Genomic DNA, 72,089 nt, shown 5'->3' on the forward strand with positions numbered 1-72,089 from the left:
TCTAAAATAATCAGGTTGGCAGGTAGGTTCTGCCTAACAATACTGACCTTTATCTCAGGCAAAAACTTTCAAACAATAGACCTATCACTCGAAGGCGTTATGATTCTAAGTACATAACCCAAAACTATAGGAGGTAGGTCTAACATACAAGCAAATCGAGTAGAAACAAAAGAATAGGTCGCTCCTGAATCAAAGAGGACCCTAGCACTAAAACCTACAACATGGAGGGTATCTTTGATAACATCTGCGTCCTGCTCCAGTTCTTCTACAGAAGTGACATAGACACGACTGGTAGTCTTCTTCTGACCCTGTTGCTGGCGTGACTGATATTGTTGTTGATGTTGCTGTCGAGGCTGCTAAGGCCGACCCTCAGTTGTCTGATCTCCCCTGTCTGACTTCCTTTGTGGGTACTCCTAGTAGAAGTGTCTCTTCTATCCATAATTCAGGCAAGCAATTGTTTCCATCAGGCATTGCCTGCCAGGATAGAACCAATGGCACCACTGACATGGTGTCCCCTGGTCTTGCTACTGTTGCGGCCTCATGCCCTTCTTGGCATGTGGTGCATACTGTTGCCCACCAAACTTCTTCTTTTGGCCAAATCTCTTTTGGCTACCAAACTTCTGTTATGGTTGCTTTTCTTGGAATTTTTGGGTCTCTACCCAGTCATCATTAAGCAAAGTGGTCACCTCAATGACCTCGCTCGATGTCCTAGGTCTACTCATGTAGACCTTAGTACTAAGAGACAGCTTCAATCATCAAGCAAACTGCATAGCCCAATCTACCTCCTTAGTGTATAGATTGGGGAAATAACGCTCAAACCTATGAAAACTCGTGATGTAGTCCTCAAGACTACCTGTCTACTGCAGGTCTAGGAACTCCTGCATCTGATTGTCTCTGGCATGTTTTGAAAAGTAAGCCTCATTGAAATCCTTAAGAAATTGGGCCCAAGTAACTGGTTTGCTCTGAAAATGGACTGCGTGTGTGGTCTCCCACCATCTGTTTGTGTGCTCCTTCAGCATGTAAGTCTTAAAAATGACTTGGCGGTCCTCTGGAACCTCCATAACTAATAAAATTTGCTCGATCTCCCGCACCCAATTCTTAGCCAAATCTGGAACCCTCTTTTTCATGAAAGTAGGTGGATCCATGTCTATGAACTTCTTGTAGGTGGTACCACCATCTACTACCAGTAGAGGTTGTCTATCCTGATTAACTTGCTACAGGTTGTTGCCCATGGCCTGCATCGTAATGTCTTGCTGCTAGACAACCCCAGCAAGGTTGTTCAACGTGTTCATTATGTCGTTGCACCTTGATTGTCAAGCCATCTATGTGAAAAATAGTAAAGAAAATAAATGAGTTTATATTTAACTCATCATACAGTGTCCCTAATATATTTATAAGTTCATACATCACACTACAGTTTTCAAACAACAATAACATCAAAAGAAATCATAATTAAGTTGGGTCATACTTACAATGATGACCGGATGCTCGACGGGTCAAGAGTCACAAATCCTTTAACTTAGGCTCCGATATCAAACCTGTAAAGCCCCAATTTTTTAAACCAAAAATTTTAGGAAGAATATTTTTTTTAAATCCCTTTACATGTTTTTTTTAGAACACAACAGAAACTCTTTTTAGATCTGATTCAAGCTTTGAGTGGGTTATAATTACCAACACATACTTATAAGATTAGAATAATTGAATCAAATCACCAATTGAATTGCAATAATCAAATACTAGTCTTCCAAATATCAAAATTTATAGGACTAAAGAAAAATAATAAAGTAAATAAAATGATTTAGTCCATCCAACAACCTAAAGGACTATAACCCTCTTGACGCCACCTCGAGTCTCTTGTCATCACCCTCTAGCTTATTCGTTATCTGATATATTAAAATATAAGGGCATTAGCCACAATCCCAGTAGAAAAACACCCTATACATAAGCATGAAAAAAACACAAATATATAAAGCATACATCTTTCCTCAATGCAACCAAATCATAACATGTTATAGCCTATAAACTCAACAAAGTTAAAGATCACAATAATAATAAATTAATCATGCATGATTACACAATAATTCATTCTTACTATTAAGTAACATACTTACATCATATCATTAGTAATTAAGATAAGAATCAAATATATCCATGTATGCTAACATATCCATGAACTAAAAATTATACATGACATGCATAGAAATTTATGTCAACATTCAATAAATCATTTAACCACTGGTGAACTTAATCTAATGCAATATTTTTCTTTTCTTTTCTGAAGGACACACACTCAAGACATAATCCTAACTCAGCAATCAAATGAGGGTTTATTATGCTATGTATTTTAATTAACCCATCGATTCAAAGAGTTAGGCCAAACATCTACTGAAGCGGTCTTTAACCAAGAAAAAAACTTAGCAGTGGTCCAGGGAATCAATTCCAACTCTGTAGAGTCTGACTACCTACCTAGGATAAATTGATAGCCCCAGCCTCCTACACTGACGACTAAGGACCCAAGAGGTGTCAATGCCCTCAAAATGTGTCAGTCGAAGAATGTACATCCTACCCTCTCCAAAGTAAGGTACTGGAACAAATAAGTTATTGGGTATTATTTACAATAGGTTCAACTACACACTAGGTGCACTCTGCACCAGGCTCAACAACCCCAAGCTCCATTGGTTTACCGAACCTGACTCATATTTGAGCCATGTATGCATGCCTCATATAACTTACAACATAACGCATGTCATATACCACAATGTATGATACATGAGACTCATTTCAATTTAGCATGAATCATAAACTTCATACAATAATACATAAATGATTATGCATACTACTTGGCCTAATTATCATGCTTAATTCTCATATTTAACATGCAGTCTCATATGCCATCATGCAAAAATAATCTACATGCATATGTGCAACATATTCATGGAAAATCTCACATCAACATATACATGATTAACATCTTATATCATAATCAAGCATATGATTTTAGAGAAAGAAATTCACAAGTCAAGATATTATCTAAAATCAAGAACTGTATAACATCATAATTTGTATGTTGTTCACGGGTCTGACAAACCATCAAAACTAACAACTATATATCCATAAAAAATTAGAGTAATATTAGAGGCTATTAACTTTCAAATCCAAGTGATAGATCTTAGAAAAATGATTTGTTTGCCCATAGAAATTCACAAACCCGAGACTATTTTTCTGTTCTGACAGAACCTATAAGAAACTTGTTTTTCAAAGAAGCAGTCACCAGATCCAATCCGAGAGGGATTACATCCTCCTAATTTTTTTTGTGAAATGTATGCTTGTTGGCTTTCAGAATCATCTGAGTTTGTTGAAAAATACCATCATATGAATTTTATAGATTTTCTAGACCGGACCTTGTTTGTGACAGCTTCAGATCCAAATTTTCTTTAAAATCTTAAATTTTACACGATTTGTGTGAGTCTTCAAGATTTATAGAAAATAAAGTGTATTTTGATTTTATTTTTCTCAGATCTATTCAGCACACAGATGTCATGTGAACCTTCTATAACTAAAAACTCACTGAGTCAAGACATACATTCACAAATATATGTCGGTATGAAATTCATAAATATTAGTTGTAAACATCCTTACCTCTACATGTTTACTGACTGATTGTAAGTTCACATCACATATTTGTGAATGTCATGACCTTTGTGTGGATACCATGTGAACCTCCTTTAATTAAAAATACATGTTGACATTCACAAACGTGTGTTGACATTCAAATAAAGTTTGAATGTATGTTTGCAAATGTGTGTTGACATTCACAAATGTCCTTACCTTTGCATGATTTCTATTTTCACAAATGTCCTTACCTTCACATGATTTGTGTTTTCGCAAATGTTCTTACCTTCACATCATTCATGTGTTGATGTCCTCCTGACATTCAGACAATGACTTATGAACATCCCTTGTACATGCATAATTTTTTAGCCAAGTTACAATTATGTTGAACATTCACATATTCAATATATGATTCGCAAATACTCATGAGGTTTTTGTAAATCTCCTTACTTTGTGATAATGTTTGTGAATACATGCATTAAATGAGACTTTTTGTATTTACAAAAGCTTTGTTTCCCATTTGAGGTCCATTTTTGGAAAACATTAGGGTTTCTTAGCGAGGGTTTTATGGTCTCCAACTTATTTTCCTCAATAAATTTTTTTAGCAATTTTTTCTTAAAAAGTGCCATTTTTCTATCCTTATCTCCATCATGTGGTGGCATATCATTGATGATGGGTTTGTGTAGATATTGTTCATTCTTTATTGTAAAGATGACGAGTGAAGAATTTGTTATAGAGGCACCAACACCTACTAATGGATTAGAGGAAGAGGTAGAATGTGTACATGCTATAAAAAGGTTGTTTGAATTTTCTCTCTCTACCATAAACCTTGTATAATGTACTAAAGTTTTTCTCTCTTGAATACTATTTTTTTTAGATACAATACCCATTAATTGATGGTTTATCTATGAGGTACAAAAGAAGCTTAATACATGTATAGTCAAAGAACTTGCTTTATGGCCAAGAGCATGGGTTTTTATATAATTCACAAAAAATGCAACATTAGTAAGATCAGGCCAAGATTGTTGTGATTTAATAGGAAGCCTCACACATATTCACTAAAAAAGGAGCCTTGAGTAAAAAAAAGGTTGATGAATTGGTGTCCAGATTCATATCTTCCATCTAGGAAGCATCTAAAGAGGAGAATGTTAGTGAGCAAACAAATGTCAAGAAGTGTAAGGAGTTATTGACATGTGATTCTTTGATAGCCACTAACATGCAAGACTGGCTAGAGAAAGTAGGAAACATATCCGACTATAGTGGCATTGATGAGAGGGATATGGTGGTCACCGTGAAGGTAGAGAGGAGGAACCTCAGTAAGGGAAGAATGGCAAGGCAAAGGTGGAGAGTGAGGTTATTAGTGTTGAGAGGGTAAAGGAAGAACCTCAACAAAGGGAGGAGGCAAAGGTTGAGGTGGAGAGTGAAGGTGAGTTTGGTGAGAGGGTAGAGAAGGATCCTCAACAAAGGAATAAAGTGAGGTGGAGGAGAGGGTGGAGAGGGAGGAAGTGCATGCTCCCAAGCAGAGGTTGTAGCAGGCCACACGGTCTTGTTCTTATAGACAAGTACTTTCTTAATTCATTGGTGTAGGCAATAGTGAATAATATGTTTGTAATCAATTTTAGTGTAATATATTCAATAATTAAATTATGATATGTGAGTGTGTGTGAAGCATGTTTGTAAGATAACCAGTTTGAATCTTGCAATTCATGATCATGTATTCACTGATTGATGTGTATGCAATAGTGGATCAATATTTTGTTTATGTGTACAGTTGTAACTAGTAAACTAAAATGAATCAATTTTAGTGTTATATATTTAATGATTAAATTGTGATATGTTAGTCATACCATGTAAATTCGTGTTAATGTGTTCAGTTGTAACTAGTCTACTAAAATTAATTAATTTTTTTGTTATATTCAATGATTGATGTTTGATATGTGATTGATTTCATGAAAGTTCTATTATCATTGCAGAATCCATAACCACACATCGCAAAGGATTCATGGTGTTTGTCACATTAGTTCTATTGATTCCAAGTACACGAGTGGTTCTTAATGCTATCAGAGGATGTCAAGGACTTGCTGGATCAAATGCACTTTCAATAATTTATGAAGGTTGCACCATGGACTATTAGTCATAGTCTCATCGATTTCATGGTGTAGTTTTGAAATCCCGTAATAAACATGCTTCAATTCTCCAATTTTGAGTTGACCATCACCTTGAAAAATGTAACACACATCACATGATTAAAATATCAAAAGGAGTTAGTAAAGACACATCAGTTTGGAAATTTCAAGTACACATGTAAAGTTTTATTCAAAATAACCAATGATGCATTTGAAGGTGATAAGCTAAAGCTGTCATGGTTGAGGAGGACATATGACAACAACAAAGCAAAGAGATTGAAAGAGAATATACCTTGTGTGGGAGGGAAGGATAAGCATTGGTTAGAGAGGGAGTTAATGGCAATCTTGCTCTATTTCCTTGGCACCTATTTGTTCATCGACACTAGTGGAAAGATGGTTCATGCATCCTATGTGCAATTTGTATAAGACCTGGATCGCGTCAATGAATTTGCATGAGAGGTAGCTTTATTTGCACACCTATATGTAAGTTTGAACCAAGTTAAGCAGGAAAGAAAAAACTTCATCGACATGTTTTGTTAGTGTGGATCCTAAATTTTTTAAAGCAAAAAGAAAGGTTTTCGAAACGATTTTTTTTAGAAAAAGGTTCAGAAAGCGAATCCAAATTTGAGAGTTATGGACTTCGTTCTGCAAGGCTATGCATCTTTCATCCTCCATTGAGTAGGATCAACCACACCAAGAGCTCAAAATCTTCACTTGTAGGTCTTAAGCTTGCAAGTGTGTATACCTCATATATGGATCCTAAAGAAAGAGAGTTTGGTGGCATAAAACACCAAGGCTCAGAAAAAAAGAGAAAATACAAAAAATAATGAAAGTTAGGGGATTCTAAACTTATAAAAATAAACAAAATAAACAAAATAAATAAGAAATTATATTGAATCGCACCTCGGGCTTAGGTAGCTCTTTCTATGTTGTTGATGAGCACAGTGAAACACATGCAATACTTTGGCTAGATATGAGCTAAAAAAAAGTGCGAGATAGGGGGGTTTTTGTTTTAGGCTAGGCTAGGCTAGGCTAGGTAGCTAAACTAGGCTAGAGCAGCTAGGTCTAGTTGTATAGGGATTTTGGCAGGGTAACGGTATAGATAGTGCTCAAACTTCATATATAGGAATAGGGGATGGCCCCCTATTTACAAATTTTCTAGTGAATCCAGACACTTTACTTGAATATTCAGGATTAATATTTTTGAATCCGTTTGAAATCGAGATAAAGTTCCCCTATTGGCTGTTTTTTTAACATAGGGTTGTGATTCATCCAAGGCATGTTTCCTTAGATATAAGGGTTGAATTTTGTTAAGGGGTTTAAAACTTAGAATATTTTGTTTCGAGTTTGAAAGTACAGTAGGATAAAATTTGGTTTGTGATGCATTTTTTGAAACCGACATGAAAGTGTTGATGACACTACATGGGTTAGAGAAAGATTGATGACAAATACATGTGTCGTCAAGGAAATTCTGATGACAAGTCTAATTGCTAATGGCAATCATGAAAAATGTTGACGACACTACATGTCATCATCTATTAACAACTTGTTTTGGCCATAACTTCTAATCTTGATGTCAGATCAACCTGTTTTTTGGCTTGTAAGTTGAAATCTTCCCATTTAAATCTTCTTTTGGCCAAGAGTTCTAAAGTAGTTGTTTTGAGGGCCAAAAAATAGAATTAAAGTTAACCTTATTTTGAAGTAAGCCAACGACATGAGTTTCTTTAATATATAAAATGTCTCAATTAAAAATGGGGTGTCTATGGTTAGATGTACAAAAATTAATTCATTGATTTGATTTGATTTATATAAAAATATGAATTTTTTACCCTTGATATACTAATCCGTGCATTAATCCTTATAGGTTTGAATATCAGAGCACATATCTATTGGAAGGCCCATTAGACGTGACCTAATGCAAGGGTTTTCACGTATGGCTATGTGGAGCAAGTCACTTAAGGGAGAAAACAAAGAGGAAGAGTAAGAGGTGAAGGATGGAAGAGGGAAGGGTCATCTCATATGAAGGGCTCTTTGGAGTGAAAGGTTGTGCATGCTAAGTGAAACATATATAAGAATATGTAAAGCAAGTAGTTTTAGATTTTATAAATAATGTAATATACTTATTAATGAATACATTTTTATTATGTAGGTAACATGGTGCCCCATAAAAAATATGAAGACGATGATGCGGATGTGGTTGTCCATTCCATAGAGCTTGCAAAAAAGGGCATTTAGTTGCATAACATGAATAAAGTTGAAAGCCAAATGACTAGCCGAGTAGTCCAGCAATTTGGCTATAGTCAACCACAACCTAGTTACCCTCCATGTGTGACCAAAGTGTTTCATGTTGTTTGAAGGATCGTTTGAATGATAAACTACCACGTTCTTTAACAAATTACAAAACTGACATGACAGTGGTGATGTCATTGCATACTATGCCAATGAATGTGTCCATCTGAAGAATGTAGATGCTCACAATAAACATATATATATATATATATATATATATATATATTGGGTATCAGAGCCCACCACAAAGACTTGCAATTTTTTCATCTTTTGAGTATTAAATTTTTATTTTGGTATATGAGCCCTGTCCTGAAGCGTCGACAAGTGTGACTCGTCCTCCAGAGCAGTCTTATTCACTGGTATGGCTATTTAATACTTTTACTTAAAGTATGTGAATTCTGTGCGATTGATTGCAATTATAGTTTAATAAGTCTTGGTGTGATTACGTGAACGATTATTGTTCGTGATCAACCCTAAGGGGTAGGATAAGTAAGAGTGTAATTTGTAGAAAGGATGTGCGTTGTAGATGTCGCATTATACCCGCAGAGGTGCTTCGTCCTCTACTGCTGCTCCCGTGAACTGGCAGGAACAGAGAGACTTTATGATGGAGGCCATTCACACCCTGACCGAGACTATGATGGCTCAGGCAACTCAAACAGCATAGGCGATGCAAGCGGCTCAGGCTATACAGGCGGCACAGGCGGCGCAAGCGGCACAGGCTGCGCAAGCGGCACAGGCTGCACAAGCGGCACAGGCAGCGCAAGTGGCACAGGCTGCAGCTCGTGATCCTCCTGTCGATATTGTTCTAAACGCGGGTGGCGTTTCCTTCGAAAGGTTTCTGAAGTTGGACCCGCCTACCTTTTCAGGGAAGACCGACCCAGAAGTAGCCGAGAGCTGGGTCGAGGAGATCGAAAGAGCGTTTGACGTCTTACCTGTCCCTGAGGACAGAAAGACACCTTTTGGCACGTACTGTCTGAAGGGCGATGCCAAGAAGTGGTGGGACACCCTGCGAAGGGTGAAGTTCGCCGATTGGGACGAGATCCGCTTAGAGACGTTCAGGGAAGAGTTTCTGGACACATATTTCCCTGCGTACGCTGAGGAACAGATGCAACGGGAGTTCTTTAATTTGACTCAGGGAACCATGAGTCTGGTAGATTACACTACCAAGTTTCGGAATCTCGAGAGGTACTGCCTGACCCTCTTCAATATTGAGAAAGCGAGGGCGGCAAAGTATGTGCACAGACTAAAGGATGGGTTACGGACTCGCGTCCTGTCAGGTCGGCCTCCTACTTTGGCTGATGCGATTGAGTCAGCTATTGTTCTAACCAAGGACTGGGAGAGGTCTAGGAATGTATCACAAAAGGGAGGCATCAATGGAGGGGATGCTTCAGGCGGAAAGAGGAAGGACCCACCTACAGGCGGAAAGACTCAGGGTGGCAAGAAGCAGCGGACCTATAATGGGCAACAACAAGGAAAGGCCCAGCCAACATATCGTAAGTGCGGCAAGAACCATCCACTAGGTTTTTGCCCGTTGTTCAAGGGGAATTGTTATCAGTGCCAACAGCCAGAGCACATTGCTCCTTTTTGTCCTAACAAGCCAGTGGCTCAGGAAGAACAACAACCACCACCACAGCAACCACTGCAGATACCTCAGCCGCAACAAGGTCAGCGGAGGACTAACGGGAGGGTTTTTTCCGTTACGACAACCACCCAGGACGATCAGACAAATCTGGTCTAAGGTATCTTCTTAGTTGTCAATCGTTAGGACTCGTGTGATAATTGATTTTAGTACTACTCACATTTAGTACGTTCTAATTTCGCGAACGAAATTCTTTTAAGGGGGTAGGGATGTAAAACCCGAAAATTTTTGCTACCAAAATTTTTTGTTTATGTTACAAAATGTTTCAAATTTTGCAAATTGGGTCTAGATCCACATTTCGGATCTAGGACCCATAAAAGGGAAATTAGGTATAAATGATATGAATCTCGATATAATAATAATAATAACAATAAATAAATAATTTTTTAAGTTTTTTTTTAAATTTATCCGAGGATCCACAGTTGGAACCATTTGGATCCAACTTGCGGATCCATATAGTATGGGGTCGGGTTACGGGTCTCAGGTTCGGACCCGAGTCGCGCCCTTGTGTAAGCAGCCTTTTAAAGAAAAGGGGCAACCCGATAAGGGTTGCCCGATAATGCTGTAACCGAAAACAAGAAAGGCGCAGAGGGGGGGGGGGGGGTTTACGCAGGGCATAACCGACCCCGCACCTCTCGGTAGAGGAGGGGTTTTGGGGTCAATAAAAGGAGGAGTGGAGAGGGGTTTCGCCCTCTCCACTCAGTCTCTCTCTCTTTCTTTCCTCCCGTCTCTCTCTGTCGAGTTGGGTGTGCATCAAAGAGGTGGAGGTCGTCGGCAAAGCTCCGGCCATCCACAACCAGCAAGGGGCTTCGTCTGTCACGACAGTGAGTGGAGCTTTGGTCACCAGCCACCACCGAAGGCCGCGGCTAACAACAGCTCGATACTCCCACCACGGCAGCCTCTGATCACCGAAAAGATCGTCGAAAAAGCTTCAAAAAGGTACGATGCTTCTTGGATTTGGGTGACGGATCGAACATGGGTTCGATCTTGTGTGTGGAGTTTGAGGTGAGCATCCACCAAACCCTGTCGATGGATGGATTCCATGTTTCAAAGAACAAAAATGGAAGGGTTCAGGTGGTATTAGCATCTGATTTGGGGGAAAACCTTAGGTATAACCCTAACACGAAAAATCCCCAAATCGAGCCCATGGTGGGGGTCGGCTGAGGTAGGGAATGACCCCATCCGTGAAGGTCCCAAGTATCCTATAGGGATTACCCTATACTTGGGGGTTTCTCAGTTAGGAAACGAGCAACTCAGGTGGCCTGAGTTCTCTCTTTTTTTCTGTCGATATTTTTATTTCATTCTATGACAGGTTAAGGAGGTTCTTAATGTTTCTTTTTGTCTTCTCTCTAAACTTGTTAGAAGTAGAATGATATAACATAACATGGGGGTCGAAATTTGCTGTTAGCCGATCTTTGTGTTACGTTTTCCTCTGTTTTCTCTGCCAAATGTTCCATTCTTGGATATGATATGGTAACCATAATCTAAAGTCATGAAAACAGTTGGTTTATGCGTATGGAGTTAAGTCTTGATACTGTTATTAAATTAGCAGTTCCAATACAAGAGGTGCAGTATGATGATAATGCACTTTGATATTCATAATTTTAGTAACAAACTTATATATATAATTTGATTACCTCTTATACTTTGATATTTATGATTTTAATATTAAACTTATATATATACTTTGATTATAAATGCAAATTACATACTTTAATTAACTTGCACACTTTGATATTCATAATTTTAGTTTAAAATATATATATATATATATATATATTGGGTGATTACAAATTCAATGGGGTCGAGCAAATTTGGGCTATGAGTTTAAAACATATAAGGTCTTCAATTGGAGTGGATGTAAAGACATAATTAACAATTGCAAAGGCTAGAATTCATTAACTGCATAAATTGCTTGCAACAAAGGAGGAGCTTCTACGGTCCTAAAAAGAGCAACTCGCTATGAATAAGAAGCTTCTGCAGTTCTAGGAAGAACAACTCGCTATGAAGGAAAAGCTTCAACAAGCAAAGGTAGAGATGCTCTATATAAAGGATAGGGAGCTTAAGGACCTGAGAGCACAAGTGCAAGATGTGCAACATCCATAAGAGTCGCAACCCCTAGATTTTTTGGCTATTTAATCCTTAAGAAATATGAAATATTCTATAGATACTTTTATAATGTTGTAATTATTTATATATACTTTTATTATAATATTATGTAGATCCTTGAACCAATTGGTAGGTTAATACTTTGTTTCAATTTATAAATATATATATTATAAATATGTGGATGTATAGACTATGTTTGAAGGAATATATGTATTAACAAGTTCATATTGTGCTTGAATGAATGTGTTTATATATTGTGTTTGAATGTGTGAATGTATAAAATGTGTTTAAAGGAATGCATGTATTGGTAGGTTTGTAACATGTATTGGCAGAGATTTATAATAGGTTTTTTTATACTATGTATGCATGTATTGACAAGGTTTGTAACAAGTATTTTATATTGTGATTAAATATCTGAATGTCAAAATGTATTGGTACTTTTTATATAAATAATAGGACTTTATATTGTGTTTGAATGATGATGGTTGCATATCAGAGTTTGCAAACATTAAGATATTCACAAACTCTGATATTAACGTATCATTAAATGATGTTCACACCCACTGACATGCGAACATCAATACATTTGTGAATGTTCATAGGATCACATGCTCTGATATGCAAATATCATCCAAGTTAAAGGTCTGCATGAAGTCTGTATAAATGTCTCGATGTTCACAGACTTTGATATGTGAACATCATCTATTTAGAAAGTTAATAATATATGTAAATGTCCTAAAATTAACACACTTTAACTTGCATAAATGTCATTATGTTTGCACACACTGATATGCGAACAACAACTCATTGGAAGGTTAATGACTTGCATGAATGTCCTAAAGTTAGCACACTATGACATGCATGAATGTCTTGATGTTCTCACACATTGATATGAAAACAACATCTAATTAAAAGGTTAATGACTTGTGCAAATATCATGAAGTTAGCACATTTCAACCTACATGAATGTTTGGATGTTTGCACACTCTGATATGCGAACATCATCTAATTTGAAGGTTGATGATATGCATGAATGTCTTGAAGTTAACATACTCTAACTTGCACGAATGTCCTAATGTTCACAAACATTGATATGTAAACATCTAATTAGAAAGTTAATAACCTGCATGAATATCTTGAAGTTAGCACACTTTGAACTTGCATGAATGTCTTGATGTTCACACACACTACTATATGAACATCATCTAATTAAAATGTTAATGACATGCTCAAAAGTCTTGAAGTTGACACACTTTGCCGAGCCTGAATGTCTTGAAGCTTGTGCAGTTTATACATTTATATATTTAAAAAATTGGCCAATACATTAAACTTTCAATAATCCTAAATAATAATAATCATCCCATTAATACAAGTAACTTCTAATAAATTTGTATATATCAACCACAATATAAAGAATGTAATGTATTTTATAAATAATTTGATAGTTCTTTATAAATTAAAGTACACAATAATTCAATTAAGAAAGTTTCATATGTCTTCAATAGAAGCTTCTTTATCATAATTCTCTGACTTGTCCTCCTCTATTTTTTTTTTATGGTTGGTGGGTAGAAGGCATTGTCATGGATGGCATCATTTTTTTGTTTGCCTATGGATTCACTGTCATTGTTGTCTCTACATTTTTTGGCCTCTTTTTGCATCTTTTTCTTCTTTACTCCCTCGTAGTAATTGACCATGGACACCCCAAAATTTGAATTCAAAATTTTAGCCACATTTTTTTTTGCTATTTTTTTTAATAAGGCAATTAATGTGAGGCCTTATTTATGACATTGGTCTAACTAAACTAAACTCTAGGGAGTCAGTTTGTGCGCATGTGCTAGCATTTAATAGCCTCTATAACCAAGTTTGAGAAAAAAACAACAAAAAACAAATCTCATTTATGGCATTGCTTTATGAGAATAAGATCTAATAAGTCAGCTTGTGTGCAAGCACTAGCGTTTAATAGCCCCATAGAACTTAGTTCAAGAAAGCGACAACTCAAGTCAAAAATATTTAATGAAGAAAACAAAATACAATGAAATAATTTTTTTGACGTTTGGTAAGAAATCTTGAGCGGGTTACAAGTAATTAAACACATGGGATTGGATCCAAATCTCTTAGACTTGGGTCCATATCCAATTTTGTAATTTGATTCTAATTGACAAATCTAAAACATATTAGATATTGTATTGTCCACAAACCATATTTGAACCCTTCCCTAAATCATAGTTTAAATCATTCATTTAAGCAAACAAACTATTTAACTTTAAATTAAATGTAATAGTCCTAATATATCAATTAAAATAAATAGTTTTAATGACTTAGTAATAATCTAAGTCAGGTCCTTGGGATCTTACATAAAGTTTGGTTCTTGGCACCGCCATCATATCTTGTTATTGCTTTCAATACAACAACTCTTCACCTAAATGTTTGATATATAAGGTGTCAGACTCATCGAGTTTGGTAGGTATAATAATATTGCATGTTTGTATAAGTCTAAGCATACATGAAAACCCTTATTCTTTTAGGACATATGCATTTCATCATAATAAGCATATTCACCAAATTGCCAAATAACACATAACTATGATATACAACTATCAACTGCATGCTTTCAACATTCAAGTTCAAAATATAAACATGCAATAATATATTTAACCAAAACTAATCCATAATCTCACCAATGACTTTTTCAACAATTTTATATTATCGTTCAATGTCATGCAACATCATGCAAATATCCAATATTGAGTGTTTGCATTATTAAGGCATGTTTTCAATACATGTTTAACATAAAGTAAATGTGATCAAATATAAGGTATTTGTTTTTCTCATATATGTATCCCTATAGGTACCTACATGAACCAAGCATCATAAACAAAGAGCCCACTAAGGTGTTTATCATGCCATGTATTTTATAACTTGAGTGCCTCAACTAAGTCGGGCCCATTATGGGTGACCCATGACCAAAAGAGATTCCTACCAGTGTTGGCATAAATTATGATGCATCCTAAACTACTACATTAGTCATAAAATCTACCACCTAGGATACATTGATAGTTTGGGCTCCTACCACCCGGGGACAAGAGACCAAGTGAGATGCTTTACTCTTACAAAAACTTATACGTTGGTCACTCGAGGTTGTACCACCTACCCTCTCCAAGGTAATAAATGGGTTATTGAGTCCTCTTTATTAAAAGAGTTCAATATATTTCATTATATGTTCATCATATCATTAGCCATTCTAAGGCTCAATAGCCAAGTAGCTCTCTAGGATAATTTTTTTCATTGTCATTCATGACTTGAGCATCATACTACTCATTCATGGTAGTTGCATAATTTAAACATGTTCATAACTCATTTAATATGTCATTGTACCTTTAAACTTGTCAAGCACCTTGCCTCTCAAAGTGATAACCAACAATTTATGTGTGCATATATTTTCCTTTTATAATTTGGTATACTTTCAACACTCTATGAGTTTTTATTAACTCCTTGCACATTCAAGAGTAATACCATGTATATGTATGCTTTTTCATGTCTTACAATATAATATAATCATATGTCACACATACATATGTGCACTATAACATCACATTGGTTTCTTGAACCCTAAGCTCATTCATGAGCATTATAAGTGTATGCATGTAATTTATAACTTATAGCACTACATAATAGTTTATAATATCATGTTGCATCTCAATATATTATACTGTATATAAACATTATGCTTAACATCATGAACACATTCTAATATCATGATAGTATATAACAACATGCTTAATATCAATTCATTACAATCATGATATTTAAAGATATTTTATATGTATATAACCATAGCATCAACATATGCATCAAATTTGATTTTCGATACACACAAAACACATACCTTAAATATGATTTTCTATGTATATAAGAATAACACAAATCACATACATCAAATCTGATTTTCTGTGCACATAAGCAAAACATAATTCACATACATCAAATATGATGTTTTTTTCATATAAGTAAGACACAATTGACATACATCAAATTTGATTTTCTATGCACATAAGCAAAATACAATTCACATACATCAAATTTGATTTGCTGTGCACATAAGCATGACATAATTTATATACATCAAATTTGTTTTTTTGTGCACCTAAGCACGACATAATATACATACAACAAATTTGATTTTTTTTGTACATAAGCATGACACAATTCACATACATCAATTCTGATTTTCTGTGCACATAAGCATGACACGAATCACATACATCAAATCTGATTTTCTGTGCACATAAGCATGGCAAGAATCACATACATCAAATCTGTTTTTTTGTGCACTTAAGCATGACACAATTCACATACATAAAATTTGTTTTTCTGTGCACATGAGCATGACACAATTCATATACATCAAATTCGATTTTTTGTACACATAAGCATGACACAATTCATATACATCAAATCTGATTTTCTATGTATATAAGCATAACACAAACACATGCATCAAATCTGATTTTTTGTATATATAAGCATGACACAATTCATATACATTAAATTTGATTTTTTGTGCACATAAACATGACATAATACATATCAATATAAAATGAATTTATGTACTCATAATAAACATAACACCAACTTTAACTTCTAATATGAAATTTCTTTTTATATAGGCATTACATCCAAAGTGAATTTTTTGTTCATATAAACACCATATCAAATCTGAATTTTTTGTACATATGAGCACCATATCAAATCTGGAATTTCTATGTATAAGAACATAATATCAAATCTGAAATTTCTATAATTACAAGCATAATATAAAATCTGAAATTTCTATGCATAAGAGCATAATATCAAATATGAAATTTTTATGTAATATAAAATCTATTTTTTTTTGCATAAGAGTACCATATCAAATCTGAGCTTCTTTGCATATGAGGATCATATCAAATATGAAATTTTCATACATACAAGCACCATATTAAATTTATTTTTTTTGTGCATATAAGGACTATATCAAATCTAAAATTTCTGTGCATATAAGCACTATATCAAATTTAAAATTTTTGTGCATATGAACACTATTTCAAATATAAAAAAATTTATGCATATGTGCACTATATCAAATCTGATATTTCTGTACATATATGCATATTATCCAATTTAAAATTTCTATGCATACATGCACATTATCAAACATGAAATTTATGTGCATATATACACATTATCAAATCTAAATTTTTTGTGCATATATACACATTTATCAAATCTAAAATTTTTGTACACATGAATTTTATTAAATCTATTTTTTTACATACATGTATATTTATCAAATATGAAATTTCTTTACATGCATGCATGCATTCTATCAAATATGAAACTTTTTTACATACATGTACATTTATCAAATCTGAAATATTTATACATATATGCATTCTATCAAATTTAAAATTTCTTTACATACATGCATTCTATCAAATCTGATTTTCTTTTTGCATACATGTATTCTATAAAATTTGAAATTTCTTTGCATACATGTAGTCTATCAAATATGAAATTTCTTTGCACATGTGCGCTTCATAGAAACTTATTTTCATGTACACATAAGCACTTTATAAAAAATGGATTTTATATGCACACAAATCTACGCACAAATATTTTATGTGCACATAAATACCATATCAAATCTTAACATAATTTCATATTTATATAAGACAATTCTAACATAATTATAAATTTATATTTGCATATAAACATGATTTAAATTCATGTATAAATTCAGATTTGCATAGAAACATATTTCTAATGCATGTATAAATTTAGATTTACATAGAAACAAATTTCTAATGAATTTGCAAATTCAGATTTGTATATGCACGTATAAATTTAGATTTATATAGAAATAAATGTCTAATGCATCTGAGATTTGCATAGAAACATATTTTTAATGCATGTATAAATTCAAATTTACATAAAAACATATTTCTAATGTTTGCATAAATTAAGATTTTTATAGAAACATAATTCTAACACATGTTTCAATTCAAATTTACATAGAAACATGATTCTCACATATGTTTCAATTCAAATTTACATGAAAACATGATTCTAACACATGAATAAATTCAGATTTATATAAAAATAAGAATTTAACATACGAATAAATTCATATTACATAAAAACATAATTTTAACGTATGAATAAATTTAAATTTTACATAAATACATGATTTTAACACATGAATAAATTCAGATTTACATATAACATAATTCTAACATATACATACATAATTCAAGTTTAGAAAAAACCCCAAATATAACACAAGAATAAATTATATAAAATATCATTCAAACATGCATTAAAAATTCAAATTTATATAAAACCTAATTTTAACATGCATATAAAATTTAAATTTGAAAAAAACTTCATAAATTCTAATTCATATAAAATATCATTCTATCCGGCATTTAAAATCAAGATTTACATCAAACCTAATTCTAATATGCATATATAATTCAGATTCAAGAAAAACACCTATCCTTGTCAGGATTTAGTACATGCTAACTTTTCTTTGCCGGATCAAGTAATACCAAATAAAATTAAAATATGAATCCAAATCTACTGTACCTATTCGCGCTCGATATGAGAATTTGGATCTGACATGATCGGAGCTGAATCCGATCCGTTTAAGCCGGTTGGCGCCACCATTATCCCTTCGGTGACTGTCTCTGAACTACTCAGAGCTAAGCTCTCTCTCTCTCTCTCTCTCTCTCTCTCTCTCTCTCTCTCTCTCTCTCTGATTTTCCTCCTTTTCTTGCATTCTGAATCTTCTACATGGCGCTGAAGACTCCCGGAATCGGTAATTTCCCTTGAATTTCTTGAGTCTTGTTGCTTGAATTTATCATGGATGCCTGCGCTCTCAATTCTTCGTTTTCGAAACGCCTAATCGGAAACCCTAATCTCGGGATCGTCGAGCTTCACCCATCGCATCCTTCGCTCCACATTCGATCCAGAAACCCTAGGATCAGGTGTTGCTCGGTGGAATCGGACGGCGGTGATCGAAGGAGAAAATGGCACCGTCTTCTGCAACTGTCGACGACGCTGACGGTGGTTTCGTTCCCGTTGGCCGGAGGTGACGCCGTTGCGAAGGTCTCCGAGAAGAAACGGGCGAAGAGATCGGAGCTGCTGTCGATGTCGCCGGAGGAGGTGAAGTCGTGGTCTCGGGACCTCCCGGCCGTCCGCAACCGGATTCCTTACACGGAAATTCTGGACCTGAAGTCGCAGGGGAAGCTCAAGCACGTCGTGAAGCTCCCCAACTTCTCCCCCCGGCGCCGGCCCGAGGCCGTGCTTGTCGTCCTAGATGATTCTAGGGTTTTGAGGGCGGTGCTTCCGGCGGAGGAGAGGGATCTGAGGTTCTGGGAGTCGTGGGATCAGATGGGAATCGGGTCGCTCTGCGTGAACGCGTACACGCCGCCGGTGCAGGCACCCGACTCCCCGAAGCCGTTTCTGGGTTTTCTGCAAGACATTCCGGCGTTCCTCATCTCGCTCTTCCCATCGAAGCCGCAGTCGAAGCGGGCGATTGAGCTCCAGATGGCCAGGAAGGCGCTCAGGGTGCGGAAGAGGGAGGAGATAGCGAAGTTGAGGGAGGAGAGGGAGATGATGGAAAAGGCCATCCGGGCGCAGAAGAAGATGGAGGAGCGGAAGAGGAGGAAGGAGCAGAGGAAGATCGAGTACGAGCGCTCGCTGGAGCGAGCACGTGAAAATTACGAGTCCATGTCTGTCTTCTGGACGAATATGGCAACCGATAAAAGGGTTTCGTCGATTCTGGGGCTCCTTTTCTTTGGAATTTTCTACAGAACGGTGGTGTTCAGCTACCGGAAGCAGAAGAAGGACTACGAGGACAGGTTGAAGATCGAGCAAGCCGAAGCTGAGGAGAGGAGGAAAATGAGGGCATTGGAGAGGGAATTGGAAGGAATCGAGAATGATGACGACGATGAGAAGGCGGGCGGGGAGCAGAATCCTTATCTTAAGATGGCAACGCAATTCATGAAATCCGGTGCGAAGGTGAGGCGTGCTCGAAGTAGTAAATTGCCGCAATACATGGACCGTGGTGTGGATGTGAAGTTCTCGGATGTTGCTGGGCTTGGGAAGATCCGTCTCGAGCTTGAGGAAATTGTCAAGTTCTTCACACATGGGGAGGTGTATCGCAGACGGGGTGTGAAAATACCAGGTAATGTGGTTATGAAAGGCGATTGTTTGTGTCCTTGAAGATCACCACATGATGAATGCTTAAACAAGTGACTCTTTTCTCCCTTTTAGTTTCTGCATTTGTTCATTATTCTTTCGACTGGAATTTCATACCATTCCCAAATGATTTGGTTATCTTTACTGGCATTTCTGTACACTATGTTATTGTTTTTTCTTTCCTATTTGGAGGAATTCTATAACTTTAAGCATTTGTTTTTGCTGTTTACGTTCCTTAGGAATCATTATTTTTCTTGGTTTTCTAATTGTGCCTTCATGTTTTTCCTTTTTGTTTTTTTTGGTTCTGAGCTTGTTCTGGATTTCATTTTTATTGCTAACATGGTACTCATTTAGAAGTCTTTTTTAATGCTTTTCTTACCGCATAAAATTTATTTTACCTATGTTCGTAGAATGATGACATTTGATCAAAACCAATTTTTGACTACAACCATCCCGAGCACAGCTTTAGGGTCTGATCCACCCAAAAATTGAAAAAAACACTAAAAACACACTTTATTCACAAGCATCTTTTGTATATTCATTTGTTTTTGCTTTTTTATTTGGACATTGACGTCCATACTCCGTATATAGGACATGCATTTCAAGGGTGATCTTTTTTATGTTTGTGAAACATACCTTTGAATAGTTTCATTCATATAATTCTTACCTTAAAAACGATTCTTAAGTTTATTGGGAATTAAGTACCATTATTCTTGGTAGGCATATAGTTAATGAGACCACTTTCATGTTCCATTGGGAGCAAGAATTCAACTTTGAATTGGCATGCACTGAAGCAGGATGATCACTAGAAGGTCAAAACTAGAAGAATGCAGCTACCAAGAGCTGCACTAGTATGTGGGTTTTGGTTTGTACTTTCAGTATCATTAGTCACGTCCAAACTCATGCTACTCAAACCCTTGATTCTATTGGGTTATCAACATGATAATCATGTATGTGCTAGTGCGCTCATTTTTGGTCAAGGATGTCTTAGGAGCTTGCATGAAAAACCTCAAGGATTGACTGGTAGTATCTCCTGGGATGTGGTTAAATGTGCTAGACAACATTCGGGTTGTGACCTTGCTTGTGTGTGCCTAGGTATCAATTAGATTAAAAAAGGAACAAAATGTTAATGCTAGGTCACCCATTTAAGTTACTTAGCTTTCCTAACTTCTTGTGGTTAGATGAGCATCACCTACTTGTCAGTGATGCCTAAGTTTCCATGGTTCGCTAGGTGAGGCCGAGTTGAGCTTTTTAGTTCTTAAATGCCCCCATGAGGTTGGTCTTAGATAGCTTTACATTTAGTATGACTGGACTGATAATCATGGTTTAGATTGTACAGTGCGATATGTACAAATAACGGAGGCAAAACAGTCTTCAGTTTCAATGATCTTGTGAAGGATCAATAGTGCTCTATTATTGGCTTTAAAATAGGCCAGGATCTCTTTTCGTTTTCACTTTTTTTCTTTGGAGGTTTGTGGTTATAAGGGAAAAACTCTATAGTGAAGGGTGAGTATCTAAGGATCTTAACATTGTGGAAATTATGCTATGTTAATTTGATGATAGAAAACACCACCCTTATCAACAATTAAGTTGGTTATGCTGATAATGGGTTCATAATTAAGGTGTGGACATACTGAAGTTAGTTCCTGATGAGGCTTTTCACCTCTGACATTTTTGCTGCTTCTGCAGTTATCCTTAATTGTTATTTGTACTTTTCTCTGGTACCATATGAAAGTTTAAAGGGGCATTTGACCTGTTATAGAGAATGCTTGTCTTATTTTCATATCTTGAACTTAATATATTCAGCTGAATGTTTTGTTGTGTCCAGATCTGTTAATGTGGCTTATACTTAGCTCTGTGGCTAATATTTTCTTATCTTTTATTTCCTAGGTGGCATACTTCTTTGTGGACCACCTGGAGTAGGTAAGACACTATTAGCAAAAGCAGTGGCTGGTGAGGCTGGTGTGAACTTTTTCTCGATTTCTGCTTCTCAATTTGTAGAGATTTATGTTGGAGTTGGTGCTTCACGTGTGCGAGCACTCTATCAAGAAGCAAAAGAAAATGTAAGCCCTTCATACACTTATATTGCTATCTGGGCATATTTGTTTTTCCTTTTCTTCTTTTTCTTTTAATTTCTCATTTCCACTGTGAAGTAATGATTTTTTTTTTCAAGCTGTTGGTTTCAGGATTTTCATTGTTTTTTCAATTGTGCAGTGACATTAAAATAAAGGATGGGATTATGCTCCTTGAACTTGACTCCTTTGCTTATAGATGATAAAAGTAGTGCACTTTCAATATGTGTCATTTAATATACCGTTATTTTTTAATAACTCTACAATAAATTTGCAGTGGTGTAAATACCCCAAATTTTCCAGGTTCATCCCTAGACAACCCTCTCACAGATGTCGACCCGTGTAGCACAGTATAGAAGTCTAACCCCTAGATCCAGTCCCAGTTTAGGTACCATTTCACCTCTTTTCATCAGTAGAATTACCATTTTACCCCTAGGTCACCTTAGAACCCTGTCAGTTAGGCTCAACTCATTTTAAGTTCAGAAGGGTTAGAATGTTAGTCATTTCTAGCTCACCTGAGCTCACAATGAGTAGATCATATTCATTTCTGATCATTTCAGCTAAAATTGATCCATTTCGTGTGAAATGCGCTCATTTTTGGCTCGAATTTCAGTCAATTGTTCCAGTGTCAGTCAATTCCAGTCAATCCTGTTCCTCTGTGTCTAACTTAGCTCACCAGGAGTTCAATTGGAGTTCACTTTAGTCCATTTCAGCTCATTTCAGCTAAAATTGAGCTAACCCTAGCTAGAATTTAGCTTGCCTGAGCTTCAAATTTAGTTCACCTTAGTTCTGTCGAGTGTAGTTTTAGCTCAAACTAGTATACTCATGTTGCCCACTTCACTCCATAGTGCATTTCTCACCATTTTCCTTGTAATTGTGTTTGTTTTCAGTCATTTGATTTAGGAATTTAGTTGAGTCAGTGTCTTTTTAGTTTATTTGAGTTCAGAAACCCTAGGATCCAGTCCAAACCAGTTCTATCCAGTTCAAGTCAGTTCGAATCTCACTACCCAAGTGTCACTCTTTGCCCTGCACGGGCAAAGGCAAAATAATTTCTTGATCATTTTCATTCAAAACCTCAATTCTATCAATTTTTCAAGTTGGTACAATTGCCAATCTGGGCCCAGATCAATCTTTTTATTTGATATTTTATCTATATCTAAGATCCAATTCATATTTCAATTCAGATATTGGATCCAATATCGGATTTGATATCCAATATCCATTCTTTATTCCAGACCTGGATCCTTTTATTCAATTCACTCTGTTATCTATATCTAGAGTCCAATTTATTTTCTGAACCTAAATTATCTAATCAGATATCCAGGATCCAATCATTTGTCATTTCAGATCCATTTTCATATCCAAGATCCATTTCTACCTTATTTCTGATCCAAGATCCACTTTTAAGTTCATTTTTGATCCGGGAGCCATTTCATTTGTTTTATCAAGATCCAAGATTCATTTTCAATTTTATCCATGATCTTTCATCATTTTCAAATATGGATCAGACTCATGGTCCGAGATCCAGACCCATTTGTCATTTTAAAGCTTCAGATCCAGATCTGAGTTCAAACTTCCTTCTGATTTCAAACCTGGGATTCAAAATTGATCTTTTAAATCTAAAACACAGTGCTTTATGTTTGATGTTTTGAAATACTTTTCAGAAAAATATCTTTTTCAATGTGTCAGATCTAGATCGAATTTTTGATTTGGATTTTATCAAATTTGAATTTCAAAATGGATCTTAGACCCAATTTATTCCAGAAGGGACCCACCTAGGTGGCGTCACCTATGGATTCATTTTTTTATTTTGTCCCTCTTTGTTATTTCAAAAATTTAGTTAGTTTAGGACTCTATTTGTTTTTATCTTTTATTTTTATTTTCACTTGTTTTTAAAATCTTTTTAAATCTTTCATTGGCTTTAAAAAACCAAATGTGGGGCCCATATAGGTGGCGCCACATTTGAGAAAGTTTCAATTCATTTAGGTTTTTAGTTGGTTTAGGATTTTTTATTTTCACTTTCGATTTTAGCTTTTCTTTTAAAAACCTTTATTTTACTTTTAAAAACCAAATGTGGGGCCCACCTAGGTGGCGCCACATTTGGAAGTTTTTATATCCATTTAGGTTTTCATTAGGGTTTTAATTAGTTGGAGTTAGAAAAGTCAAAGTTGAAACCCAATTATGATTCTTTAGAAAAATCACTCCCCCTCCCTAGTTTCCAAATTTTTCAAAACTTTAAGTGTTAATCTAAAATCCTCTAGACGCCCTATCTTTAACTCTAAAAAAATCTATAAATAGGGCTATGGGCTGAATGTCCAGCCCATCCCTCACATGCTTTGATCCTCTCTCTCTCTCTCTCTCTCCCTTGGAGCCCTTAGCTCAAGCTCCCCCAAGCCCAAGGTAAAATCTCTTTTCTTTTCCTTTTTATTTTATTTTATTTTTCTTTTCCAAGGTGCCGCCCCCCTCTTTTCTTCTCTTCTTCCTCTTTTTCTTTTGATTTTCGTGTGATAACCTCCATGAACAATCCAACTACAGGTAAGGCCTTGTTTTCCATGTTTTTATTCCATATTTTGATGCTTGAATACCGATTTTATCTCAACCACATGAAAGAACAAGATCCAAGCTCTCATAGATCAAATCTTTTTTTCTCACGGCTACACTAAAGCAAAATCCCATGCAATCTCGTTTTCTGTATTTTTCTTTGTTTTTATATGCGTATTAGGTTTGGTTTTGCATTATTTCATCCATAAAAAAATTGAAAAATATTGCATTTATAGTTGCTTTTTTGTTGTATGCTTGTTAGATTAGGGTTTTTAATGTTCTTTAACAGTCCTGTGCGAATCTTGATTCCGGCCATGCGTTAACAACGTTATTTTATGTGCATTTTTTTTCGTTGTTTTGATCTGATTTTTTTATGAGTGTTAGATATACATATTGGCATGAATCTGTGAACATTTCATGATTTTTGGGGACTTAATGACCCGTTTATAAATTCAAAAACCAAAACCTGTTTTCTGCACCGTCAAAACGCTGTGCAGAATCAGGCCCAACCTGTCAGAGTCATATCTCCCTAACCGGAGATTGTATTTCAGATTCGTAAAGAGTGGCGTCTTTGTCTATGTGTCTAATTTCTCCTATGTGATTTTTGTGATTACGGTCGTTTACTATTTTATTTTATCCTGGAACCAGAACCTGTTCTTCTTGAATCGCCAGGCACGGTTCAGGTTTTAGACCATCTTGCCCGAGCGATATCTTCCTAACCGGAGATTGTATTTTCGATCTGTAAAAAGTGACCAATTTGTCTGCATGTCTAGTTTCTGTGATGTGATTTTTGATCGTCGTTTACTATTTTCTTGAAACCTGAAATTAGGATTTGCTTTTCTTGAATCGTCAGGCACGATTCATATCTTGGATCATCTTGCCGGAGTGATTTCTCCCTAACCGGAGATGATCTCTCCGATATGTAAAAAGTGATCTCTTCGTTTGCATGTTTAGTTTCTTCTGTGTGATTTTTGCAGGGCGCTTGCTATTTTATTTTAACCCAAAACTGAGGTTTGTCTTTCTTGAATCGTTAAGCGTTGACCAAAATAAAGTGCATCTTGCTGGAATCGTATCTCCCTAATCGGAGATGTTTTTTTCGATATATAAAAAGGACTGTCTTCATTGGGATGTCTAGTTTATCTCTGTCAAATTTCATAAATTTTCATTTCTGTTTGATATTTCGTTTTGATCTGACACCGTGACAGGTACAAAATATCATGTTAATAGTCTGTTTTCACCTTTTTTATTTAATATTTATTTCCAAAATAATGACAAAAATTTATTTTCCGATTGCATGTTGTTTTTAGGGTTATTAACAATGTCCATGTTGATTTTCATAATTTTTAGAGGTCATTTGATATGTTATTTAGTTGTTTCTAAAAAACCGGATGCCTGCAAAGTTCCGTTTTGCTGAAACACGAGCGAAAATTGATCTTTTTCTATTATTTCATCTTTTCATGAAAAGTTTTATATTTTTAGAATCTGATTATCTTCATAATTCTGTCAGGGTGCTCTTCAGCCGATTTGGCATCGTTTTGAATTCATTTGGTTTTCAGATTAAGAGTATTTCAAAGATCTTTTCTGAAAAACCCTGATTTTAACCCTGTTTCGCAATAAATATCAATTTTAAGGTTATTTTGGATATTTTTTTCTCAATTTTGAATTTCTAATTGGTTTACTTTTATTATTTATTTAGTTATGTATCATCCATTGTGTCATTTAAAGATTTTATTTTATGAATGCATTCAAAAAAGACATATCTAGATAAATCCCTCATTTTCCAGATACTGTTGGATAAATCCTGTAAAGCCTGCATTTTTCTACTAACCTGTTTGCTAATTTTGCAGGATAATACAAGACTTTGTTTCTCTTTATTTTCCCGTTTCTTCAATTTATTATTCAATTATTCAATGTAAATTGTAATAAAATATAAAAAATAATGGAACTTTTCTTTTTTGCATAGATTAGGGTTTCATTTGCATATAGTTTATTTTCAATAATTAAATGCTATGGATGATGATTCATATGAATATTTCAAATTCTACAATGGTCAACACGAATGACACATGCACTTCTAAGAAGTTAAGAAACTTAGTGGAGTTCGTATTTGTAGCCATAGTCAGAATACGAATGAAACTCAGATTTACCATATTCTTTTAAGTTACAAACAACCTGCACTCTTAGGCTATCTTCAGAAATCATTGCATATTTTCAAAAAGTTTTCCAAGCGTTTTTTTAAAAACCATTGTTTTAAGAATCAAACGAAGTATATTCAAAATATATTTGTGGCGATAGTCATTGATATATGGCAAATTTATTTCATCTGAATTTTATAAGGCATAAAAAAACCCTTTTTATCAAAAGAAATTTATTAAACAAAGGGGATTTATAAATGATTTTCTTAAAATTCTTCAAAAAATATTTTCATAAATTGCATTCATGCATCACTTAGCTCAGGTTGTATCATGGTCACACTCCCCAGTTGCTCCTTTCAGAAAATCGATTTTAGAATAACTTCCTTTTTAAGAGTATTTTTCAACAATTCCAAGCATGCATCATGTTTTCAAAAATCATAGCACCTGTATGATTCTTTGTGCATTCTAGGACTTGGAATAATTTTTCAGACAAATAAGCAAGTAAAGCACAATATTCGATCCTTGGTTCGATTACTTCTGGTTATGGCGTCAGGAACAGTTAAATCTCGTACCAATAGGCGAGTCCCATTCTCTCTCAATTTCCCCATATTTTTCAAAACGGAGACAAGTTTTTCTTAAATCTTTTCAAAAGGTCAGTTTGAAAGTAAAAGTAAAATTTTGCATGATAACAAGTTGTTGCTGCTCTCATATGTGCTTGTCCATGGATTTGTTTCTTCTATCCTACCTCATCAGAAATGAATGAGTTTTGGTTCATTGATGTGAATATGAAACAATTACAATTTTTGGAGCTTTAATTTGTGTGATAGAAGAGACTTTTTTCAAATTTGGTGATGACATGATTGAATTTATTTCATTCTATATCTTGCTTATCATTTATGGGCTGATTTCTTATGTTTTTTCAACACATGACTTGGCCAGTAATCTAAATCTATGGTATTCAATGTTTTGAATCAATTTTATTTTCTATGAATTATTACATTCTAATTCTTTCCAAATATCTCCCACGGGAAACCCTTAACTAGATCTCAATTGACTGGTCAACATTATCTTACCCTTGAAGTTATCCACCTTTTGAATAGGAATCAATTTTCTAAAAAATCCTCGCTTTTGTGCTTTGATGGGCATTCAAGATCCTTTCAATGACCTATGATCTATGTCACAAAAAAACTTGGGTGCGGGGAGGGTATATATATATATATATATATATATATATATAAAACTGGACTTGGTTACGGTTAATTGAATATACTTTTGGACATAAATGGACTTCTGTGTAGTTGACTTCATCTTACATGAAGGGAGTCGTGTCCAAGTGTCGCACCCGCATGGGTGCGGGTGCGGTACCTTGTTAGAAGAGTCCATATTACATAGCCTATGATGAAGGAATATCTATATGATCCGATCGACTATATAGGGTAAATGGTAGTAATGAAACCAAGAAAAGTGTATAGAAAAGACAATTCTTTTCTATTATCTTAATATTTGTTGGTGATGTTGTCTCAGTGAGGCATTTCTGCATTTCTTTCATGTGAACTGTTGGCACTATTTTTATATTTCATTTATGTAAACACTTAATTGAGGAGAATGGGGGAGCTTAATAGGAATAAGATTGTAACATAAGAGAGTAAGGAGGTCAACCTGTTTGAAATATATGACATGGATTTTGGCAATGCAATGTAGTTGGATTAGAGTTGCCAGTCGAGGAAGCGGGAGCAGGAAGCGAAAGCGAGAAGCGGCAAGACACTTCTAAAATTTAGTAAGCGGGAAGCACGGGGCGACTTAGAAGCGAATCGAGAATTATCTCGGAAGATTCAAAGGGGGGACAAAGAAGGAAGCGACCTAGGATTCAAGTGGGAAGCAAATATGAATCGAAAGGGAAGCGAAAATGTAATTATATTTTTTCTAATTTACCAAAATATAAGATTTATGTTATCATTGATAAATTAAAACATGAGTATCTAAAAACTAAATCATACATGCAAAGTGCAACCATTTAACAAATGTATCATGTTGCAAGCATTTAATAAATAATATATCAAGTAAAATTTAGAATTCATATTCATTTTGCAACCATTTAACAAATGCATCATGTTGCAAGCATTTAATAAAGAATACATGAAAAAGATCCATAATTCATATTCTTGTTGCAACTATTTAATAAATGCATCTTGTTGCAATTTGCAAACATTTAATAAATAATATATCAAGAAAAATCATAATTCATATTCTTGGTGCAACTTGGAATCATTTAACAAATGCATGCAATCATTTAATAAATAATACATTAAGAAAATCAATAAAATTGATTAAGCGTACCTTTTTCAAGAAAAGAATAAAATGACTTGTTATTTGATGTTGTGATCTCTGCAATATAATAAATGAGAAATCAATAAACTAAAAAATTACATGGAGATATGATTAAATTTTTAAGTGCAAAAAACAAATTAACACATTTAAGCACTAAAAAGTAAAAAACATAATTTAATTTCAAGCATTTCAAAGTTTAAAATATAAAGTTCTAAACTTTAAACTTTAAAATTAACATTATCCATTACTTCACTTTCTCGTGCAAACTTCAAAACAAAAGTACATGTCACCAAAATCAAACAAACAAAATATTATAAGTCCTTAACAAAAAAGTCAACGTCAAACGACTAAAGCAACATAAGAGTATCAAAGTTGGACTACTCTAACTATATAATCAAAAGAATAATAAAAATATCTAGAGTTCATTTCATTGTCAACAATCAATAATCTGTCATCTTTCTCTTTCTCTTCCCCTTCAATATTGCTCGAGAAAACTTCCTGAATCACCACATCCTTCACGTCCTTCATCACCACGTCCTTTTACAATAATAACATTGGATAAGGCTCATGTTACTTTTGAATCCTTAAAAACTACTTCCTCTGAGTTCATCATGCCTTGCATCTATCTAACTCTCATTCTCCAAGATTTGTATTGTAGTGTTCCTCACCCTTCTCCATAACTCACCAATCCCAAACTACAATTCAAAGTTTTGTAGAAAGCAACAAATACAACAAACCAATGGCCAAAACAATCCAACAAGTATTGTTTCTTCACTAATGATGAATCAATGCAAATAGTGAGTAAGAACCACTCACGAAACTCCTCGTGATTAGACAATCTCAGTCACAACATCAACATTCAAAGCTAGCAAATATCAAAATATCATGATCGACAACTCAATATAGTAGATACCCTCAAAACACCATCACCCACTTTCGAGGATGCTGCACAACCTATGTAACATAGACTCTTCTAATAGGGCACCGATGCGGGTGCGACACTTGGACACAACTTCCTTTGTATCAGGTGAAGTCAACCACACTGAGGTCCATCAAAAGTACATTCAGTTAACCCTAACCAAGTCCAGTTTTATCTATATTATATATATCAATATATAAATGCACACACATACACTTTTACGTACATATATATATATATATATCCGCACCACTGAGGTGTTTTTTTATTGTTGAGGAATAACAATTGTAGATTGTTAATTTGATTTATTGTATGAATTTATGCATGATGAATTGATAATATCATAATTGTTTTTATTTCATTAGTATTAACTTAAAACTGTTAAAAATTATATTTATATATATATATGTTGAAAATTGTAATCTCATAGATAATCTCATATATAAATATCCCATAATATGTAATCTTTTTTTTTCCAGTTTAGTCACAATAGCATAGGTTAGTTAGGTTTTTACTTTTTAGTTTATTTTCATTTTTGGACATAATATAGACCTTTTGCTTTTTGACCAAGTCAAAAAGCAAAAGCTGTGAGAGTCATTGGACACTCCAACGACTCTATTTAGAGCTGTTGGAATGTCCAGTAACTCTCCCTTGCCCTCTCTTTTTGTGTATATATATGGGGAGTTACTCCATTGTATTTCATCTAGGGTATGTGGGTTTTGTCCTATGTCACATGGGTGCGACGCGATTTTAAAATTTTTGGACACGGGGACTCAGCTATATATATATATATATATATATATATTTAAAAAAAAAAGTGCAAAGACACAACACAGTCTGTGACTGTGCTGTCTGCACAGTCTGTGACTGACGCACCCGCGTCGACACAACACACTGTGCAACGCCCCCCCCATTTTTTTTAAAATTCTGTAGCCCAGATTTTTAAAAAAAAAAATCCAAAAAATGGACCAAAATGACCCTAGGTGCGTTGACCGCACCCAGAGTTGGGTTGACTGAGTTCGAGCCGCACCCGTGTCGGTGCGTGTCGACGCGGGTGCATCGACCTTGGAGCCGAGTCCGTGTAACATAGGTTTTGTCCCACTTAAATGAAATCAATTCTTCACTTTTTCATTTGGAATCTCTCCTTTGAGTATTTTGTGTGTGAACCCTATGGTTCCTAAGTATTTGCCTTGTGTGTGAACCTTTATGGTTTTTGAGAGAGTTTATTGTTAAAACATATGTAATAATACATCTATATATATATAAATATAGATGTATATTCACCATAATACCCGATAGGGGTATTATGGTCTTTTCACAAGTACCCAATAGGGGTACTTGTTTTGTTTCTTTTATTTCACTGTTTTTTAATTTTTGTTTTTAATTTTTTAAATACTTTTTTGGATACCGAAAAGGGGCCCCACAATGGAATCGTTGGGGCCCCCAACGGTCACAATTGTGACCGTTGGGGGCTCCCAACGACTCTATTGGGAGCCCCTTTGGTCTCCTTTTCTTATAAATAGGGGGAACCCCCCTTGTATGTGGCATTGCTCTTGAGAGCTCCTCTTCAATAATAGTGATATTATTTTTCATGTGTGTAGCCTTTTTATAAGGCCTTTCGTATATCCCTTAGTGGATTTCCTCTCTTATGCTTGTTGCATTTGTCCGTGTGGGACATAGTGAATGATTTAGCATTCTTGGATTCTTCCGCATATTTCATTACATGGTATCAGATCCATACGATCTTCTAAGGTAAAATCATGTATCTCTCTACTTCCTTTTTTTTCTCACACCTCCATTTTGTAGCAATGGAAGTCAAGATCGATCTATCATTCAAGCTCAATGGGAAAAATTACATGATGTGGGCATCCGCAATGGAGAATAATCTCAAAGGCCAGAAGCTTTGGGGTTATGTAATGGGGACCATTCTGGAACCCCAACTTAAGCTCACAAAGATGAAAGAAGATCAAGAGAAAGCACTTGAAGGCGATGCTCGTCTCAAGGCTATTGAAGATTATCATCATCAAATGGAAGATTGGGAGAGTAACCATGCAAAAATCTTAGCATGGTTTATGAATAATGTTGAACTTAAGGTATGTGCAAATATTGCAAAATTCCGCCGGGCAAATGAAGCTTGGTTTTTTATGAAGGGTATGTTTACCCAAAAGGATCTTGCAAGAGCTTATTTTTTGCAAGAAAAAGTGAGAACCACAAAACAAGGTGACATGGGCATACAAGACTATTATAGTGCTCTAAATCCTTTATGGGATGAATTGGCTCTTTTAGAGCCTAAATGGGTGTCTATGGAGGATGTGGTACTAAGACAAAAACAAATGGAACAAGATAGATTGTTTCAATTTTTATTTGGGCTTCGTCCCGAATTTGAACAAGTTAGATCCTCACTTCTCCATAGATCTACGTTTCCTCCCTTAGAAGAGGCTATTGCCGAGATTACTCAAGAAGAGACTAGGCATAATATGGGTAAAAGCATTGATGAAGTTCTTGCCGTATCTAAACCCAGCAATCATGTCAAAACATACAAACCACCTCATTTTGGTAAGCAAGGGAGTGGTGGAAGAAAAATGATTATATGTCATCATTGTTATGAGCCGGGGCATATTAAACCCGTTTGCCCAAAGCTAAATGGAGCATTCAAGCCAAAGGTGGCTTCCGTTGAAGAATCATCCACCAAAGAAGATGACAGCAAGAACGGGGATCTCAAAGATACTCTTGGACAAATTTCCTTGGCTCTCCAACAAATTCTAAAGGCTACTTCTTCTACCTCCGGTGCCGCCATTGCCTCATCATCACCTCCCGGTACGTACTCTTGGATTTTAGATTCCGGAGCTTCTTTTCACATGACCCCTCATGAAAATGCATTAACCAATGTGCACACCAATTCAAAAATGTCTTGTGTCTCTACGGCTGATGGAACTTTTCTCAAAATAAATGGTGTTGGAACTCTTGATTCTAAAAATGTTCAAAATTTCCTTGTTCCAAAGGTTAGAATAGTTCCAAAATTGAATCTTAACCTCTTTTCCGTTTCTCAAATAGCCGACCATGGATGTGAAATATCTTTCTCATCCCAAGGGTGCTTTGTGCAGGATCTCCGGTCCGGGAAGTGGATTGGGCAAGGCCATAGGAAGGGAGACCTTTATTTTATGGATAACTTAATGCTTCCAAATACCTCATTTTGTACTTATGTCCAAGACAAAAATATTGAAACTTGGCATAAAAGGCTTGGACATCCAAGTTACTCTAAAATGTATCTTTTTCCTTTTGGACACAAGTTTTGTAAAGAAAAAGATATCAATTGCAAAGATTGCATTTTTGGCAAAATGAAGTCTACTCCTTTTCGTATTAGAACCTTTGTGACAACAAGACCATTTGAATTGGTGCATTCCGATGTTTGGGGGCCATCTCCGGTTCTATCTAAAGGTGGTTATTCGTATTATGTTACTTTTATTGATGATTATACTAGATATGTATGGATTTATTTTCTTAACTTTAAATCGGAAGTTTTTAACTTCTTTAAAGAATTCCATGCAAAAGTTCAAAATCAATTTCAAAGTCAAATATCCATTCTTAGATCCGATTCGGGTGGAGAGTACTTATCAAATGATTTTCAATCATATCTAAAACAACATGGCATTTGTCATAAAAAATCTTGCCCAAGAACTCCTCAACAAAACGGTCTAGCGGAAAGAAAACATAGGCATATTTTGGAAACCACTAGATCCTTACTCATTTCTAAAAATATTCCTAAAAATTTTTGGGCCGAAGCCGTGTTAACCTCCACCTATTTAATCAATAGGATGCCATCTTCAAAATTGAACAATATCTCTCCTTATGAAAAACTTTTTAATATGACACCCGACTATAATCGTCTTCGAATTTTTGAGTGTAAATGCTTTGTTCTTTTACATAAAAGAGATAAATTGTCACCTAAAGCAATAGAATGTGTATTTTTAGGATATGGTGAAAATCAAAAGGGCTATAGATGCTTTGACTATAAAAACAATAAATTATTTGTCTCCAAAGATGTGACCTTTCTAGAAGATGAAAATGGATTTGAAATATTGGAAAAACCAAATGAAATTGATTATATGTTTATCAATGATCTTTTAGAAGATTCAAATGATGACTCTTTGAGTCATCCGGAAGTTTTAGAAAATACTCATGATTCTCATGATAGTGATGTATCACCAACTAATGGTGACAATCTCCAAGTATACACTCGGCGTGAGGAAGCCCAACCTATTAGTGCTTTAGAAAAATTCTTGCGGCTTAATGAACCCCTAGAAGAGACCTCCCTTAGGCGTTCTTCTAGAGAATCAATTCCACCTAATAGGTTTGTCTCATATGAAACTCTCTCACCTAACTATAGAGCTTGTCTAATAGCCTTGCATTCTTACTATGAACCTTCCCATTATAATCAAGCAAAAAGTATACCTCATTGGGTGGAAGCAATAAAAGTTGAACTAGATGCTTTAAATAAAGTTAAAACTTGGGAAATAGTTCACCTTCCTCCAAATAAGAAAGCTATAGGATGTCGATGGGTCTACAAAGTCAAAACAAAAAGTGATGGTTCCCTAGAACGTTATAAAGCTAGATTAGTTGCTAAGGGATACTCACAAGAGTATGACATCGATTATGAAGAGACTTTTGCTCCCGTGGCTCGCATGACAAGCGTTAGAACTTTAATTGCGGTAGCATCATCTAAGAAATGACCTATATTCCAATTAGATGTTAAAAATGCCTTTCTTAATGGTCAGTTGAATGAAGAAGTATATATGGACCCTCCGCCGGGAATCAGTGTTAACCAAGGTCAAACCCTTCGGTTATTAAAAGCTTTATATGGTCTTAAACAAGTCCCTAAGGCTTGGTATGATAGATTTAGTGCTATCATGTTACAATTGGATTTTGCTCATGTTATACTGACATTGCTCTTTTTGTTAAACGTGCAGGTAATAGTATCATCATCCTTCTGCTTTATGTTGATGATATGATCATCACTGACAATGATGAAAGTGGTATTCTTAAAGTTAAAAATATGTTAAAACATAATTTTGATATGTCTGATCTGGGTTTTCTCAGGTACTTTCTTGGTATAGAAGTTGCATACTCTCCTCGAGGGTATATATTGTCGCAGATGAAGCTTGCTGCAGACATATGTTCCAAATCTGGGATTTCAGATGATAAAAAGGTGGAGACTCCCGAGGTTATCAATGCTAAACTACGACTGGAGGATGGAGTTGTGCTGGATGATCTTACGCCCTACAGGCAACTCATAGGCTCCCTCACCTATCTGACTATCACCAGGTCGGATATTGCTCATGCTGTGCACTATGCAAGCCAATTTCAGCATGCTCCTACATCTGTGCATATGAGTGCTGTGCTCCGGATCATTCGATACATTAAAAATACTTTGACTAAAGGGCTATTCCTATCCTCAATCTCTTCCTTAGATTTACTGGCTTATACTGATGCTGACTGGGGAGGAAACCCAAATGATCGAATCTCAATTACTGGCTTTTGTGTTTTCCTAGGAGATTCGCTAATTGCTTGGAGGTGCAAGAAACAGCAGAAAGTCTCATTGTCTTCTACTGAAGCAGAATACAGGGCTATGACAACTACTACAATGGAGCTGGTGTGGCTTCGAAGTCTTTTTCAAGATATGGGAGTCGAAATTACCGGTGCTTCGAAGCTTTGTTGCGACAACAAAAGTGCAATCTACATTGCCAGCAACCATACTTTCCATGAGAGGACTAAACATATTGAAATGGACTGTCATTATGTACGTGATGAATATCTTTGTGGGACAGTTACACTGCCATATGTCACTTCAGAATATCAACTTGCAGATTTCTTCACCAAAGCCTTGCCTGCTCCTCGCTTCTTGTTCCTTCTTGGCAAACTTTCGGTCATTCCCCCGTAAAGTTTGAGGGGGGGTGTTAAAACATATGTAATAATACATATATATATATATAAATATAGATGTATATTCACCATAATACCCGATAGGGGTATTATGGTCTTTTCACAAGTACCCAATAGGGGTACTTGTTTTGTTTCTTTTATTTCACTGTTTTTTAATTTTTGTTTTTTATTTTTTAAATACTTTTTTGGATACCGAAAAGGGGCCCCACAATGGAATCGTTGGGGCCCCCAACGGTCACAAATGTGGCATTGCTCTTGAGAGCTCCTCTTCAATAATAGTGATATTATTTTTCATGTGTGTAGCCTTTTTATAAGGCCTTTCGTATATCCCTTAGTGGATTTCCTCTCTTATGCTTGTTGCATTTGTCCGTGTGGGACATAGTGAATGCTTTAGCATTCTTGGATTCTTTCGCATATTTCATTACATTTATTTGTGATGAAGCATTTGAAGTTTGTTTGAGGATTCCATTTTCTTACATGGTATCATCGCTTGGTTGAAGCAATCAAGATAAGTTCTTTCGGTGCATTGGGAAACGTGCCACACAAGTTTCTTGCAAGAAAGTGATCCTTCTTGAATTTGTGATCGTGTGAAGGTGTAAAAAGCTTGAAGGATATTCGTTCGTACTCATCATTTGTGGTAGAGTATTCTTCTATTTAGTTTTTCTCTTTCTTCTCTTATCTCTTTTCTCAAATATTGTAAAATGGATGACAATGATAATGTCAGCATTAAGCCCATCAAAGTAAATGATTCCAACTATGTCACATTGGCTTCAATTATGAAACATCTTATATGGGGAAGGGTTTATGGGGATTAGTAGGTGGAACCGATGAGGAACCTACTCTAATTCTTACGAAGGATGAAGGAGAAAAGGAAATACCTCTCACGGAGGTAGAAAGAGTTAAGGCCATATCTACTTACGAGAAAAAGTGGAAAGAATGGCGTATGGGACATGCCAAGATCATGTCTTGACTTATTTCAAGTGTTGATATAAAAAAATGCTCAAGTTTAGCAAAATTTGAGCATGCAAATGAAGCTTGAGACTATCTTAAGAGAATGTATTCTCTTAAAGATATTGCACATGTGTGCAATCTTCAAATTAAAGTAAGAAATATGGTTCAAGGAGACAAGAGCATTAGAAAGTATTATAATGACTTGTCGGAATTGTGGGAAGAATTAACTTTCTTAAACCAAAGTGGCATTGTCCACAATATATTGAACTCCGCCAAAACCAAATCAAGGCGGAGCACCTTTTTCATTTCATTAGTGGATTAAGATCGGAATTTGAATCCACTAAGTTTATCCTCCTTCATCGTGGAAAAATGCCTTCAATAGAAGACACAATAGAAGAGTTAAGTATGAAAGAAAATAGATTCAAAAGTAGAATCTCTAAGAATGTTGACTCAGTTCTAGCCGTCTCAAAACCCGAAAACTATGTGAGGACTTACAAACCTCCTAACTATGGAAGGAGAAATGATGAAAAACAAGAAAATGATTTTGAGAGAAGAAAAATCATTTGCTACTATTGTCGTGAATCGGGACATGTAAAAACCCATTACCCAAAATTAAAAAGGCCCTATGAGAAAAAGGTCGCCGCCGTCGGACCACCACAAGAATCAAGCGAATCTTCAATTGGAAGCATGTCACTAGCACAATTGGTGGAAGCTCTTGGACCCCTACTCAAGGGTGCATCTTCATCTACGGGAGCTGCAGTCTCTTCAGTTAGCACTTCCGATCCAGGTAAAACTCTATGGCTTCTTGACTCAGGTGCTTCTTTCCATATAACTCCGAATATTGAAATGCTATCCGAATGTCATAACTCTAATGGGTCCAATGTTTTTACTACTGATGGAACATCACTAGAAATTAAAGCAATAGAGAACTTTGAAAAAACTTCTCAAAACTTAAAAGGATTTCAAATTCCTCAAATTAGATATATTCCAAAATTGAACCTCAATTTTTTATCCGTTTCTCAATTATCTGACCATGGATATAACGTTTCCTTCTCTTTTCATGGTTGCCAAGTACATGATCACTTGTCAGGGAAGCTGATTGGGGAAGGTCATAGAGAAGGAGGCATATACTACATGGATTTTTTGAAAATTCCCAAGAATACATTTTGTTGTAATGTTCAGAAAATGGACTTGGATTTATGGTACAGGAGACTTGGTCATCCTAACATATCCAAAATTCATTTTTTTCCAAATATGGAAAACTTTTATAATTCTGAGACATTTAAATGTGAAAAAATGTATTCTTGAAAAAATGAAGAGATTACCCTTTCAAGAAAGAAATTTTATCTCATCTCGACCTCTTGAGTTAGTACATTCGGATGTATAGGGTCCTGCACCTGTCATATCAGAAGGAGGGTTTTCATACTACGTCATTTTTGTAGATGATTTTACAAGACATACCTGGATTTATTTTCTCAAACATAAATCCGAAGTATTTTTACATTTTCAAATATTTCATAAATTGGTTAAGAACCAATTTAAGAATGATATCTCTATATTTCACACTGATTCAGGGGGAGAGTATTTATCAAAAGAATTTAGCGATTACTTAAATCTACATGGTATTTTACTTCAAAAGTCATGCCCATATACCTCACAACAAAATGGTTTAGCAGAACAAAAACATAGATACATTATAGAAACAACAACTCTGCTCATTACTCATCAAGTTCTAAAAAAAATTTGGGCCGAAGCTACTCTAACTGTAGTATATCTCATTAATAGAATGCCATCGTCTTTGTTAAAAAATGTATCACCTGTTGAAGAACTTTTTAAACAAATTCTAGATTATTCGTGATTAAGAGTATTTGGTTGCAAATGTTTTGTTTTCTCCAGCAAAAATGACAAGCTTTCCCCCTGGGCCATTCCTTGTGCATTCCTTAGTTATGCAAGCAATCAGAAAGGCTATAGATGCCTTGATCTCAGAACTAGGAAGTTATATGTGTCACGAAATATATCTTTTTTAGAAAACAAAAGTTTGTTTGAAACTAAAAACCCTAGAGAGGTTGATGAATACTCCTTGTTGGACTTAGTTCCAGAAATTAATGAAGAAGTTGATCAAGAAGATCAAAATAGTATAATCAACATTGAAACATCTCATTGAGACTACATTCAATACTTAAAGCGAGGAAATCTAGAGCAACCTTGTGCTCTAGAAAAATATATTAAAGCACAGGTTCAAATAGAAACCAGAAAATCATCTCGGATGTCGAAGGTGCCCAAAAAATTTGTATCCTATGAATTTTTTTCACCAAAACAGCAAGCATATATTGCCCTATTGCACTCCTATATAAAACCTTCAAACTATAATACAACAAAAGAACATTCAGAATTGGTCGAAGCTATGACAACCGAGTTAAATGCCTTGGAAAAGGCAAACACGTAGACTATTCAAGATATTCCACCTGGGAAAAAGCCCATAGGATGTCGGGTATACAAAGTTAAAACTAAGAGTGATGACACTCTTGAGCGATTTAAAGTTCGACTAGTTGCCAAAGACTATTCTAAAAAATATAACATAGACTACGAAGAAACCTTTGCATTAGTCGCTAGAATGACCGGACTCTAATAACCCTTGCCTCCATAAAGAAATGACATATCTTTCAAATGGATGTCAAGAATGCATTTCTCAATGGAAGTCTAGCCGAAGAAGTCTATATGGAACCACCTCCTGGCATTAAAGTTTCTCAAGGAAAAGCTTTTCGGTTACATAAGGTCTTATATGGTTTTAAGCAAACCCCAAAAGCTTGGTATGACAAATTCAGTAAGATTATGCTTGATTTTGGCTTTCAATTTTGTCTTACTGACACAACTTTGTTTATTAACATATCTAATGCAGGGATCGTCATTCTTCTTCTCTACGTGGACGACATGATCATCACAGAAAGTGATGAACAAAGAGTTGATAATATCAAAAAAATTCTTAAAACCAACTTTGAAATTAGTGATTTAGGTTTTTTAATTTTTTTTTTGGTATTGAAGTAGCTTATTCTCATAGAGGTTATTTACTAACTCAATCTAAATTTGTTCTTGATCTTATTGAGAGGTCATGAATCATAGATGGCAAACATGTTGATACCCCTGAAGTTGTTAACATCAAAATGAAAATTGACGATGAGGAACCTCTTGAGAACTCAATACCTTATAGACAACTTGTTGGGGAGTTGTCTTACCTCTCTATCACAAGACCTGACATTGCACATGCTGTTCACACAACAAGTCAATTCCAGCATGCCCCCACCTCTGTTCATATGGGAGCTATGTTACGCATTATTAGATATATTAAAACTTCCATTTTTAGAGGACTGTTTTTGTCGGCTTCTTCTACACTAGACTTAACTGCTTATACTGATGTAGATTGGAGCGATTATCCAAATGATCGACACTCAACTATTGGACTGTGTGTGTTCCTTGGAGAGTCATTGATCTCGTGGAGGTGTAAGAAGTAACAGAAGATTTCTCTTTTGTCTACTGAAGCCGAGTACAGAGACATGACTACCACCACCGTAGAAGTGGTCTGGTTGAGACGACTACTTCATGATATGTGTGCAAGTGCATCACGGCTATTTTGTGACAATAAAAGTTTTATTTACATTGCCAACAATCGAATATTTCACGAACGAACCAAGCATATCAAGATGGACTGCCACTATATACGTGAGAAATTTTTACAAGGCACCATTGATCTCTCCTATGTCTCCTCAGAACTTCAACTGACAGATTTCTTCACCAAACCGCTTGCTACTCCTCGATTTCACTTTCTCTTGGACAAACTTTCGGTTGTTCAACCGTAAGTTTGAGGGGGAGTGTTGAAAATTGTAATCTCATAGATAATCTCATATGTAAATATCCCATAATATGTAATCTTTTTTTTTCCAGTTTAGTCACAATAGCATAGGGGTAGTTAGGTTTTTACTTTTTAGTTTATTTTTCATTTTTGGACATAATATAGGCCTTTTACTTTTTGACTAAGTCAAAAAGCAAAAGCTGTGAGAGTTGTTGGACACTCCAACGGCTCTATTTAGAGCTGTTGGAATGTCCAACAACTCTCCCTTGCCTTCTCTTTTTGTGTATATATATGGAGAGTTACCCCATTGTATTACATCTAGGGTATGTGGGTTTTGTCCCACTTAAATAAAATCAATTCTTCACTTTTTCATTTGGAATCTCTCTTTTGAGTATTTGGTGTGTGAACCCTACTACCTAGTGGTTCTTAAGTATTTGCCTTGTGTGTGAACCTTTATGGTTCTTGAGAGAGTTTATTCGTGAGGAAGCATTTGAAGTTTGTTTGAGCATTCCATTTTCTTACAATATATATATATATACCCTCCCCACACCCAAGTTTTTTTAAAGTGCTGCATCCCCACATCTGCATCCGTATCCGCACCTGCACTTGTGTGACATAGTGCACAACATAACAAACACAACGCAGCAGAACCAGCCTACACTATGCAGTTTCCAACACAAGATTGGTGAGTGAACCCCAAGTATCCTAATAAAGGTGTACTACAAATGTTTGCCCTTCACAATAGGTGAACTGATGCCAATAACAAGAACAATACCCAAAACACCTCACAATAGGGCAAATTGAGACACAGCAAACCAAATTTACCAATTAACACTTGACATTAACAATATATCAGAGAACCACAACCAATATAGCAGTCCAGTAAGGTCAATACCCTTGAAACTCAATTGCCGCCAGAAATAAGCACTGAAAATCTCAAACTCAACCACATGGTCACAAACTGATGCAATACAGTCACATATAGTAAAATACCCTACTGATAAGCCTTTTATCACAAGCCGATAAGACTAAAACTCCAAAAATACTATTACCACCTATAACAGTACCTTCAAAAACACATCAAAACTCACTCAAATCACTATATAATGCACCCATATACCATCCAAATGCTTTCATACTGAAAAATGACTACAATGTATCCAATCCAAACCAACAAAAGTTATCGATAAGGTTGATATGATCATATTTCTCAAATCTGGTCCCAAATCAACCTATTATCTAGAAAATATAAAAAAATCTGTAGAAAATCTAATACTGATCTGATTGGCGCAATTCTTGATTAGTTACTCCTAAATGTAATGAAATCCCAAATACAAGCACAATCACAATCACAAAGCCACTAAGGCAATACACAGGCCACTAATGGGAAAATACAAGGCCTCAAGGGAACACTCTACAATAGCTCACAAGCACTTAAAATATAACAAAATAATATTTTATTCACTTGATAAATGCTTAAGAGAAGCATACATTCACAATGGGAGAGATCCCATTTAAATAGAACAAGTGAGGCCAAGGGCTAGTCCAACTAGCCATTGGGCTGGTCCCAACAGCTAGAAAGGGAACACAACAAATAAATAAATAAATAAAGGTAAAAATACAAAACCACCCCTAATGGGCAGGATCTATTACATTATGTGAAAAGACAAAAATGCCCTAGAGGACATGACCTATTAAAAAGTAGAATAACAAACAAAAAAATACACACACACACATATATATATATATGTATACACAATATATACATATGAACTATATATATATATATTTATATTTAGCACCAACCTCAAACTAATGGTGAAATAACCAAAAGTTTGCTAAGGAGGAAAGAAAAACATGGCACTGACAAACCCTTGGTGAAGAAGTCCACAATTTGGTATTCAGATGTGGCATAAGGGAGTTCAATAGTGCCCTTGAGGAACTCGTCCCGAACATCAAGGTTGTAAGTATCGTATCATAATCCGTATCGGTCGGGCCCAAAATAAGATATGTATCGTAAAAAATCATAAATTTTGAAAAAAATAAAAAAATTTCTAAAAAAATAACAAAATTTCTAAAAAATCACAGCACACGAAACAATGATGAAATGCACAAAATACAACCATAAAATCCTATGAAACATTTATGTCTCTATTAGCTGCATAAGACATCATCAAACATCAACTATCTCATAAGAACAAAGCAAAATATTAAATATTTTGCAATTATGAACATGCCACAAGACTCATACTTTCATATTACATAAACAAAAATATTATGGCAATAGTAGCACTTGATTTTCAATCAGTTTCACTCGTTGAGTGCCCCAGGCAAAACTTTTTTAGAGAGTAGCTTTGTAATTTTACTCATAATAAATATTTTTTACCTTAACCCATTTTCTTGAGTGAAAAAATGGTGGAAATGCATTTTTTTACCTTAACCCATTCCTTTGGGTGAAAAATTGGTGGAAATGCACTCTTACTTGACGAAATCATGAAATCCCTCTCTTCGATGCAAAGATTGACCCCTAAAACGGTCTCACGGCTCCTAGGGTTGCAAAGCTCTCCAATATGTTCTATACGAATGACAGTTTCAACCCTCAAAAGCTCTTTAAAACACAAAAACATAAAAAAACAATTTTGCCAATATTTAAGTCTGTAGGCACTGTATCGTACGATACGTGTGATACACACCTGTATCGAGATACGGTTGCGATCTCTTGCATCGATACGATACATATCATACTGTATCGTACAATGCAAACAACATTGTCGCATATAGTGGCCAACAATCTCTATAAGCTTTGTCCACTCATGGAAGGAGTGATTGCTAGCGATGTAGATAGCGCTCTTGTCATCGCAATATATATTCGATGGAGTGGAGATGGTGACACCTTTATCTTTTAATAGACTTCTTAGCCAAATAATCTCGGTGATGGTAGTTGTCTTTGCCTGATACTCATCTTTGGTGGAGGAGAGTGACACCTTTTGTTGCTTCTTACACCTATAAAATATGAGTGAATCGCTGAGAAATACACAATAACCTGTAGTGGAAATACGACCATTAGGGTTGTCTCCCCAATTTGAATCAGTATAAGTGATCAAATTAAGAGATGAAGAAGAGGATATAAAAAACCCTTTAGTTATAATGCTCTTCAAATACCTGATAATTCTCATAACAGTTGCCATGTGAACTGAAGTGGGCGCTTATTGAAACTAACTTGCACTGTGAACTGCATGTGCTATGTCAGGTCGAGTAATAGATAAATATGTGACATACCCAATTAGTTGACGATTGAGATGAGGATCTTCTAATTGAGTGCCATTCTTAGCTCTCATTTTTGCATTGAGTACTTAAGGGGTATTCACTACATTTTCATCCGTTAGACGATATAGCAATTATATCAGATATCAACTTCATTTGAGAAAACACATATCCTCTTAGGGAGTATGCAACCTCGATACCTAAGAAATACCTCCAAAAACGAAAGTTGGATATATCAAAAGTTCTTTTAAGGATACTTTTAACCTCATCAATATCCTTTTTATCATTTTCAGTGATAATCATATCATCAACATACAATAATAAAACAATTATATTGGTTCCTGCATTCCTAATAAAAAGAGTGCTATCGGTATCACATTAAACAAATCCATTGTCAATAATAACCTTATTAAAACGATCATACCAAGCCTTAGGGGCACACCTTACCCTTTTCAATGTCAAACCCAAGAGGAGGATCCATATAAACTTTCTCATAAATATCAACATTAATAAAGACATTCTTGACATCTAACTGGTAGGTAAGCCACTATTTGATGAATATTAAAGCTATTAAGGACCTAACACTAGTCATCTTTGCAACAAGAGCAAATGTTTCTTCATAGTCGCTATCATATTCCTGTGAATATCCCTTAGGAACTAATCTAGCTTTATATCTTTTTAAGGAACCATCACTTTTGGTCTTAACCTTAAATACCCATCTACAACCTATGACCCTTTTTCCTAGAGGTAAAGCTACGATTTCTCAAGTGTTGGCTTTATGAAGGGCATTTAATTCCAGTTTCACTGCAGCTATCCAATGGGGGTAGTTCATAGCTTCACTATAATTGGAAGGTTCATAATAAGCATGAATAGCCATTAAACAAACTCTATAACTTGGAGAAAAAGATTCATAGGATACAAACTTATTTGGAGGTCCGGAGATTCGTTAAGATTTTCTATGGATGAGTTCTATGAAAATAGGTTTTTCTAATGATTGATCTTGTGAGTATTTTTCAAATGGACATGGTTGACCCTCTCCTTCATGTCGGGTGTAAACACGAAGCTTATTAGAGGTCTCATTATTAGGATCCTTAAGTGGATTTTCCTCAATCATATCAATAGGAGTATCTTCACCAAGACATTCAACATTATCACAATCATTAAAAACTAAATGCTTCAATTCCTTTCTTAGGTAATAAATCAAATATAAATGAGTAGTCTACTTTCTCCTTAGGTTTACCTTTATCAAATCCATTTTGTTCTTTCCAAAACGTTATATTTTCAATGGGTCAGGTTTGACCTGTACTAAACTCTATAGGGTCAGGGTTTAGTGATAAATAAGAAGGTTCGATTAGAATTTGGGTTGAACCTGAAGGGTCCAATTAATATATGGAGCCAGGTATGGTTTGTGAAATTTCATACCAAACCCGGAATCGACCTGAGTTCCAACAAAGATCTGTTGTTTTTCAATGTAAAAAAGATAAAAAAATTTATTTTACCGTGTATGGTTCGGGTTTGGTTCATATAACCCTTATTAGAATCTGGGTATGATTTCTCTTATGGTGGATCCGATTGGACCTGGGTCCAGACTTGGTACCAATATCTCAAATCAGGTATGGGTTTGGTTCTACTTGGGTTCGAACCAAACCCAACTCGTTGACACCCTTAACTAGGAAGAGTTGAGGATGAGACCGCAACACCAGATGTGGATAGAGTAGAGGCGTTAGTCTTAAAAATGGTTGGAAAGATTTTGTCAATTGAGCAATGGATAATTCTTTGAGATCACCTTCTTTCTTTGAATCATCACTTGTTTTGGTTGATTTCTCTCCAATAGCGGCCACTTTTATTTTGAGCTTGAGACAATAAGGTTTGATATGCTCCTCCTCATTGCAAAAGGGACATAATTTTCCTCGTCCCTCTATTGTTTTAGCTCCCAAAGTGAGGAGGCTTGTAGATTCTTATATTATTCCCCGGTCTCGATATGGTGTGTGCCTCATCTTCCTCCTTAGTCATAGAATGGTGAGTTTTTTCTTGACATATCTCCACAAGATCTTTATTTAAGGAAGGAGGAGATGTTCTATGAAGCAAAGAGGCTTGAACTTGTTCAAATTTCGGGCAAAGACCATGAAGTATTGAAAGAAATGCTCATTTTCAATTTGTCTTTGCCTTGACTCAATGATGGCTTCTTCCTATTGAGGTTCAAGTAGAGCAAACTCATCCCATAAAAGAGATAAATCACTATAATAGTCACACACACTCATGTCTATTTGTTTTATAGATCTTACTTTTTCTTGCAAAAAAAAATTGTCTAGCAAAATCTCTGAGTGTACATGTCCTTCGTGAAGATCCAAACTTCATTAGCTTTCTTGAACTTAAAAAGGTTAACATAAATCTTTAACTCCACATTGCTCATAAACCATGCCATAATCTTGGCATGTTTGTTTTCTCAATCCTCCATCTTTACTTGATAATATTGAATGCCTTTTTCTCTTTCCTCTCCAATGAGAGATTTTTCTTGATTTCCTTCCTTTGTGTGCTTGAGTTGTGGCTCGAGAACTGTGCCACACATAACCCCAAAGTTTCTTTCCTATGAGGTGATTCTCCATTGTGGCCGCCCACATCAAGTAGTTCAATCCAATATAATTTGAATGAAAGCTCAATTTTAGACTCTTTTTCAGCCATGATGAAGAGAAAGAGCAAGAAGAGAAGGAATGTGGAAAAATGACGATCACCACGAGCACCATGATCAACAAGGCCCAAAGGTTTAGATTCCAAGGGCTCTGATACCATACAATGAAATCCCAAATAAGAGCACAATCACAAAGCTACTAAGGCAATACACAGGCCACTAATGGGCAAATACAAGGCCCCAAGGGCACACTCCACAATAGCTCACAAAAACACTCAAGAGAGCACTCAAAATATAAAAAATAATATTTTATTCACTTGATAAATGCTTAATAGAAGCATACATTCACAATAAGAGAGATCCCATTTAAATAGAACAAGCTAGTAGTCCCAACAGCTAGAAAGTTAACACAAAACAGAAAGAAAATTAAAAAAAGGTAAAAATACAAAACTGTCCCTAATGGGCAGGATCTATTACATTCTATGAAAAGACAAAAATGCCCCCTAGAGGGCATGACCTATTACAAAGGTAGAATAACAAACAAAAAATTTTTAATCTCGGATTCATTTTTCTATGTCATTTTTAAAGCTAGACAGCATACTGCAGAACTAGATCATTTTTAGTGTACCATTGTTGTCTCCTATTTGCTGTATGAGTTTTCATATTCTCTTTTCCTTTAGGTTGTTGATGGTTTTGCTGGAAAGAGTAACAACAAAAGATATTTGTGTCTTCTTGCTGATTTTGTTGTTAATCGACTCTCAAAGTCATGTATAGTATTGTTTTGTGATTGTTGATTACATGACATATACCTATTTGATTAGCTTCATCACACCCCAGATTTCTGTTCTTATTCTCATGTTGTTGAATGCTGTATAGGCACCTTCTGTTGTCTTCATTGATGAACTGGATGCTGTTGGAAGAAAGCGTGGACTTATAAAGGGTTCAGGTGGACAAGAACGTGATGCCACTCTTAATCAGGTTGAGAAGGGGATATCAGATTAATGGCAATATATTGATGTCTGACTCTTCTTTCAATTTGGTGTCACACTTCTTGACTGCTAACTTGTGATTCTTTTAGCTTCTTGTTTGCTTAGATGGATTTGAAGGACGAGGTGAGGTGATAACAATTGCTGCTACAAATCGACCAGATATTTTGGACGAAGCTCTTGTAAGACCAGGGCGGTTTGATCGAAAAATTTTTATTCCAAAACCTGGTGTCATAGGCCGAATGGAGATTTTACAGGTAGTGTTTCTGTCCAGTAGTTCGTGTTCATGTGAGTTCTTTAAAATATTATGCTCCACACATACCATCTTCTCTACAGCAGCATATCTTCTCTACTTTTATGGGTTTCAAAGTCCAGGGGCACATCTTGAACCCATCCCATTATGTGAACTTCTGTTGTTTAATGCACACAAACACGTGTGTGCACATGCATGCATGTGTAAACACATTTGTATTTGTCAGTGGCTTTTTACTGGTCGTTGGCAGGATTATTCTCCTTTATAACCCTAAGAATTTTAAAGATGACGGCACCTTGTGCTGGCTAGCATCACAATTGGCATTTTATAAATTAATAAAAGATAAAAATCTTTTCTTGATTTTATATTAGTTTTTTTATTTTTAAAATCTCCTTTTCCAATTTTGATGAGAATTTCTCAGAAAACAAAAACTTTGTGAACTTTGAAGAAATTGCCCTTTCAAAATGTTGCCTATGCCCCTGTTAGTAACTGTGATATACACACAGGCACACATACACACACTCAGTCTATTGGAGTATGTCAGCAGTTCTTGATGCTGGATTCTCCGATTGCTTGTGTTCCAAATATGTAAGTCCAATAAGCTGAGGTCTATTTCTCTACAACCTAGCATGTGAGTCAGGGCACCGCTTTCTTGTTACTTGTGTCAGCCATGTTTATTTAAGGCTTTAAGCTTTCTTTCAGATTCTGGTTACCTTGCATTGGCATCCTAAATGTAATGCATGTTTTGATTAAGGCAATTTCACCATCTCTAGAGACTGTTAGTCTAACAACTTTTCATCTTCTTTCATGTCTGTGACCACTTTCTGACTTTTCTCTTAGCTCTTGATTGTAGTAGATTTTTCATGCTGACAGGTCCATGCTCGAAAGAAGCCCATGGCTGATGATGTAGACTATCTGGCTGTTGCTAGTATAACTGATGGAATGGTGGGTGCTGAGCTGGCCAACATAGTTGAAATTGCTGCAATTAATATGCTGCGTGATGGGAGAAGTGAGGTATGTAATTTAAATAAATAAGTTGTATGATTATGATTTGGTTGACATCATTTGAAAATTATAGCAAATCATGTGCCGGACTTGATGGTATTATAAACTTTTCAATGTTTGGGTTAGGATTTGGTTATTTTAATCTTTTACATCTCAATTGTTCATACATGTTTGTTTGTTTAATTTACATCCTTATCTTGTTAAGTGAGGGAAGGTTCATTCTTCACCAAATTGTTCTGGTGGACTTCTATTTGATAATGGATATGAGTATCGAGGTGGTTGGAGAGATCATTAAAGTGGCCAACTATGGCTTATCCTTATCTTTGTGGAATTTGTGAATGTGTTGGTCTGTGTTGTCTCTTGGATTTGTTTTCTGTTGGCTCGACCAGTTTAGCTGGTTAAACTGCAGTTCAACGATTTGGTCAGCCTTGTTTCAACAGCTACATCATTATGACATCGTTTATTCAGTCTTTTTCATTAATGTTTAATGTCACAAAATTAAAGATTACATAGTAACAAAAAAGATAAACAAAAAATATCAACGGAACAGACAATCCATAAAATATGTATAACCATACGAATATGCCACTTCTTTTGTTTCTCTGCCAAGTCTTATCGCATCATTGTTTCATACAAGTGCTGTTACAGAAATTTATATATGAAATCATTTTATGTGGCGAATTTTATCTTTTATTGACTAATAAATTTTATCCTTTGTAATGTTTGCTCCAAAATGCCCTGTGCAACCATCTTGGTGCTGGTGTTGGGTTCTTATAGGTGCTTTTTATATGGGCATTATATAGTAATTAGAACACTTTGTGTACTTCTGTACATATTTGTTTTTCCTTTCCCTCATATTCTAGTAAGGTTCTCTGTTTCTCCATTTTCAGTGTCTGCATGTCTTCACGTGACTAGTGGATTTTAAAGACCAGCACAAGTGTTTTTGCAGGGTTTTACATGTGCCTGTCCACATGGACCCAATTCACACCTACCACTCACCATATATGTATATATATATATATATATATATATATATATATAATCAGTGTCACTCATATTTTGAAAATGATGTGATATTATCGGCAAATCCAGGTCAGCCAATAATAAAGGTAAAATATTGAGATATTTTCAAAATATCACCAGGAACAAAAATATCGCGATATCATAGCAATATTTTTTGAAAAAAATCTTATTTCCTTATATTTTGAAGATATTTTATGTATTTTAAGCCCAATTTTATTATTTTTTTGGTTTTTTTTTGCATTTTAAAAGCTTTTCAAAGTTATTTTCTTATATTTTTCCAAGAATAACTATTATTTTATTATATTTCTTATTATTTTTCATATTTTTAAAACTTGCGAGAATTTCCCAAGATTTTCCAACTTTTGAAAATCTCTCCAAGAAATACCCTTACAAGAAAATACCTTGAACGATATAGGTGACTATTATATATATATATATATATATATATATATATATATATATATATATATTCTTTGTGTGTGTGTACATATACATTTTTGGTACCATGATATTCAAAGGTATCCTTTTCTTATCTTTAAAATAACTAAATCTGTATCATGAATGCCAAATGCTTCCTTTTTCCTTTTCTCTTTCTTTCTTTCTTAGAATATATTCTGGTATTTAATAAATGTTATTGTCAATTATTAGTCCACTCTGTTGGATCTACATAATAGCTAATGTGGTCTTCAAACAAGTAAAACTTTAATAATAAACTTTGCAGATCACTAGAAAAATATCTGCAAAATATTTTGCTAATTCTAGTAATCAAGGAAGCTAATAATTGATGATTCTTAGAGGTTTCAGTTGCCAAGATGTTGTTATGCAAGGTGGAACCTAGTCTCTTTCACATTATTGTTTTCTATTGTATGAGTTGTTTTCAACTCTTAATGTAATTTATTTTTAGTCTTACAGATTTATAGACTTAAGGGTCCACCGAGGTCCTCATCTTACATACGAACACATGCATGCATCTTTTTGTGCTTCTGCTCTAGTGACTTTCCTTTTCTGCAGATAACTACTGATGACCTATTGCAAGCTGCCCAAATAGAAGAAAGAGGGTTGCTTGACAAAAAAGATAGAACACCTGAAATGTGGAGGCAATTGGCACTCAATGAAGCAGCAATGGCTGTAGTAGCTGTTAATTTTCCTGATATGAAGAACATAGAATTTGTAAGGCCTTAAGCTCAACGTGTTTTTGTTATAATTTTTATGTGATTGAGTTTCTTAATGTCTTCCTTGTCCTTTTTGTGTACTTGATTTCTCCCCTTGTGTGAGTGCAACTTGCTTCTTTTTTATGGTGCATATGCATGTTAATCTTACGCCTATTATGTTATTAATTTATACTAACTGTTAGGGTTGAGTAACATAGCTGGACTCACTACTTAACTTAGTGCTCTTGAGTTCAAATCCGAAATTTGCAACAGGGCTGCCACCTAGCTCAGGGCCTTTTTTAGTAATTTATGCATTGGGTACCTCTAAAGAGAAGTGGTTTTGTTTGGTACAGACTTCTACTGGCACCTTTATGTCCACAATTACTAAGATTTTTTTATATATCTTTCCCTTTGAAGAGGGACCTATTTTCTGGGTGCTATATGGCAGATATGCTTCTATATGACCATCTCAAAATATCTTTTTTTACTCATTTTGTGCTTTGTATCATTTCATTAGCAAAAATTTCTAAGTATTGCATCTGACCATCTGTACATTATTGCCTTGGATAGGTCACTATCGCACCAAGGGCTGGCAGAGAATTGGGATATGTTCGAGTTAAAATGGACAACATGAAATTCCAAGAAAGAATGATGAGGTATTTCACAATTCTGTTGATGCGATTTGGATTTAGAACATTTCTTTTAAAGTCGTTCTCTTATCATCTATGCAATTTTATTCATGAAGTCGGCAGTCTCTTTTGGACCATATCACAGTTCAAATAGCCCCTCGTGCAGCTGACGAAATTTGGTATGGTGAGGATAAGGTGAAATTATCTTTCTTTATCTTGTTCCTTCACTAAACTTGTTCATGTCGCATAGATACACTCATACTGATATGACTTGGATATGAGACATGGATTGGAAGATTTTTTTTTTAAATTAGGACATGCGGACATGTATATATAATATATATGCGTGTGTATTTTATTTTGTGGGCTTGGGCTTAATATTTAAGAATATATAGTTATATACTTTAATTAAGATTATTCAGAGGGCTTATTGTTATTTTAAAATAGAGAAACATACACATTATGTGTTCAATAGTTAAGATTGTACACTTAAATTAATTAAAGGAACTTATCCATCATTTTAACAACTAAGAATAGGTTTTGCATTATGTTTCAAAGTTCAAATTAAGAAATTACTCAAGAGATTATGTCATTGTTCAAACTTATACAAGAGAGGAGGGGGGTGGGGGAGGATTGTTCGGTGGCTCAAGGCAAGTTTTCGAAGCGTGATCTGATAATTATTATGGTAGCACTAATGTTATCGTTTTTATGATTTTAGATTTATTTCTTTTTTATATGCATAAAAAATCCATACAATAGCTGTGGATGCACGTTGACTGCTTGTCTGACACGGTTGAACCTTTGTTGATTGGGTTGGGCATTGTGTTATTGTCACATTGTGTTGGATGACATGACGTGTCCGTGTCATGGGGGAAACTCGCCTAAATAATCGTGTCCCTGTGACATTGTTTTTCCGAAAGCTTTTATGGTACTTAAACATTCAAAATTAAGAGATAAAAGGCCTTTTCTACTTATTAATAATGGAGATTTTCTAATCTAGTTTTGAGATGATTTTGATATTTCTAGTTTATTAAAAATAATCATTTGTTGCAATTCAAGATTTGTTACATGTGGAAATGTATGATGCAGTTGAGCACAATTTGGGCCGAGGCAGCTGATAATGCCAGATCAGCTGCAAGAAGCTTTGTTCTTGGTGGTCTTTCTGAAAAATATTATGGGTTAAATGGTTTTTATGTTGCTGATAGACTTAATGTAAGTGAAACATTTCTGTTCTCTTTCCTTCATTTGCATGGTTATGCTTTTCCTTAGAGTGTAGATCATTTATGCTGCACCTTTGTCTTCAGGATATTGACAATGAAGCCTTAAGGATTCTCAACATATGTTATAACCGTGCAAAAGAGGTAATCCAGCTAAGAGGCATACTGGCTTCTTTTGTCTTGTGTTTTCTTGGAAACCCTGCTTCTATGGTTTTTATGTGTAAGTTGGAAATTCGTTTATTTATTCCATGTACATAACCCTGTTATTTTATATGTTATTGTTAATTCCCTCTTTAGTTATATATTTGCTCAAGTGTAACCATCAAACCATTTTCCAAAACTATATGTTTTTTTCATCTGTGGTTTTAGTAGTAACTAATTTTAGAATGTACATTTTCTCTTCAAAAGCAATTTTTACTTTGAATCTTTTAGAAACACCTCCCAAAAGTAAAATATGTGATTCTCCACTTTATCTTATGTTTGGATTTTGTGCATTGAAGATGTAAAGTATAAGTGAAACAGCTAAACGGAATGTTGGGCTTATATACTTGTATTGGGCAATAGAATATTTATGTCATATAGCGGCGTTAAAATATTTTTGTTCTGCAGTACATGGCTGTGAATAGTCATACTGGACGCAGGCTATGTTTGAGTGATCTTTGCTATATTATTTTATTGGTTGATTGAAAATTCATGCAACTCCTAGCCCTTAGTTTGCATCTGCTATTTGAAAGTTTCCCTAGTTGGTGCCCTAATGGGTTGTTAATTCATATGGACCTGAATCTTAGAATGAGTAAAGGGTGCTTGTGTGCTACATTTCTCGATGCTCTTCTGCTGCCTCATTTTTAAACCTGCAACCATGTCATTTTCAATGCTTAATGTCATCATTTATTGGGTGGATGAGTTGGGCTAATCCTTAATATTTGGCTATGTCACATGGGTGCGGGTGTGGGGGTGCGGCAAAAAATAAAAAATAATAATAATAATAATAATATATATATATATATATATAATTTTTAAGTTTTAACAGTTAACAACATTAACACTAATGAAATGGAAAAACAATTATCACAATATCATCAAATAAATTCATCATCCTACGCTCCCTATTGGCAGGGGAGGGGCCAAGCCCCCTCCCTGCGCTCCTTGCTAGCAGGGGAGGGGCCGAGCCCCCTCCCTGCGCCCTCTTTGTGCAGGGGATGGGTCGATCCCCCTCCTTGTGCTCCTTGTTAGCAGGGGAGGGGCCGAGACCCTCCCTGCGCTCTCTGCGTGCAGGGGAGGGGCCAAGCCCCCTCTCTGCGCTCTCTGGGTGCAGGGGAGGGGCCGAGCCCTCTCCCTGCGCTCCCTGTTGGCAGGGGAGGGGTCGAGCCGCCTCCTGTCCTCCCTCTTTGTGCAGGGGAGGGGTAGAGCCGCCTCCCTGCACTCTCTGTTGGCAGGGGAGGGGCCGAGCCCCTCCCTCCGCTCTCTGTGTGTAGGGGAGGGTCCGAGCCCCCTCCCTATGCCCTCTTTGTGCAGGGGAGGGGTCAAGCCCCCTCCCTGCGCTCTCTGTGTGCAGGGGAGGGCTGAGCCCCCTCCTAGTCCTCCCTCTTTGTGCAGGGGAGGGGCCGAGCCCCCTTCATGCACTCTCTGTTGGCAGGGGAGGGGCTGAGCCCCCTCTTGCGCCCTCTTTGTGCAGGGGAGGGGTCGAAGAGGAGAGCAGACGGAGTCAGAGAGGAGAGGAGGAGAGCAGAGGGAGTCGGAGAGGAGAGAGCCTACTTGAGGAAAGAGAGGTTCGGCGGAGCGGTCGGCGGCCGGCGGAGGTCGATCGACGTCAGCTTCAGGAGGAGAGGTCGGGAGGAGAGGAAGGGAGGATTAGGGCAAATTTTTTTTGCCCTAATCCTCCTCTCCGCAGCATATTTCATCAGGCGATTTTGTTTTTTTAAATCTAAAAATTGGACACAAATGACCCTGGGTGCATTGATCGCACCCAGGGACAGGTTCACCGCACCGGGTGCCGCACCCGCACGCGCACCCGCGTCGCGTCACATCGACACGGGTGCGGCACCCGGTTTGCCGAGTCCCTGTGACATAGATATTTGGTTGTTTTTATCTCTAAATGCTCATCTGTGAGTAACTGTTTGTTAATGTATATTTTCTTAGATGTTTACCTATTCTTTAAGAAAACACACTAAAGGGATTATGATTTTGATTTAGATCTTGCAAAGAAACAGAGGCCTTATGGATGCTGTAGTTGATGAACTCATCCAGAAGAAAAGTCTTACCAAGAAGTTATTCTTTTCTCTAGTTGAAGAAAAAGGTTTCCTTGAAGATTCAAAGCCCAGCATCATTGAAATACGAAACAGTAAGCGGTCAGACTTCCAAGAAATGATGATGGCAAAAGTGGGAGATGACAGGTAGCATCCTAAATGGTAAGACTGGTCACTTTCTGATGAGATCCACTGCACCTTGTTGTGGTCATTCTTCACAGTTTTCTAACGTCTCTTTTTTCTTTTACCTGCTGTCTTTGTAGTGTCAGCTACATTGAAACTGTTAATGGATTTTTTTCGCTGGAAATCTCATGTTGCCTGCTTAACAATTTCTTATATTGTCATTTCAGAACGAATTTCATATTCATTCATGGAGTGGTCGAAAACAAGTTATAAAGGTTTCTCATGCTGAACTTTTGTATGCTCATTCTCATTCCAGATATGTTTAGTTTGTATGATGTATTAATCTGCTGATTCCAAAAATTATAGGCTGCATTTTTTTACTACAGATATCATATACTTTATTCCTTGAATGGATCTCAAGTGTACACTTGGTCACGGTCCAAGCTGTATCTTTTAATATAAATCTGGGTAAATATTAATACTTGTTCCTTCTTGTATGATTGCTTCATTTTTCTGACCTATGTTTGTAATGATGGGCATATTTTCTCACTTTTATCAATGTTGGATTCATTGCAAAACCAATGCAAAACCAATGGGGAGTTCATCACCCAAAGTCCTAGTTAGACGAGGGTGATTGAATCTTACTGAAACGTATGATATGTACTTTAGTGTAAGTATTTTCATTGAATCTGAAGTCAGTACGACTGTGGACCACATTTCCATGGTCCATACTCAGGATTCAGAATCAGTCTACAGCTCTTTTGGTCGTTTTTAGTTTATTTACAAACGATTATGATTTGGCTCATCGGTTTGAAGGATTTAGTTTTGATATATTTTCCTGCTTCAGTACCATATTCTTGTTTATCGGGTTGTTTAAGGTTTAATGTTATTTTCTTGTTTCACTTGTTAATGTGTTTTGCATTTTGTAATGTTTCTCATTTGTGGTTTTATATTTCTTTACAGTTACTTTTCTTATAATACTTATCTCTCTCTCTCTCTCTCTCTGTGAAATATGAGATATTTCTGTAGTTTGCAACAAGAATGATCTTTACAACATGGTCCCTTCAAGATATTAGGCATATGTTGGAAGCTTCAATACTGTTTGATAAAATTTTCAAATAAACTTGCTTTGTTTTAAAAAACCAGGGGTTACAGAGATCACATGTTAGTTTCCAATGCTTCTTTGCTGACCACCCATTGCTTCCATCTTCGAAGAATTTCCCTAACTATGCCTTGATAACTCATAGCCACTATTTCAATTAGCTTGGCACTATCCATCAGTGCATTGATAAATGCAACATATTTCATTCTTTCTGAATCTGGGTAGTTCATTGTTTTCCCACGTCCCTGTCTGATTCAACCATATATCTGGGTTCCATCATGATGTGTTTCAAATGTCTAGAATTCTTCTGTGAATATACATTATGGTGAGTTGGACAGTTGTTTCCTACTGTTGCCAGTTCTATGACAGGAAACCAAGTTAAATTTTTGTTGTGAGAGTCTGTTCCACCTTCTCTATCTGTGAATTTACAGTGTAGACTCATGTTTTCTAGCCATTGAGCTTATACTTCTGTTCCCTTTTCCCCTCTAATATCGATGCTGATTTTGCTACAGGGTCACGTCACTTCGTGCTAATCGCAGCATGTTTATTGGTGAAGTTGCTAGGGACAATAATACCGACCACTGGCGACTATCTGCTGCAACAGCAAAATGGCATTTTGGCCTGAGGAGCATGAACATGATTATGGCCTGACTTCAAAATATGTGGGTGGAATAATTTTTCTTCCATCGTCATTCCATCGTATTTTTTGGGACAAGAGGCACTTTTAGGCAACATTATTATTTTGGGCATGTTTATCTATTTAGGTCTCTTTTTGGCTTGGGGAAAGATTCACCATGGTTCAACCTAGTCCATCCCACGGGGGACGTGGTCATTTGTCTTTTTTAGTATTATCTATCGCCGTCAGGGAACCAATGCCCTTAGTGATAGAATTCATCAGTATTTTAGATCAGATGCAATTTGGATTCCGATTGAAAGACTATCAGAATGCTTCCTCAAAAAAAACAAAAAAAAACATCCTGATCCAAGTGCATTTTTACATGTAAGGAGTATGTTTGGGTATGTTTTTACCGGTCCAGTATTACCACATTTACTTTTGATCCAGATTCAATCTTAGATCATCAGATCTTTTTTTTTATTCAGACTTAGATTGGATCAAAATCTTAGATCATGTGTTTTTTATTCAGATTTGGCTGGATCAAGTGCGCCAAAAATTGAATTTGGGTTTGGATAAGAGAGGATCCTGCATCTGTTTTCTACCCTGTTCGCTTGCTAAGCTTGATGGCAGGGCTGGTAAAAGAGCCGAATGAACCAAACATGGCATGTTCAGGCTTGGCTCGATTACTACTGGATTGAACTCGTGGCTTGGCTCATGTTCATGTTTAGCTGAGCTCAAGCTCGGTTCATCCCTGAATGAGACAAGCCAAACACGAGTTGGCATGTGTAAAAACATTCCATGTTATTTATACATAGTATATACATTTTTATATATTATACTTGAAAATATGTAATACTTTTTATAAATTGCACTTAATTAATTCATATTTTATGTATATATTTTCATTCATCCTTTTTTATATATATTTTATGTATTCTTTCTTTTATATATTACACAAAATATATATTATCCATACAAATATATATTTTATCTATACGAACATTATTGAATCGAGCTGCGCTGAACACCTTGTGTTCAGGCAGAACTTGGTTGAGCTTTAGCTGCTCGTGGCTCGGCTTGCCAACTATACAAACCGATCATGAACGAGTTCTTGATGAGCCGAACTAAGCCTAGTCATGAGCTGCTCGGTTTGTTTACTTGGCTTTGTCCTGTTTAGTAAAATAAGCTTTGTTCAAGTCTCCTTGTAGGTTTATTCTGTGTCTATTTGCCCCAATGCTACAAACTTCATTTTCGTAAACATCTTAGAATCTTTTTTGAGAATCTTAATTTTTTTTTTTGATAATCAAAGAGAAAAAACCCCTATCATGACTGCGCATTGGCTGGCCTTCGATTGGTAAAACCCTTGAGGTCCCTCTTACCCACAAGGGGTTACACCTAGTTTTGACCTTGCGGCCAGGGATGCCACCCATGGATTTCAAACTTGTGATCTCCCATTAACTTGGTGGCATTCACAAGTCGTCCCTACTAGATGAGTAGATCTCCTGCGAGCAGTTTATTGGTATATTATTTTTTTTTTTGGAGAAGAAAAAGTTGGGGGAAGAATCCATATCATGGATTAAATGATGATATACATGAGGTAGAGGATGATGTAAGTCTTCCTCTCATGAAGATGTAATGCTGAACCGGCATGAGAACGAGGGACCCCCTCTTGCTATTGATGTGGCTGACGTGACATGTGATAATCTAGTTTTTGAGGGAAGAAGGAACAAAAATTGATTGTACTTTATGGGTAATTTGACCTAATTTTTTAAAAACCCTATAAGTTTTTATATTCTTTTGATGTCCAAAATCACAAATATCATTGAGACTTTTACTCTTTGCAATTGTGAATTTAGGTATTTTTTGTGATAAAATTGTACAACCTGTTGAATATGTTCAACACCCACTTAAATTTATTTATGAAATCTCAGAAACTGAAACCACCAAAATCACAAATATCATACTCTTTCAGATATATGTTCATATTTTGCAAAAATATATTTGTTAAACACTTACCACTAATTTCGTAAATATCTTACTTTTAGAATATATGAACGCTCTTGCATAAAGTTATTTGTGAATTTCTAGATATCACAAATATCATACTTAAATATTTGCAAAATTATGATAAATATGTGAAATTTCTTATTTTGTATGAATTTATTGAATCATATATAAACTTGCAGTGGATTTTCGCATATAATAACCTAAATAACGGTGAATGTAAGTAAATATACATTCCAATCATTTAAACATTCAATGATTTGAAAACATATAAATAATAATATTTTATATAAATCATTTAACAGTGCTTTCAGTTTGAACATTCAAATTATTTAAAATGTAAGAGCAGTGGTTTCAGTTTAAACATTCAGCATTAGTTTCAGTTTTATATTCAAATCATTTAAACATTCAATCAATGACATTATATACAAATGAATGATAAACAAATAATTTTATATAAAAATTCATTAGTAGAAACATTCAAATGACATTATATACAAATCAATGAGCAAGTCAATGAGTTACAATGTTGATCTTTGAATATATATAAAAAAACAAAAACAAAAACAATTAAATAAATTTCTACGATTGAGGATGTTGATATTGCTGCGATGCACCTTTATAGGGGCACCCGTTTACCTACGTTTCCTTTATGGTTAAGCTTACAGGTATGCATTTATTTTAAAAACATGTGAAATATCAATAATACTTGTGTTGGCCTTAATCAACCTATGAAGCAATGTAATGTAGTCGGCATATGACATGCAAGGATCCACAAATATTCAATCATGGCCTTTTTCGTTGAATGACTGACTTCATATTGCAACGCATGAAAATTTATGAGAAACAACACACATTTGGGGCCTTTAAATGGATATGTGCTCTCATATCCAAATCTGCATAAAAATGATTAACAAGAATTAATACACAATATGTATCAAAACACAATATGTAAGTATAAGAATAACTATAAATAAAAAAGTTTAGGTACAATGAAGGAATAAATACCTTCTACAACAACAACATTTTGACATTTTTTTCCACTTCTCGTGCTACTCAAACTCGTATACAGGTGTGTAAGTGCGGTTGCGACTCATACATATTGATCGACGTGATCTAGGTTTTCCAACAGTTCGATGTATGATGTATGAACTAACTCTCCATCAGTGTCGATGAATAAGCATGAGCCAAAGAAGTATAGCAAGAATGCTCTTATCGTCTTGTCCACCCTACTATCACCTTTTCATCTAACACACGGTAGTTTCACCTTCATCTTCCACTTTTTATTGGGGTCATAATTACTTAGAAGCCATAAAAACTTAATCTTATCAGCTTTGAACACATTATCATCTGCTTGCAAATAAATATCATACAACTACTTGAAATTTTTTCACCACTATCCACTAACTGGCTCCCCATGACACTTCAATTCGGTTATTCGTGCCACGTCCTCCAACGTGATGGTCATCTAAAGATTTTCAATCTGGAATGCGTTGGTTGCCGAATTTCAAAACTGCACAATGGCCTCTAAGAGACTCCGTGACTGATGTTCTATGGTGTGATATTCAACAAGAATTTATGAAAATGCATTCGATCCAACAACTCCTTCCTTTTCTCTATTAGTGTTAAAAACCATTGGTGTGCTTGGTTCTAGTAGAACCGTTGCATGCATGATGTTGGCTCTTCTGAATCAATTGGCTGAGAATCCTATAATCTAAATTAATTTTACTCAAATTCATCAATTTTAATGAATTCATGTATAGTAGCAATATCAATATATATATCTCAATTTAATCAATGAAATCAGTGAATTGTAATGAATTTTTACATTTTACACATATATAACAAACTAATCAATTGCATTGAGATATAATAGCAATATATATATATATATATATATATATATATATATATATATATATATATATATATATATATATATATATTAATCAATGAAATCAATTAATTGCAATGAATTTTTATATTTTTCATACACACATGACAAACTAATCAATTGCATTAATGTATAGTAACAATCAGGTGCGGTGAACACATTCTACGATACTTACTTGGGTTTCTTAGTGTTTGCACATGCACACCAAGTGTTCGATCAATCGCTTGAGTGTAGTGGTTCATTGCAGATTGTAAAACCCCTAGGAAATTTGGGTAACACTACGTTGTTTCATCAAATCTATGAGAGTAAGATACCTTAACCGAACTTGTAGAGAGCATGCTTATGCATTAATCTTGTAAGCATGATGTATAACGCTGAATACTTAACTGAATTGCAAATATAACTTATGCGCATACACCACATCTAGTTATGGATATTTAGGGTTGTTATGTATGCTTAACTACCTATATTTTGTTTTAACCTCGTTATGTGCACACACACATAGTTATAGATATCTAAGGATGCTATTGTTGCATGTATGTTTAATTGATTTGAGTGCAGAATATACTAAAAATGCGATACTTATGTTAAGTATCAAAATGACTATAAGCCATTGTGTATTGAATGGAATGCAATGCATAATGCGAATCGAGTAAATACCCGTGGTAAGTATGTGGTGTAAATGCATCACACAATAAATTTATTTTATTATATGTAACACTTTTATGCTCACACATGCCACTTAGTTATGGATATCTAGGACTGCTATGATTGAAGTTTGGAGATTATGCTTAGCATGATTTGAATGTTTGAGAATAAAAGTAATTTTCTTGTTGTGATTTAGGAGATCATGCCCATCATGATTGTATTTAGCGAAATATAGAGTGTGTTTTGTTGCAGGTACATGGTTGAGCATGCATTATTGAAATGAATGTTGCATGATTGACATGATAACATAACTAAATTAAATTGCTTGTGAGAAATAATATTTTTGTGAAACATGCCATGTATGTTATGAATGAATCATGCACAAAAGCATGTGCACTAGAATCATGTTCATGATAGGATTATGCAAATACCGTTATGCATGGACTGATACGTCCCGTGCTCTCATGGATGAACCATGATTTATGTGAATGCTATTAATATATATATATATATATATATATATATATATATATATATATATATATAGAGAGAGAGAGAGAGAGAGAGAGAGAGAGAGAGAGAGAGAGAGAGAGAGAGAGATTATATATGAAATGTTTGCTTTGGATATTGATTCACGTGGTGAAAATGTATATATGACTCGAATCATGCTTGCATAACTCGAACTACGTAAGAGTCACGTATGTTGAGGTTTAGTTGCTTTGTATTATAGAATGTGCATGTTCACGTACTCATGCATAAAATTACAAGTTTTATTTACACGTACTTCAATGTTTAATTTATGAAATGTAATGTTACCTGTTGGCAATATCATGCATGTGATGATATGATTGAAATGCCGTGATATATGAGGTGACGTGATGTGACATGATATAATATATGTAGTGATGCATGTTGATTGATGCATGAAATGAGATATGCAATACATCTTTTGAGATCAATTGAATGTTCGAGCCTGGATAGTGGCTCATGACCTTGTGTTCGGTCGATTGAAGTAATATGTATTGGTACCCCAAAGTGGTAACCTAAAATCTTGTGATTTGCCAATTGATTCTATACATGCTTGTGCCCGTATTTGTGTTTATCGACCCTGAGAGTGGTCATTTGTATTGATGCATGCATGACAATAATATTCACTAGATAAGGTACCTGTTGAGAAATTATTCTTAAGGGATTCTCTGTAAGGGTGTGCATAATCAGATCAGGTAATCCGGTTAGAGCGGTAAGTCTCTGTGAGGAAGTGCTTTGTCCAAGAGCAAGTAGTTGGCAAAGACGGTATATCCTTGCGAGGAAGTGCATTATCCAAGACCAAACATGCCATCCGTCTAGCATGGTAACTCTTTGTGAAGTTGTACATTTTTTAGACCAGGTGATCCAACATGAATCTTGTAAATCTTTATTATGATTAAATGAAATGTTATGATGAATCATGATGAATTGTGATGATCTTCTGAGTTGGTTGAGATAACTAATTATGAATATATAGACTTGGCTTTTCTATTATAACACGATTATATGTTGAACTCAGATGTGAGAATCAAACTCTTATCAATTTTAGATCTTGATTTGAGGTTATGATTGAGATGCTTATGTTAGCGTATATGTTAATAACACATCACACCTATAAATGACTAGGTTGACTTATTAGATAAATGACACATCATGTCTGCATAGTTTTATAGCAAATGATTGCATTATGATTGTCTAATTTGAATATATTATACCTATGTATCATGATTGATGTATATCATGAATATGTAACTGATTTACTTAGAAAATATATGTGGCTGGAACGGTCAAATATGATTTGACCTATTGTTTATAAGAATTATGAATGGATATGAAAATGATGCAATGACCTGAATGTCTAAGATGTATATATATTCATGTGATGACTTGTATCTCTTGAATGCATATGGATTATGCTTCATGATGTGAGTTAAAGTTGAATGAAATAATAAGTGATGAAATATTTTTAAATGCTTATTGTTCGAATGCTTGAAATGGATGACTTATGAAACATTGTTCCCTTATCTATTACTTGATGACATGTCTTTACCTTTAAATGCTTGATATGTTTCCTTCAAGTTTTGGATGAGTTTCTCTACTAGACTTTAGCGAGTCTGACCCCGTTTTATGGAGGACAAGTAATGCAGGTAAAGTATGACGAGGACTTGATCATGTAGAGATTGAACTATCATTTTTATACTCTGATTTGAAATAGAATTAAAACTCTTTATATTTCAGTCTTATATTGTACATGGTTTGAAATATATATATCCCATACATTTTGATTTGATTGTTCTCTTTAGTATAACCCAGCCCAAAGTCTTAACCATTTTTAAAAATTGCTTTTGCAATGTAAGATCGAATTTACTTATAAAAAAAAAATGGTCTTAAAATTTTAATATTTGAACCATAATTAAGGTTAAAATTTTGAGGGCGTCACAAATTGGTATTGACTTATGAATTTTTACATTTTACATATATACATGACAAACTAATCAATTGCATTGAGTATAGTAGCAATATATAACACTACAAGAAATCAAGTCATTGTCGACGATATTTATCATTTGTAATATATGATTTATGGTAGCCAATAACATCAATGATGATAATTATCGTTGATCGAGTCATCAACCCTTTACGGTCATTTATATTACTATTTTTGATGATAATTATATATCATCGTGTATCTAAAAATAAATTCAATGATACAATATACTTGGTATAAAATGATCAACTCTAGAATGTCATCTGTAATAAGAATTAAAGGCGACCATATGTATCGTCAGTTGTATTAATTCAAACCGATGATAAATATCATCGCCTATATTATTGTAAGTTGATGATAAATATCGTCGGTGATATTATCATAGTCGACGATAATTATCGTCGTAGAGATATTGAAAAATCATATATGTTGAAATAGCCGATAATAAATATCATTGGTTATAGTAATTAAATTTGATGATAAATATCATCGAGTAAATTTAATAACACCGATGATATATCATCGGTTCTCTCTTGAATGCCATGATAATTATCATCATATTTATATTAAAAAACATATATGTCAAAAATATTCAACAATAAATATTGTCGGGTATAGATTAAAATCGAGGATAATTATCGTCATATATATATATTGAAAAGTCATATATGTTTAAATAGTTGATGATAAATATCATCGCTAGTAACTTTGATATAGCCGACGATAAATATCGTTGGCAAAAGTCGCTTAAAAAAAAGGTATTTTTACTGGCACTATTTTTGCATGGAATCGTGCAAATTTGCATAGAACTTTTGCAGAGTTTGATAAAAATTTGCTCAATTAGAAGAAAAATCACGTGGAATTGTGTTAATTTGCATAGAACTTCTACATAGTTTGATGAAAATTAGCTCAATTAGAAGGAAATGTGCATGAAATCATACAAATTTTCATAGAACTTCCGTATAGTTTGATGAAAATTTGCACAATTCTTGGAAAATTTGCATGAAATCATGTAAATTTCTCTATTCACACATAAACTACTCATTGATTATTACATAACATTTCAATTATTATAGAAAATATAACACTTCAAACTCTGTTATTACAGAACACTTCAAACACACTTTAAATTTTAATTTAAATTTTAGATTTTCCTGTTATTATAGAAACTGCTTTCAATTCAGATAACCAAGCATATACAATTGAAAATAGTCTATAACAGTAATTATTACAATAATTTTAATAATGCACACTAAGAAGTTCCATCAATAATCAGTAAAATGTAAGAATGTGCACTATCTCCTCAAACACAAACATCTTATGTTTGCTCAACAAAACATTTTATGTTTGCTTAACCTAAAAAGTAGAAACAAAAAATAAACTTCAATAATTACAAATCTCAAATCATCAATCAAACACTAAAATACATCATGAACTTTTTTTCATTCACTTTCTTTTCATCAAAGAAAAAACAAGGACAAAGAAAAATCATCCAAATCTAGTACATGTCCACACCTTCATAACAAAATTGAACATGAGGATCTTAGTGCAATGTGAACAATCATAAAACATAGAAAACATAATATATATTTAGTGAAAAAACCTAAGCTGCTAACTACGTAAAGATCCATACATGAAGAAAAATTAAACTGGCATTACAATATCTTTTAGTTGGTGTGAAAAACAGTAAAACACTAGCATGTTATTATTCAAAAACTAAAATTATTTAGTAATACCTTTTAGTTTGAACTTCGTGATTGCTCTAAAATTATTGCAACCATTCCCTCAAAATACATCAGCCTAGCTTCCATTCCCTCAAACTGCACTAGCTTAGCATCCATTCCCTCAAACTGCATCAACCTAGCTTCCATATTAACCACCATACCCTTCAAGGTGCCCAACTCTTCTTTGGTGGTACCCAACTCTTCTTTGGTGATCGTCAATTCTTCTTGAGTTGATTCAAGCACGTCCCTAAGGGCATTGTTCGACGTATTAGTAGAAGCGGATGCTTGGGTAGGTATGACATAACTCCCCATGCCTCTGACATAGTTAGGTTGTGTAATAAGGACCTCTTTACGTATCAAAGAATCTTTCATATTAGAGTCCTGTGATGCCAACCGTGTCATTTCATGCTGCAACACAAAATGTATACTTGAATTAGTTATAGTCAAAACACATATTTACATATACAAGACCATAAAATGATTTAATTATTTACATAATTATTTGATGCAATATTGCTCAGAAAGTCATTGTTAGTATTTATGTAGGTTGATCTATACATCTTGATCAATCCAATTTTTTCTCCTAAAGCATTGTTCTAAACATGAGAGAGCAAAATTAAGTTATGATTTATGGTCATATAAAAATGAATCAATCTCTCTAACATAACAAATTTTTATCATAAACCTATGATATGAACAAACTTTTATCATACACCTATGAAATCAAATGATTATACCTTCTCTCTTCGATGTCGTATATATGATTTTTCCTCACTAGTATGACTCGTCTCCAATCCAGATGTATTGGATTTTTTTCTTGCACACTTAGCCTGAATGAAATAAAGATCATTCGTTATATATATATATTGACTACATATATCCTCCAATAAGTAGTTTACCAACCATTTCGGATCGCTGAATAATTTGTTGCACATATCCTCCCACCGCACATTGGAAATATGCTTTGAAACATTGGCTATAGCTTTGTCCTTAGTCGCATGTCCATTATAGATATTGTTGTAATCATGGTAGATCTCTCTATAGGCTTGAGCTAATTGAACGTTCAAGGCTTCATATCCTCTAATCGATTCATGTTCAAAATGAAGTCAGGTTGAAACATATAACAAAACAACTAGGAGATGAGGGTCAATATACTTTGTTAAAATAGAAAAGATAGGTACTACTATAATAGGGCATGCTACTTACTACTATCAAGTTCTGCAACTCCTTTTTTGTGTGCTTCAGACACGTTCATCTAAGATATATGATAAAGTCGTATATGCTCGTGCATAATGTATGTCACCTGTCCAGCAAATATAGGAGTGTTTGGTCACTCCGTTGCCTATGATCTATCTAGGATACTAAGTGTGATAGGACCTTTTTGCCTCAACAGTGCAAACCTCATGCATATGTTGATGTGGTTGCATAGACAAGTACATATGGTTAAAATAGATTGAATCAAGGTGACATATATGAAAAAAGAGACATAATTAACATGAAAAGAACCACTTAAATGCATCACTGCTCGATGCACCATAGTTAGGGGATGGTTCCTCAAGGGGAAGATCGTCGTCTGACTTATCAAAGGAAGATGCTGATGTCTCTTGATCTTGTGCATCATCTCCAAGACGAGTGACAGGAGGCGCTAGAGTACTCACAATAGTCACCCTACTTCGTGAACCTCAAACAAATCATCCCCACTCTCCTGTCATATGTTTCTTATTAAACAAATATTAGAAGAACAAAATAACAGTTTATACATAATTATATATATCCAGTGAATTTGTTTGAATGATTACATTCAGATGAATCAAATGCTTTCAATCTAAAAATTACTGAAACAAGCTTGACAATAGTTCAAACAAATAGCATATCAACTCAATGAAGACATGACTAAACATAATTCACCTAACTGACTTTTAAATGTGTAAACATCGTTGTAAGGTAAAATGCATAGAAATTTGAGGCACATTTGTGCTAATAATGAGGATCTAACACTAAGAACTGAACCAAAGAAATTAGCTTTGACATACAACTCCAAGTTGTTTGACTAAAAATCTCAATTAAAAAACAAAAGCAAAATATGCAATTATATAACTAGCAAACATGATACAGTAAAACTAAAAAGCCACAATAAAGTTGTCACAAGAGTAACAAAAACACAAGATGAACTGAATATAGATGAGGATAGACATAAGATACAAAGTATACAAAGAGAGAAAGAAACATGTCATTTCTGTGAGAAGGTATACATGCCCCATCAATCTAGATCATTGGCAGATTATGCACTTAAATTAGTGAAATCTTCATCCTTATCATCAAAGTATGTCTTTACGAGCCTAAATACACCTTCTTCTTAACCATTGGAAGATGTATCATCATCAGTCCAATCTCTCTGTTTCTACTTCATGATAGGTATCTATCAGGTCAATTTGTACTTCAACCAGATAAACATCATCTCTATATAATGGTGAATCTTCATTGTCATATTGAATATTTAACGAATTAACATCTTCATAATCAAATTCAATATCATGACCATCCTCAGTTTAATCCTTTGTCAATTCATCTTCTTTGTGTTTACTTACTATGTCAAAAACATTGTACGTTTGTCTTGGAGATATTGCACCACATGCCAACAATTGCCCAATTTTATATCAGAAAGTTAAAAGTACTATGTATCTTGACACATTAAAATAAATGACTGATTATCATACCATGTCCCAGATAGATTCACACTTGTAAAGTAAGCATATTGTTTCATTCTTATATGAGGCTGAGTGTCGAACCAATCATATTTGAACAAAAATGTTGTATGTCTTCCTGTATAGCATAGAACATAAACATTTGTTAGAATATCATAATAGTCAATGGTGCATGTGTCATTCTCGCATGAAACAACAACACCACTATTTTGGTAACAATGATATTTTTCACGATCCTTTGTATGAAACCTATTCTCATTCATGATACAATCTGAGAACTTGAAGACCTCACGATTAGGGCCATATGCAAGAGCACATACTTGTTGACTAACCTCTCGTCCATTAGGCTGACATATGTGAACCTTAAACCAAGATTCAAACTTCTCTTGATGCTTACATTCAAAATCTGTAGCAGAGCTCTCTCTTGTAATCTCCTCTTTATGTTCACTGCATTAAAAATAAATGAGATATGAAAAACAACCAAATTATACATGCTACTTCACTTGAGGAAGATCAGGAAAAATGTACCTAATTTAATCTTAATTTTTTGCATAATTATCTAGTGCATATCATCAAGCTCTAGCTAGAGAAACATCATCTAGTGGTACCAACTTGGAGGCTCCTAACCTACTAGGTCATTGAGAGAAAACAGACAAGCCTATAGGGTTCTCAACCAGCAAACCATCATAGTTACGCTCTTCACGGTTATGTCTTGTTTCAATTCTAGGTAGATACATGGAACAAAAAGTCAACCATTCGTCTGAGATATATGCCTCTATGATTGATCCTTCTGGACATGCTCTATTACTTACAACATGCTTAAATTTCCTAAGATATCGTTCAATTGGATACATCCAATGAAATTGTACAGGTCCTACAAGCTCAACCTCTCAAGGTAAATGAACTGTTAGATGCACCATGATGTCAAAGAAAGATGACAAGAATATCTTTTCTAATTTGCATAGAATCAAAGCTATATAATCCTTCATCTACTTTCAAAGTTCTAGCACACAATTCTTTGAAGAATATGCCCAACTAAGATAAAGTTGTAAACATTATTTGTTGGTAAATCTATGAATTACAATAGACAATAAGCGTTGAATGAAAATATGACAATCATGACTCTCCATTCTCGATGTTAGATGCATAGCCATCAGAAAATTTTACCACCTTCAGCCAATGAAGGTAGTCAGTCTTCTCGAGTCCTACCAATGTGAATGTTGCCGCTGGCATATATGTAGACATACCACGACTCTGTAGATATAAATTCCGATGTATGCCCATTGCATATAGATATTTTTATGCATTTTAATTGTCTTTTATTCTAAGATCTAGCAGTACACTTAACACATTGTCGCATACATTTTTTCAATATGCATGACATCTAAGTTGTATCTTAACTTCAATATTGACTAGTAAGGCAATTCCCATAAGGTACATCTCTTGGTCCAATTCAACTCGATCTCGCTAGGCTTCGGCCTTCTTGTATATTTCCCAAACAACCTATGTGAATGTTGTGCCAACTGCATAATTAACACCTTATCTTCAGATAACTTTTTTGGTGCTATCCTACTCTCGATTGTTCCATCAAATAAATTCTTTTGTCTTCACCATTGATGATCGTGAGGTAAGCATCGCCGATGTCCCATGTAACACATCTTTTTGCCAAACTTGAGTCATTTATATTTTGTATCCTTGTTACACGTGGGACATGCAAGTTTACCCTTAGTAGACCACCTAGATAGGTTTGCATATGCAGAAAAATTATTTATGATCTATAAGAGTGACACATGCAATTGAAATGTCTGATATGTGGATGCATCATATGTATGCAAGCTGTGGTACCACAATTCTTTCATATCCTCAATGAGCGGTCGTAAATAAACATCTATTTCGTTGCCAGGTGTCCTAAGTCCTAGAATGAGCAGACAATATCATAAATGGTGATTTTATACACCTCTAGGAGGGTAAATTATACGAAATTAACACTACAAGCCACATGCTATATGACATACTCATAGTTCTGAATTGGTTGAAGCCATCACTTGCCAAGCCAAGTCTTACATTATAGGGATCTGTCCGAAAGACCTATGTTCTTTGTCAAACTCTTTCCAAACTATAGAATAAGTTGGATGCCTTAGGTGAATCCCATCGTCTACATCTCCTTCCTTATGCCATCTCATTGCCTTTGTAGTATCTTTTGACATAAACAACTGTCTCAGCCTGAGTTTAATAAAAAAGTATCATAAAACCGTAGTACCATTTTGCAGTATAGTACTTTGGGCATTCATCAACATTAGCATTTTCCTTCCAAAACAACACACAATCATTCTTGCAGACATGTATTTTCTCATAGCTAAAACCTAGGTCTTTTTTGTACCTATTTGCTTCATAAAACGACTTTGGCAACCGACCCACTTAAGAAACACATCCCTTAACAAGTCAATCAATATATCAAATGAATTGTTACTCTAATTGTTAAGTGTTTTCAAATGAAGTAGCCTAATGATGAAAGAGAGTTTTGAGAACTTCTTACATCTTGGATAAATTTAACACTGAGACAAGTCCCACAATTTGTCAAACAATCTCTCTTCATTATCATTGTTTGTTGCATCCGGTGTACTAGAAGATTGGTCAAAGTTAGAAGACACATGTGTCCTCATATAAACACTATCCAATAATTCATTCACATCATTATCCATAGCGCCCCTGATCACATCATCATTTTCGACATTCTCATACCCAGCCCTTGGTTCCTCTGCTTCACTGTAATAGATCCAATTTGTGTACTCTTAATAAAATTCACGCTGGATCAAATGAGTGTTTACCACATTTACTTTCAGGTACAATTTGTTCTTGGACTTCACACATGAACACTTTATCCTACCATTCCCATACATGAGATTATGGGCTAGGTTGCAAAATGCCTAAACTCCATCTATGTATTTGAGTTCGTGTCTATCTCTACAAAAAATCCAGTTCTTATCTATTATGTAACCCCTAGCTGTACACAAGCATCAAACAAATGAATAAAGTCACTAGTTTCAAGCTTTAGGGCAAAGAAAGAACATCATTTTATAATAAACAGGCATGTCTAACATGAAATAATGGAAGAAAAATATAGAATGAGGGGGGTAAAACCCGAGATTGAAAGATAATAGAAATTGATAGAATAAAACCATAAAAGTCTATATTCCACCAGTTTCATTGCTTTTGGGATTGGTTTTTCCTAAAAAAATTAACTTGACATCAAAGAGAATAGTAATTAGTCTCTTTGTGATAATCAAGTTGTTTATGGGCACTTGTGCTCTATTTGAGAACTTATAATTGGTAGTGAAATGCCCAATCCAAGATTTGGTAGTATTGAGAATTGTCAATTCCTACGAGTGTTTGGGAGTTGGTATTTGGCAATCAGTTGGAGTTGGCATCTCCTTGCCAACTACCATCTCCCAAATAGCCAAATAGCCAAATAGCCAAATAGCCAAATAGCACAATTCATTGCCAACAACTAGCGATACTGACAAACATGTTCATCATCAAGTCATTTTCAATTCCATAGAGGTGACCCTAAAATGAGAACATCTATCTAATGAGACACTCATATTA

General features: G+C 35.1%; 1 protein-coding gene across 4 annotated transcripts; it reads left to right on the forward strand.

Moving 5' to 3' along the window:
• The first annotated feature begins 18,488 nt into the window (after nt 1-18,488).
• Nucleotides 18,489-57,381, forward strand: EMB2083 (AAA-type ATPase family protein). Of its 4 annotated transcripts, none has more exons than XM_090017709.1 (13): nt 18,489-20,002; nt 21,907-22,079; nt 47,519-47,620; nt 47,721-47,885; nt 48,755-48,895; nt 50,921-51,079; nt 51,631-51,716; nt 51,806-51,884; nt 52,779-52,901; nt 52,994-53,050; nt 55,100-55,314; nt 55,503-55,550; nt 56,890-57,381. In XM_090017709.1, the coding sequence occupies exons 1-11, from the start codon at nt 18,676-18,678 to the stop codon at nt 55,301-55,303; spliced, it is 2,616 nt and encodes an 871-aa protein (XP_089873835.1). In that variant the 5' UTR covers nt 18,489-18,675; the 3' UTR covers nt 55,304-55,314; nt 55,503-55,550; nt 56,890-57,381. The 4 variants fall into 4 exon arrangements, with proteins under 4 accessions (XP_089873835.1, XP_089873837.1, XP_089873838.1 ...); XM_090017711.1 differs by having other exon boundaries at nt 18,490-20,002; nt 55,191-55,314; XM_090017712.1 differs by having other exon boundaries at nt 18,490-20,002; nt 55,191-55,314; nt 55,503-55,570; nt 56,890-56,994.
• Nucleotides 57,382-72,089: the final 14,708 nt, after the last annotated feature.

Source organism: Nuphar pumila, chromosome 9, assembly GCF_984573655.1.
Source record: "Nuphar pumila chromosome 9, dmNupPumi1.hap1.1, whole genome shotgun sequence".
Classification (NCBI taxonomy): Eukaryota; Viridiplantae; Streptophyta; class Magnoliopsida; order Nymphaeales; family Nymphaeaceae; genus Nuphar; species Nuphar pumila.

Coding starts and splice junctions, on each gene's coding strand:
- EMB2083 (XM_090017709.1), top strand. CDS start 18,676: ATGGATGCCTGCGCTCTCAATTCTTCGTTTTCGAAACGCCTAATCGGA. Junction 47,621..47,720: donor GTGATGCCACTCTTAATCAG/GTTGAGAAGGGG, acceptor TGATTCTTTTAG/CTTCTTGTTTGCTTAGATGG. Junction 51,080..51,630: donor ATATGAAGAACATAGAATTT/GTAAGGCCTTAA, acceptor TGCCTTGGATAG/GTCACTATCGCACCAAGGGC.